This window comes from Blastomyces dermatitidis, assembly GCF_000003525.1.
Source record: "Blastomyces dermatitidis ER-3 genomic scaffold supercont1.4, whole genome shotgun sequence".
Classification (NCBI taxonomy): Eukaryota; Fungi; Ascomycota; class Eurotiomycetes; order Onygenales; family Ajellomycetaceae; genus Blastomyces; species Blastomyces dermatitidis.
In genome coordinates this window covers 5,503,371-5,575,459 of record NW_025544777.1, presented here as the reverse complement: position 1 = coordinate 5,575,459, position 72,089 = coordinate 5,503,371, and the positions used below count along the sequence as shown (strand labels likewise).

Here is a 72,089-nt window from a genome sequence, read left to right as displayed (position 1 = left end):
TTAATCTTCTTGAAATCAGAGAAAGAACATGATACTTATATTCAAGAAGTGTTGAGTCACTTGAGACAGTATTAACTCTATACAAACACTGAAAAATGCTCATTCTACATGCAGGAGATTGATTTCTTAGATTATATTATTGAGATAAATGACATTTCAATGAACAGAAGCTGAGTCTTCATCATTGAGAACTGGCTAGCACTGTGAATGTACCGCGAGATGCAGATGATTCTAGAATTTATGAATTTCTACAGATGATTCATCTATACATATTCATAGATTACTGTCTCTCTTACAGATCTGTTAAAGAGAAGTGTGAAAGACAGAAAAACAGAACTGTTTATCCTCACTCAAGACACTGCACAGGTGTTTGTGAAATTGAAACAAGCTTTCACAGATATTATAATGCTGAATCATTTTAATCCTGACTTACTCAGTCAGTGTGAGACTGATGCATTTAGAAATGAGATCTGTGAAATCTTTTCACAATTGACATCAGAGATCTTTCAACATTGAAAGAATCAGAGAATAATCACTTCTAAAGAAATAGATAATGAATTATCTATAAGAGAAGACTTTTTCACAGAGTCTATAAGACACTGTGAATGAAGATCAGTGATCTTCTTCTTCAAGAAGTTATCACTCATACAGAGAAGATATGATACTCATGATCAGAAGATGTTAGTAATTATCAAATTCTTTAAAATCTGATAACATTATCTTCAGAGTAGTAAGTACTCAGTGCAAGTTCTCACTGATTATATAAATCTGCATTACTTCTTAACAACAAAGAGCTTGATAGAATGTCAAGTCAGGTGAGTGAAGCTGCTTTCAGAGTATGATTTCTATATCTGATACTGTTCAGATCAGCTTAATTCTGCTGACACACTGTCTAGACAGCTCAATTATAATATCATTAATGTGAAGAAGAATTCTATAAAAGAATCTCTGTCATCACTGCAGAAGAAGCTGGCTGCAGAGAGTTGAAATTCTCTAAAGCTTAGAAATGGCACTGAAGAGGCAGCTGCGCGACTCAGTATAGAAGGTGGAAGAGAACTCAGGTTCTTATAAGAGACTGACACTGAAGATCATGAGCTTCTTATATCATATCTTATAATCATTGAATTGATAAAGAATAAAACAGTCTACAATCTTTCAATCTGACTACTTTTGAAATTCATTGATAAGTTATAGAAGAGGGACATCTCTACTACAGCTTGAATTCAGAAGTTGAAGAAGAAAGAATTCAGTTTAAACTTAGAAGAGACAGGCTCTGAGCAGAGTGATGCTGCTAAGAAATCAAGTTACTGATAACTAGAAGAATGTGAACTTCTACTATTAAATGATTCAGTCTTTGTCTCTTATAGCAGAGCAGTGTGTCAGAAGTTATTAAGAATTCATTATAATAATTCTCATATAAGACACTTCAGATTAGAGAAGACTGAGAAGCTTTTAAAATATAAATATACTTAAGATAAGCTCTGAGTAGATGTCAAAGAGTATATTAAGACTTACAATATCTGTTAAAAAATAAAGATTCTGCAGTATAAGTAATACAGTGAGTTGATATCACTGTCTATTTTAAAGAGCTTATGACAGAATCTATTGATGAATTTCATAGTTGACCTGCTGAAGTTAATAAGAGTCAAAGAATATGACTCAATTTTAATTATTGTTGACTGCTTCATGAAGATGACTAGATATATCTCTACTTATAAAAAGATTAGAGTCTCTGAATTGACTGACCTGTTTTTAGATATCATTATTTGTAATCACAGTGCTCTGAAATTATTGATAATAGATTGAGAATCCCTCTTTATCAGCAAATACTGATCAGCTTTTTACTATCATCTTATAATAAGATGTCTTCTCAGTATCACATTTTATTCACAGACTGATAATCAGACTGAACATCAGAATCAGATACTAGAACAGCATCTCTGAGTGTTCTGTTTATATTATTAGAATGATTGACTCAAACATCTTCTGACTGCTGAATTCATATATAACAATATAAAGAATGCAATCTTAAAGATATCTTCTTTCTATACTTATTATGAATATAATTCTTCATTACTCAGTGACATTGTGGACAACATTTCAAAGAAAGAGATAGATAGTCAGAATGTCAGACAGGTACAGAGAATGAAGTATTTCTCAGTGTCAGAAGTAAAAGCAAGATTGAAACTTTTGAACAAGATTCATGAGAAGATAGTGAAAAGCATCTGCTGTGCTCAGAGATAGCAGATGAAATACTATAATCAAAAACATCTTTCAATGAAGTTCTTAATAGAGAATCAAGTACTACTTTCAGCAAAGAATATCAAGATAATAAGATTATATAAGAAGCTCAGTGAGTGATGACTAGAATCTTTCTCAGTAATAAGAGTGATGAGTAAGCAGACATATAAGTTGAAATTACTCACAGAATTGAAATCAATTCATTCTGTTTTTCATATTTTCTATTTAAAGCTCTATAAGCAATATTCTGAGACAGAGCTGTCTCAGCTGAATGATATTAAGATTGAGAGTGATACTGAATATCTTATGAAGAAAATATTGAATAAGTAAACATATTACAGTAAGCTTCAATATCTTATTAAATAAGAAGATTATTTATTATTAGAGAATTCATGAAAACTGTTTAAGTATTTGAAAAATGCTGAGAGAGAGATTGCAATCTATGAAATGATTAGTAGAGATTATCTTATTATATATCAGAGATATTGAGTAAGAAACACTGCTTAAGACTTCTTATTTTTTTCAAAGAATTTTTTAGAGATAATCTCACAGTGATAAGCTGATATCTTATAGACTCTGTAGCACTCTTCTTCTATTTTCTTTTAAAGAGTTTTTAGAAGTTTAATAAGACTATACAAGTGTAAAATTTCTGAAGCAGTTAATAAGAAAAGAAAGAAATATTTGAAATTAATAAAAAGATTAATATTAATTAATCTGTGAGCTGCTGCTAATCTAATGAGACTGCAGTTCACTGAAAAAAGTAAAAAGAAGAAATCTCAGAGTCTACTCATCAATAATCATACTCTCATTAAACTCATTCTTCACTGTTAAAGTCTCTGACATTGATATCTTTGTCTACTGAGAAGTTAGTGCTGTGATACTACAGAGAAGCATGCTATAGAAGAGCATAAGAGATACTGAAAGTATTAACTTATTAACTTACAAAGTATCTCAGTTATCTGCTTCAACTGAAGTGAGATTCTCTTCAATCAGTGATTGATCTCTACAGTGCTTTTAACAGCAGTACTGACTGATCTCTTCTTAGAGTCAGTCATTCTGAGGTATTTTTTCATCTCAGAGACTCACACTTTTATCTTCTTTTACAGATAAGTAAGAGAGATCTTTTCAGTCTTGATGAAATTTATCAACACTTGAAGCTCTGAGATTCTCACTCTGTACTGCTTAAGCATCTGAGCTTCTTGTCAGAGCTGACATGACATCTTCTTGTAGAGTAGATAATACTTACAGAGAGATAGAAGTTGTTGTTACAGATATAACAGAAATAATGAGAGTGAAAGAAGAGATAGATACATAAAATTCTCTTCTTCTTCAGCTGCTTGATGCAGTGTAGATAAGTAGTAATATCAGTCAGAGACTGCACTGAAGCCTTCTCACAGAGAGAAGATGAAGAAATCATGAGACTCTGCAGACTCAATCTAGCAGCATTCTGAGCAGGGCTCAGATGTGCTGTGAGAGGGAAACTACAGATTGAGCTTCTCAGAGTCACTGTTTTCAGAATCAAGCTCTTCTCAGGTTTCTCTTCAAATGATCACACAGGGTCATACATCACTGTATTAACTGAGGAGAGAGGCAGCATCGCAACAGCGGTGAGGAGAGTGAGAGATGAACTGAACACAGATGAACTGACTGGCAGAAGAGATGACACCTCACTGCAAGGCACAGCAACTACTGCCGCGGCTGCAAAAGAAGCAGGAGAAGAAGGAGGTGTGGCAATGAAAGCAGTGCTCCCGCGGCTCATTGACACTGTCACTTCCAACCTGGCTTTCTTGATGGCCACGGAGGCCGCCGCTGCATCACAAAGACATTTACTCACTAGAAAACATCAGAATGAGCCCTCTATTATTCTTCAAGAATGATACTTCCATGCACTCACTGTTGCAATTAAGAGAGAGAAAAGAAAAATGTTTCATGAGAGAGAGAGATCTTTTCAGAAAAATTCTGCTACTACTGTTAACTTTGTCTCTAAAACACATCACTTTTGCAGGGAATTCTATATATAGAATGAAATATATTGAGAAATCTGTAAGTCACTTATTAACTACATTTTTCACATTTCAAATTGATATATAAGGAACCCACTTATCACATGTTTAATTTGAATGAAGATGAGAAAAGAAAGACCTATGCAGTCAGTAGAAAAACTCATCTATTTCTTTATATCATACACAGTATATATACTGTCAAGCAGTTGATAATCATTACTATACAACAAAGATAATTTCTAATCTGATAATCTTAAGAGCATAGAGACTATACTCTTAAAGAGAAGAGTATTGTCATGCTCTCAGCCATGTCAAGACCCTGCTGCAGTTTCACATGACTCATTGCTTTCATGCGGATGATTTCATTCATTTCACAGACTGTTTGAACCAGTTTTCAATCACTCTATAACATTATTCAGATATATTATAGAAAGATTCAATTGATAAATATGAGAATCTCACTTCTATATGAGATTAGCAGATTACTTTTCCTTGACAGTGAGATGCTGCTGAGGTATTACTCTGGCTATTCTTGCTCATGAAATGAGAGAAGAGTATTCACTCATTGTCTATATAGAATAGCTAGATACTGGCTTCTTATTAAAGAAGTCAGTGATTCATTTTCTTTTGCTGCTACTGAAATATACACAAGAGTTACTGCATACCTTATACAAATCTTCTTAGTATACTAAGTACTATATCTGTGATGTTCTTGCAATAACCCTGTAGCCTATGAGCTCGCTATTCAAGCAAGATAGTCAAGCTCACTCATACAGCTTCTCAAAACAACTACCTCTACGTGACGCCGCTGACTAGTCACCGCTTCGGTTCCGCCACGTTACACTTATATATCTACTTACTTATCACTCTTATTATTAAGAAAGATTCTAGTCATTACTTACTGAGGTTCTTATACAGTCTCATTATCTTAATATTCTTTACTGAAAGTAGTACTTAATTCTCTATTAAGAACTTCATTAGAAGATGTTTTCAATTATAGTATTTTATCTACTACTTCTGAGTGTGATGAATGCTTTTCACTGTCTTCTCATGAATTTTGTTTAAAAGTTTCAATCATGTTTTTACTTCTGATACTGAGAGATACTTTATTCTCTGTATCTGTCTAATATAGTAATATTCTGACTGTCTATCTCTCTCTTTAAAATATTATTCACAATATCACTGAGTAATGAAGAATTATATTTATAATAAGTATAGAAAGAAGATATCTTTAAGATTGCATTCTTTGTATTATTATATATGAATTCAGTAGTCAGAAGATATTTAAGTTAATCATTCTGATAATATGAATAGAATGCTTAAAGATACTGTTCTAGTATCTGATTCTGATATTCAGTCTTATTATCAGTCTGTAGATGAAATGCAGTACTGAGAAGATATCTTATTATAAGATAATAGTAAAAAGCTGATCAGTATTTACTGATAAAGAGAGATTCTTAATCTATTATCAATGATTTCAGAGTACTATGATCATGAATGATGATATTTAAAAATAGGTCAGTCAATTCAGAGGCTTTAATCTTTTTATAAGTAGAGATATATCTGATTATCTTTATAAAGTGATTAACAATGATTAAAATTAAGTCATATTCTTTAACTCTTGTTGACTTCAGCAGGTTAACTATGAAATTCATTGATAGATTCTGTCATAAGCTCTTTAAAATAGACAGTGATATCAACTCACTGTATTACTTATATCATAAGATCTTTATTCTTTGATAGATATTATAAGTCTTAACATACTCTTTGACATCTGTCTGAAGCTTGTCTCAAATATATTTATATTTTAGAAGCTTCTCAGTCTTCTCTAATCTGAAGTGTCTCATATGAGAATTATTATGATAAATTCTCAATAACTTCTGACACACTGCTCTGTTATAAGAGATGAAGACTGAATCATTCAGTAGTAGAAGTTCATATTCTTCTAGTTATCAGTGACTTAGTTTCTTAGCAGCACTGTCTCACTCAGAGTCTGTCTCTTTCAAGTTTAAACTGAATTCTTTCTTCTTTAACTTTTGAATTTGAGTTACAGTAGAGATGTCTCTCTTCTGTAACTTATTAATAAATTTTAAAAGTAGTCAGATTGAAAGATTGTAGACTGTTTCATTCTTTGCTAATTCAATAATTATAAGATATAATATGAGAAGCTCATAATCTTCAGTGTCAGTTCTCTGCAGAGACTCAGATTCTCTTTCATCTTCTATACTGAGTCATGCAGCTGTCTCTTCAGTGCTGTTTCTGAGCTTTAGAGAATTTCAATTCTCTGCAGCCAGCTTCTTCTGCAGTGATGACAGAGATTCTTTTATAAAATTCTTCTTCACATCAATGATATTATAATCAGACTGTCTAGATAATGTATTGATAAGATTAAGCTGATCTGAACAGTATCAGATATAGAAATCATACTCTGAAAGCAGCTTCACTTATCTGACTTGATATTCTGTCAAGCTCTTTGTTATTAAGAAGTAATACAGATTTGCATGATCAGTGAGAACTTGCACTGAGTACTTACTACTCTGAAGATAATGTCACTAGATCTTAAAGAATTTGATAATTACTAACATCTTCTGATCATGAATATCATATCTTCTCTATGTGAGTGATAACTTCTTGAAGAAGAAGATCACTGATCTTTATTCACAGTGTCTTATAAACTCTGTGAAAAAGCCTTCTCTCATAGATAATTCATTGTCTGTTTCTTCAGAGATAATTATTCTCTGATTCTTTCAATGTTGAAAGGTCTTCAGTGTCAACTGTGAAAAGATTTCACAGATTTCATTCTCAGATGCATCAGTCTCACACTGACTGAGTAAGTCAGAGTTAAAATGATTCAGTATTATAACATCTGTGAAAGCTTGTTTCAATTCTATAAACATCTGCATAGTGTCTTGAGTGAGAATAAACAGTTCTGTTTTTCTGTCTTTCATACTTTTCTTTAACAGATCTGTAAGAGGAGCAGTAATTCATGAATATGTATAGATAAATCATCTGTAGAAATTCACAAATTCTAGAAACACCTGCATCTCACAGTATGTCTGTGACATCAGCCAGTTCTCAATAATGAAGACCTGGCTTCTATTCATTGAAATGTCATTTATCTCAATAATATAACCTAAGAAATTAATCTCCTGCATGTAGAATGAGCATTTTTCAGTGTTTGTATAGAGTTAATACTGTCTCAAGTGACTCAACACTTCTTGAACATGAGTATTGTGTTCTTTCTCTGTTTTTGAGAAGATTAGAATGTTGTTCAAGTATACTATGCAGAAGACATTGACAAGGCCTCACAGTGTCTCATTTATATAGGTCTGAAAGATGACTGAAGCATTACAAAGATCAAAAGATAAAACAAGATATTCAAAATTGCTGCACTTGATATGAAAAGCTGTTTTTCAAATGTTATCTTTGTTAACTCTGATTCTATGATAGACATCTCATATATCAATCTTTGAGAATATCTTTGCTTCAGATAATTGATTGATCATCTTATTAATCAACAGTAATGAATAGTAATTCTTAACTGTCATCTTATTGAGATCTCTGTAGTCTATGCATAGATGTAGCCTATGATTCTTCTTGAGTATAAAGAGTATAGATGTCTCTGCTGAACTCTTTGATGAATGTATTCAGTTCTTTAATTGTACTTCTTCAAGATATTTGTGCAGAACATTCAATTTCTTTACAGATAAGTTGTAAAGAGACCTGTACAGTGCTGTTGCACTGTCTTCAAGATGAATTTTATATCATATCTTAATGTCAGAAAACTTCACTGCTTCTCTTTTTAAAAAGACATTCTTAAAATCTGTAAAGAGATGTCATGTACATTCATCTTCAATGATGAATACTGCTGTTAATCTTGTAGTGAGAGTGATGACTTCTTCATCTATTCTCAAGTCTCAATCACCTGCTACACAGTATATTGACTCAATCTTTTTCTCAAGATTCTTTTGATGAAACTCACCACAAGGATCTCCAATCTCACCTGTTTTATTTGCAATATACACTGCATATCTATTCAAGAATAGAGAGATGAAAATAGTGAGATCTCCAAGTTATGTAGATGATATTGATCTACTCTACAGTTCAAAGACAATCAAAGAGAACTTAGAAGTGATTGAGAAAGCAGCAAAGGAAATCTTTGTTAGAGCAGATATCAATCTAATTCAATTTGATATGAATAAAACTGAGTTAATTCACTTTTTTCCCAGGTTTAATGAGAAAGAACTAAGTCTAACTCTTTTGAATAAAGAGATTAAACCCGGTTTAAATGTCAAATGGCTAGGAGTATGGTTAAACTCCAAGCTGAATTTTAAATATCATATTCAACAAAGAATCATCAAGGCAGAGAGACTACTGAATAGTATAATCAGACTATCAAATACTGAGAGAGGTCTATCCTTTCAGGCTATGAGACAGTTATACATAGCCTGTATTACCTCAGTAGCTGATTATGGAGTTCAAGTTTGATGAAACAATCAAGGAAACTTCACTGAACTCTTTCAAAGTCTATAAAACAGAGCTTTGAGAAGAATTCTAGGTGCATTCAAGTCATCTTCTATTAAAGCAATGGAAATTGAAGCTTCAATTCCACCTCCTGCTATTTGATTTGAAAAGGCCTGTATGAACTATGCTCTGAGAGTCATGAAGATGAGCTCAAATCATATAATCAGAGAAAGAGTCTCTTCTTCATTTTCATCAGTTAACTCAGGAAATGAACTGGATTGAAATAGATTTCTTGATTGGAATGAGAATAATACTTTAAAGAAAATGCTCTCTCAACTGTATAGACTATGTTCACTTATTAAGAATCAATTTTCTTCATTAAATGTTGAGAAAATTGATCATGAGAAGATATCTCTCTGGAGGGAAAAGCTGAAATCTCTCATAGACTTACAAATAAGTGAACTATCTAAAGAGAGAGAATATGAACAGCATTTGAAGAAGATCTCTACAATTAATATAAAAGACTCTATTCTGATCTACTCAGATGACTCAAAAAATGAGAATTTGAATAGATTAGGCGCAGGCATTGCTTATACTGAAGATAATATTAATTTTATCTCAGATTTCTGGAATTTAGGCTGTGAATCTGAAGTCTTTGATGCTGAACTATTTGCAATAGTGAAAGCTTTCAAACTCATTGAAATAAAATCTCATAAAAGAGGAAATGATTTGAAAGAGATATGGATATTCTCTGATAGTCAAGCTGCTTTAAAAAGACTTAGAAATAGTCAGATTCATAATGATCAAATGAATCTTGAACTGATTTTAAACTCTGTTTTGAAAATTCAAAAGAGAAGAACATCAAAACTGATAATTCATCTGCATTGAGTTCCTGTGTATATGAATATTCATGGCAATGAATTGGCTGATTCAGCTGCAAAAAAGGGTTCAGAATTAAGCAGATCTATTCAAAAAACAGTGTCCTGGTCTTTCATAAAGAGAAAGATAAAAGAATCTTGTTTAAACAAGTGAAATGAAAGCTGGCAGAAACAAAAGAAGAGTATACATTATTCAAGATTTGAGACAAAACCAAAGTGGAAATCTTGTTCAATTAAATGTAAAAAGAAAATATTCTCATCTATAATTCAGCTGAAACTAGGACATGGTTATTTCAAATCTTATATACAAAGATTTGATGATAGATTTGATTCAACAGAGTGCTCATTCTGCAATGTGAATGAAAATCCTGAGTATATTGTAATGCATTGTGCATTATACAATAGTCTCAGAGTCAGATTAAAGAAGAAGTATGATTTAAATCAATTAAATATGAGATTCTTATTCTCAACTGAGACAGGAACTAAATACTTAATAGACTTTCTATCAGAAACTAGAGCAGCTACAAGAAAATGACTGAATTCAGAAGTATCTGAATATGAAGAGGTGGAAATTGACTAGATATAGTCTGTTAAAACAGCTATATATCATCTTTTAATAATTTTGTTTTGTTATAGTCTCTCTTTACTGTACTTGTTTCCTTCTGTTCTTTTCTCTATCTATTTAATGTGTCTATCTTTAAGACTATGTTCTCTTTTCTTTTGTCATAATATTTCCAAATGGTTTCAAACTATCAGAAGGTGTTGAAATACTGCGATTTGTAAACAGTTTTTGTATTCTGGGCTGGAATTTTCTGATTTTGCATATTTGAAACTGATAAATGTATAATAGTTGACTCTATAGATATAGGAAAAACCCTGAGAACTAAAGATTCTCAGATAGATGTCATAGTCTCTGACTGCATACATCTATAATTAAAGAATAATAATAATAATAATAATAATAATAATAATAATAATAATAATAACTTAGTTTCTTAGATATGAAAGTACATAATTATAAGATATTTTTATTATTATACTGTAATATAGCTTCTTCTGTGATATAGCTAGAGAAATCAGCTTCAATAACTGTCTTATAATCAGAATTGAATGTTATCAGTAGAGAGGTATTAATAAATATCTTTTTTATCTGTATAAATGCAGCTTCAGTGTTCACTGATTATTAAAATACTGAGTCTTTCTTAGTAAGTTCTGTAAGTGATCTTGTAATATCTGAGAAGTTTCATATAAATTACTGATAAAAGTTAGTGAATTCAATGAAGCTTTATACATCTTTCACAGTATATAAAGCTTCTTATTCAAGAATGACACAGATCTTCTCAGAATTCATTCAAATTCTCTTATCAGCTTCTATGATGAAATCTAAGTATTTAGTACTCTTAACTTTGAAATCACACTTGTCAATATTAATTGATAGTTCTGCTTCTTATAGTTATTATAATACTCTTCATACATACTCTTGATACTCTTTTCTGAATTCATTGATGAAGATGAGAATATCATCTAGATAAGTAGATACAAACTCATATAACAAAGATAACTCAAAAGACCAACCGCCCCATCACGAACTCGCTCGATTTTTCGAATAAGAACCCGCCGATAGATCCATCGAAAAGCCCTCGATCATACAAGCATTTGGACCCCATCGCCGACCGCATACCCCGTGTGGTGGTGGAGATATCCAGCCAAACGTGAACTAGACGTTGTTCGAAACTCCCGTGTGGGATTATCCCCCGTTCACCCCTACCACACCACAACCCCGGGCCAAAGTGCCATACAAATTGTAAGGTGAAGAGACATAGCCATATGCGCCAATCTTCTTGATTTTGGAAGATCCCCGATCTGTAATTGTGGAGATATCTGAGAAGCGACCTCCGCGAAAACCCTGTCCACCTTTGATGTTCCAAAACATCAACGCCAAGTCCCACCCTCGTACCGCCCTTCCCAATCTGGCCCATCCCCGGCAGAAAAATACAAAAAGATACCTCGGCGATAATATCAAGCACATAACCAACAGACACTTCTGAAGTGCAACCTCCACAGTCTTGTTGTCAGTGTATCTAGACTTCAACACCAAGTCTCACCCTTGTACTACCCCTCTCAATCTGGCCCATCCCCGGCAGAATAATAGAAAAAGATACCTCGGCAACAGCATTCAATACATAACCAGCGGACAACGAGTCAACAGCACATAGACTGGCCGCCAGGACCATGAATTTCACATTTGATCTCATTTGGTCTGGTCCCATACATTTCTTGGCGTGAATCCCGCTGGGACTGGCTAGACTGACCGTGTGACCGTGTCTGAGATCAGGACTAGATTTTTTGATAGTTTCATTATCAATTTGACTGATCTCATTACACAGTTTTAACATTAGATAGTAGTCTTATACTGTCTCAGTAAGACTTACTGTCTACTCTTATCACATTTTTCAAATGAGATTATGATTTTCACTTCTCAATTTAAATTATTTTTATTGCTTTAAATGACTTTAAATCTCATTTAAGCATTATCAAAAAGTGTTACTTTTTAAAAAATTAAAAATAGTCTAAAAAAAACCTTAAAATGTCTAAATATAGTAACTTTATGCCAAGAATGAGACTAAATGAGATCAAATGAAACCACTTTCTCATTTTTTTCAAGTCATGGTTTCATTTTAAGATTTGATATATAGTCACTTTATCTGTTTTTTTGATAGTCAGTCCCAGCGGGATTCACATCAAAAATGTATGAGATCAGATTAAATGAGATCAAATGTGAAATTCATAATCTCAGCAGTCAGTCTAGAACTGGCTATTAAAAAAACATGTAAAGTGCCTATATATCAGTTCTTAAAATGAAACCATGCCTTGAAAAAAATGAGAAAGTGATCTCATTTAATTTCATTTAGTCTCATTCTTAGTATAAAGTTCCTATTTTTAGCCATTTTAAGGTTTTTTTAGACTATTTTTAATTTTTTAAAAAGTAATGCTTTTTGATAATGCTTAAATGAGATTTAAAGTCATTTAAAGCAATAAAAATAATTTAAATTGAGAAGTGAAAATCATGATCTCATTTGAAAAATGTGACAAGAGTAGACAGTAAGTCTCACTGAGACAGTATAAGATCACTATCTAATGTTAAAATCATGTAATGAGATCAGTTAAATTGATAATGAGACTATCAAAAAATCTAGTTCTGATCTCAGACATGGTCACACGGTCAGTCTAACAGCACATCAACAACTATAAAATCAGTATATCTCAAGGTCTGACTGAGTCTTTAATCCCTGCACAGTGAGATATATTAAATCTAGTTTTAATATCTTAATATTCAATAGATTCTGCAAGGAATTGAGAACAGCAATACTAGATTTCTATTGAATTTGAGAATGAACTCTATATTGATATAATCATTGACAAAGTCTTCTATTTTGAGATATAAATAATCAGTTTCTCTACATCTCACTGGCAATATTTATATTATCATATGAAAACAGACTTATATTCTCTATAATATCAAGACTCTGAAGAGGGAAAGTCTTAATAGAAGGTATACAGTAGTGCATATCTTAGCAGTTTCTATCTCATTCTTCTACAGCAGTTAATGCAAAAAAAAAAAGATCTTAGAAATAGTTTTTTACTTCTCTTGAAAAAGTAAGATGTTTTTCTCTGAATTTTATACAATATTTTTACAAAGAATAAAAAACAGAGCTGTTTTCTGTCATAATTTTATATTCTTTTAAGTAAGAATTACTTTTTCAGTGACTGAAGAGCTTTCATTAATACTTAATTCTTTTTTACACTCTTTATTAACTGATTTGAGTTGCACACTTATTGTGTGAGAAGAATTGAATAATTTAGAATAAAATTGAATAGTTTTAATCAATTTCTCTGCAAAAAATTGATTTATTTTTTGTCAGTTTTTCTCTCAAAAACTGTTATATTATCTGATTTACTATCAATTGATATCATACTTTTCCTCACTGTATCTCAAGAAAGAGATTGTAAAGATTTTATTGATTTATCTTAAAAATCAATTTTAGTTTATTAGATTCTCTTCAAAAATCTAACCTAGTTACTGAACTAGTGTGAAAAAAATCAGGTGTTTTATACACAAAAGTCTTTTATTCTTCTTTTGAAACAGTGTGATCAACTTTTCAATTGAAAACAGACTTAGAAATATCTCAATTGAAACAGTCTGATCAACTTTTCATTGAGTGAGAACAATGAGTTCAAAAATACACTCAGTTGATATGAAAAAAGATGCTTTCTCAAATGCCATTTCTGAGATTGAAATTTTGAAGAGAAGAAAGAAAGAAGAAATAGAGAAATAACAAGTTCTTGAAATACAGGAACTTGAAAAAGCAAGCAAGATTCTTGAAAAGCAGTATCTAAGTGAGATGAATAAAGAAGTTCTGTTAATTCTTTATACTCAGACTAGACAACTACAGAAGATGATCAAGTTCAAACTTGAAATCTCAAACACAGTTTAAAAAACATTGAACATTTCTAGTATAATCACTGACTCTTCATCTTACTCTTCTTCTTTTTTTTCAACTTCTTCTTCTTCTTTGAATCAGAAGAAAAGATATGCTCAAGCAGCTGAATCTACTATCTCTAAACCTGCTGTCTCAAAACCTGCTCAAAATCCTGAGAAAACTGAGAAGAATACTGCTCATATCTCTATTCATAGAAAAGTGAAAAAGAAAATGTAAAAAGAGAAAAACTTTCAAATCTTCAGAAATAGAAGACTTATTCTCAAAGTCTCAAATCAGAATATTCTGTAAAGAAACAAGCTAAACTCAAATCTAATTTTCAGAATCAGAAATAAAATTAATCAGCAGTTCTTTTCTCAGTTAATAACTGATATTAAAGTTCAAAAACCAGTTATAGCTTCAATTGAGTCATTATTCTTTGAAAACTTCATCATTCTGACTACAATGCCTGAATTCAGTGCTGAATTTCTTATTCAGAATGAGAATCTCTGAAAGTCAGTAGTAGAATCTTTACTAAACATAACAATTCTATCTGAAAGAGATGAAAAGTGAGATAAATTCATTCTTCATAATATTTCAGTTGAAATTTTTAACTGTGAAGAAGAAATACTACTTCTTAAAAATAAATTAAAAGAATACAACTCTATTCAACTGAGAAAGAAGCCTGTATAATTAAATTCAATTGAGTTCAGATAAATCAGAAGAAATGCCTCTGTTCTAGTATATATAAAAACACTTGAACAGTCAAAGATCTCTGAAGTAAGAGTAGCAGATTTGAAAATGAGAGTTCATGAATACAAAGACTCAAGAATGAATCTCAAAGCTTAAACACAGTGTTCAAACTGTCAAAGATATGAATACTTTGTAATCTCATATTTTAGAGACTCAAAATGTGCATTCTGAGCCAGAGATCATAAAACTAGTGAGCATAAATGTGAAACATGCTCAAAAAGAGATGAAATATATCAACATACTCTGCTTAAGTGCTCTAATTGCAAAGAAAAACATGCATCTAGCTCAAAAGAATGTATATTTGCTTCTACAACTCAAAAGAACTGAAGAAAAGATGAAGCTCAAAGTCAATCTAGAACTGAAGAGAAGAGTAAAGTCAGTAGACTTATAACTGTAAGCTTAAAAAGAAGAAACTCTTAACTATCTAAATCTTCAAACTTCAATTCTTCAGCTAAATGTAAACAGAATTTGAATTCTCAAACTTCTGTTAAGATTAGAGAATTGAGAAATGACTCTGATGATAAACTAGATATAATGTAAGCAGTTGAGATCTCTACTTTTCAAAATAGTTTTAATCTACTATCTGATAATAGTGACTAGATTCTACTCTATCTCTACTCTGTTTTAGTATGAATATACAACAAAAATAACAAAAAAAGTTTAAAAACTCTTCAAAAATCACATTTATTCAAAATAATGTGAATAGAAACTCAAATTGTATTTATTCTTGTCTTCAAATTGTATTTAAATAAAAAGTTGATTTTATACTACTTCAGAAACTGAATTTTGATGCTGAGTAAAATTATATCATTTCTTATTCAAGCTACTACTGCTTTCTATCTTAAAAGTCTGAGATAAAGTCAAGAGTAGTGATCTATGAAAGAAAGAGATCAAGATATTAATTTAATCTAAGATTTGATATTATGTCTGACTCTGATATTCTGGTAAGTGATATTATAGATAAAGAAAATGAGTTTGATACTATACAGCTTATAAATATCTATAATGAAAAGTCATTGAAGAAAAATAACAATATCTGAACAATTGATAGAGGATTTCTGAACATAACTTTATCAAGAAACTCTATAATTGTAGAAGATTTCAATGCATGTCATCTCTGATGAAATTCAGAATGCAAGAGAGCAGTGAGAGTTGATAATCTGATTGAATAAATCTTTTAGCATTCAATAGATTTGATTAATAAGTCTGATCAACAAACATTATTTAGAAAAGGTATGAAACAGAAATCTATTATAGATCTAATCTTTATATCATAAAATCTAATGAAAAGAAGACTTGTAAACTGATTTATTAATTCAAATGAGACATCAGAATCAGATCATGAGATTATTCAATTTGATATTGAACTAAGTGAAAAATAAATGAGTGAAAATCCTCTTCTCTCTAATCAGTTTAACTTTGAAAACACTGATTGAAAAGCAGTTGAAGAAAGTATAAAACTGTTAAAATCTGAAAGACAGAATGAGCTATATTGAAATTCTGATCAAGATATCTCAAATGAAATGCTTAAGAATAGAGTAAAGCTTATTACATCTATTATTCTAACAAGTATTAGAGATAATATTTCAAAGAGAAAATCTTCTGAGTATTCAAAATCTTGATGAAATGAGAATATCTCATCTAAAAGAAAAGACTTAGCTACTGCTAGAAGAGAATGAAAGAATGATATAATATCTGATAAAGAGTTCAAAGCTGTCAGAAATGAATATTTTTCAGATATTAAAAGAGCTAAAACAGACTGCTGAAATAAATTTCTTAAAGAAGTATAAGAGAAGAAAGTTTTTAAAGCTTTTAACTATACTAAAACAAGAAGTGTAGCAAAACTTTCAGTCTTAGAATATGAGTTTCAGAATAAATTATATACAGTAAACTCTTTTGAAGAAAAATGTTAAGCTTTCATAAGAATTCTCTTTCAGAACTCATCAGATTCAGATTCAGATTCAGAGAAAGAGAATATATCACTTCTTAACTACATTGATGAAAATGACTGAGAATGACCTGATCTTACATAAGATGAATTAGAGTCAGCTATCTTCTCAAGTTCTGTTAAAACTGCTGCAGAGCCTGATTCAATTAATCACTTGATTATTCAAAATACATATTCCTACTTAAAGAATGAATATTTTGAGCTCTTTTTCAATCTCTGAAAAAATGAATATCATTCTGAATACTGAAGAGAAGTCACTGAAGTGATACTTACAAAACCTAATAAAAAAACTTCAATTTCTAAGTTATATAAAGTAATATCTCTATTAAACTGTCTAGAAAAGATTTTGAAAAAGATAATAGTTATTCAATTATCTTTTATAAGCTCTATTAATAACTCTCTTTTATTCAGTGAATAAATGAGAGATAGAAAACAATGTTCTGCAATTGACACTGTTCTCTCAGTTATTCATAATATTCAAATAGCAAAGTATGAAGGTCTGGTCTCAACTGCAGTTTTTATTGATATAAAAGAAGCATTTGATCATGTTTCAAAGTCAAAGTTAATTCAGACTTTGAAGATGTTAAAACTATCACTTTCTCTAATAAAATGAGTTAACTGTTTTATATCTAAAAGAATCATACAACTTTTCTTTAATAAAATGAAATAAGACAAGACTGAGATAAAAGTAGAAGTACTGCAAGAATCTTCAATCTCACTCATTTTATTTACAATATACACTGCATATCTATTATTATTATTATTATTCTTCAATTATAGATGTATGCAGTCAGAGACTATGACATCTACCTGAGAACTTTAGTTCTCAGGGTTTTTTCTATGTCTGTAAAGTTAACTATTATACATTCATCAATTTCAGATATGCAAAATCAGAAAATTCCAGCCCAGAATACAAAAACTGTTTACAAATTGCAGTGTTTTAACATCTTTTGATACTTTGAAATCATTTGACAATATCATGACAAAAGAAAAGAGAAAAAGAACACAGTCTCAAAGATAGACACATTAAATAAATAGATAGAAAGAAATTGAAAGAAAAAGATAAAGAAAAAGATAAAGTAAAGAGAGACTATAACAAAACAAATTATTAAAAGAGAGTGTATAGCTGTTTTAACAGACTATATCTGATTTATTTCCTCCTCTTCATACTCAGATAATTCTGAATTTAGCCATTTTCTTGTAGCTGCTTGAGTTTCTGATAGAAAGTCTATTAAGTATTTAATTCCTGTCTCAGTTGAGAATAAGAATCTCATATTTAATTGATTTAGATCATACTTCTCTTTCAATCTGGCTCTGAGACTATTGTATAATGCACAGTGCATTACAATATGCTCAGGATTCTCATTTGTATTGCAGAATGAGCATTCTATTGAGTCAAATCTATCATCAAATCTTTGTATATAAGATTTGAAATAGCCATGTCCTAGTTTCAGCTGTATTATAGATGAGAATATTTTCTTTTTACATTTAATTGAACAAGATTTCCACTTGGGTTTTGTTTCAAATCTTGAATAATGTATACTCTTCTTTTGTTTCTGCCAGCTTTCATTCCACTTGTCTAAACAAGATTCTTTTATTTTTCTCTTTATAAAAGACCAGGACACAATTTTTTGAATAGATCTGCTTAATTCTGCACTCTTTTTTGCAGCTGAATCAGCCAATTCATTACCATGAATATTCATGTGAGCAGGAACCCAGTGTAGATGAATTATCAGCTTTGATGTTCTTCTCTTTTGAATTTTCAAAACAGAGTTTAAGATCAGTTCAAGATTCATTTGATCATTATGAATCTGACTATTTCTAAGTCTTTTTAAAGCAGCTTGACTATCAGAGAATATCCATGCCTCTTTCAAACAATTTCCTCTTTTATGAGATTTTATTTCAATGAGTTTGAAAGCTTTCACTATTGCAAATAGTTCAGCATCAAAGACTTCACATTCAGAGCCTAGATTCCAGAAATCTGAGATAAAATTAATATTATCTTCAGTATAAGCAATGCCTGCATCTAATCTATTCAAGTTCTCATTTTTTGAGCCATCTGAATAAACCAGAATAGAGTCTTTTATATTGATTGTAGAAATTCTCTTCAAATGCTGTTCATATTCTTTCTCTTTTGATAGTTCACTTATTTGTAAGTCTATAAGAGATTCAAGCTTTTCTCTCCAGGGAGATAACTTCTCATGATCAACTTTTTCAACATTTAAAGAAGAAAATTGATTTTTAATCAGAGAGCATAGTCTGTACAGTTGAGAAGGCATTTTCTTTGAAGAATTATTTTCATTCCAATCAAGAAATCTATTCCAATCCAGTTCATTTCCAGAGTTAATTGATGGAAATGAAGAAGAGACTCTTTCTCTGATTATATGATTTGAGCTCATCTTTACAACTCTCAGAGCATAGTTCATACAGGCCTTTTCAAATCTAATAGCAGGAGGAGGAATTGAAGCTTCAATTTCCATTGCTTTAATAGGAGATGATTTGAATGCTCCCAGAATTCTTCTCAAGGCTCTGTTTTGCAGACTTTGAAAGAGTTCAGTGAAATTCCCTTGATTATTCCACCAAACTTGAACTCCATAATCAGCTACTGATGTGATACAGGCTATATATAACTGTCTCATAGCCTGAAAGGATAGACCTCTCTCTGTATTTGATAGTCTGATTATGTTGTTCAATAGTCTTTCTGCCTTGACAGTTCTTTGTTGAATGTGATATTTAAAATTCAACTTGGAGTTTAACCATACTCCTAACCATTTGACATTTACACTGGGTTTAATCTCTCTATTTAAAAGAGTTAGAGATAGTTCTTTCTCATTGAGTCTAGGAAAGAAATGAATTAACTCAGTTTTATCCATATCAAATTGAATTTGATTGATATCTGCTCTAACAAAGATTTCCTTTGCAGCTTCTTCAATTACTTTCAAATTCTCTTTGATAGTTTTTGAGCTGTAGACTAGACCAATATCATCCACATAACTCGGAGATCGCACTATTCTCATATTTCTATTTTTGATACACTGCATATCTATTCAAAGATAGAAATATGAAAATAGTGCAATCTTCAAGTTATGTAGATGATATTAATCTAGTCTACAGCTTAAAAACTATCAAAGAGAATTTGAAAGTGATTGAAAAAGCTGTACAGAAATTTCTTATCAGAGCAGATATCAATCAAATTTAATTTAATATGAATAAAACTGAGTTAATTCATTTCTTTTCTAGATTCAATGAGAAAGAACTATCTCTAACTCTTTTAAATAGAGAGATTAAACCCAGTTTAAATGTTAAATGATTAGAAGTATGATTAAACTTCAAGTTGAATTTTAAATATCATATTCAACAAAGAACTGTCAAGGCAGAAAGACTATTAAATAACATTATCAGACTATTAAATACAGAGAGAGATCTATTCTTCCAGGCTATAAGATAGTTATATATAGCCTGTATTATCTCAGTAGCTGATTATAGAGTTCAAGTTTGATAAAATAATCAAGGAAATTTCACTGAACTCTTTCAAAGTCTGTAAAACAGAGCTTTGAGAAGAATTCTGAGAGCATTCAAATCATCTTCTATTAAAGCAATGAAAATTGAAGCTTCAATTACTTCTTCTACTATTAAATTTGAAAAGGCCTGTATAAACTATGCTCTGAGAGTTATAAAGATGAGCTTAAATTATATAATCAGAGAAAGAGTCTCTTTCTCATTTTCATCAGTTAACTCTGAAAATGAACTGAATTGAAATAGATTTCTTAATTGAAATGAAAATAATTCTTTAAAGAAAATATCTTCTCAACTGTACAGACTATACTCACTGATTAAAAATCAATTTTCTTCTTTAAATGTTGAAAAAGTTGATCATGAGAAGTTATCTCTCTGAACAGAAAAGCTTGAATCTCTTATAGACTTGTAAATAAGTGAGCTATCTAAAGAGAAAGAATATGAACAGCATTTGATGAGAATTTCTACAATCAATATAAAAGACTCTATTCTGATTTATTCAGATGACTCAAAAAATGAGAATTTGAATAGATTAGATACAGACATTGCTTATACTGAAGATAATATTAATTTTATCTCAGATTTCTGAAATTTAGGCTGTGAATCTGAAGTCTTTGATGCTGAATTATTTGCAATAGTGAAAGCTTTCAAACTTATTGAAATAAAATCTTATAAAAGAAAAAATAGTTTGAAAGAGATATGAATATTCTCTGATAGTCAAACTGCTTTAAAAAGACTTAAAAATAGTCAGATTCATAATAGTTAAATGAATCTTGAACTGATCTTAAACTCCATTTTAAAAATTCAAAAGAGAAGAATATCAAAGCTGATAATTCATCTGCACTGAGTTCCTGCTCATATGAATATTCATGATAATGAATTGACTGATTCAGCTGTAAAAAAAGGTTCAGAATTAAGCAGATCTGTTCAAAAAATTGTGTTCTGATCTTTTATAAGAAGGAAAATAAAAGAATCTTATTCAAACAAGTGAAATGAAAGCTGACAGAAATAAAAGAAGAGTATACATTATTCAAGGTTTGAAATAAAACTCAAGTGAAAATCTTGTTTAATTAAATGTAAAAAGAAAATATTCTTATCTATAATACAGCTGAAATTAGAATATGACTATTTCAAATCTTATATACAAAGATTTGATAATAGATTTGATTTAATAGAATACTCATTCTGCAATGTAAATAAGAATTCTGAGTATATTATAATGTACTGTGCATTATACAATAGTCTCAGAGTCAGATTGAAAGAGAAGTACAATCTAAATCAATTAAATATAAGATTCTTATTCTCAACTGAGACAGGAATTAAATACTTAATAGACTTTCTATCAGAAACTCAAGCAGCTACAAGAAAATGACTGCATTCAGAAATATCTGAATATAATGAGAAGAAAATTAATCAGATATAGTCTGTTAAAACAGTTATATACTACCTTTCAATAATTTGTTTCATTACAGTCTCTCATTATTTTACTTTATCTTTTTCTTTCTATTCTTTTCTATCTATCTATTTAATGTATCTATCTTTAAGACTGTGTTCTCTTTTCTTTTATCATGTCAAATGATTTCAAAGTATCAGAAGATGTTAAAATACTGCAATTTGTAAACAGTTTTTATATTCTGAGCTGGAATTTTCTGATTTTATATATCTGAAATTGATGAATGTATAATAGTTAACTGTATAGATATAGGAAAAACCCTGAGAACTTTTAGTTCTCAGGTAGATATCATAGCCTCTGACTGCATACATCTATAATTGAAGAATAATAATAATAATAATAGATACAAACTCATTAAGAAAATCTCAAAGTGCTCAGTTGATATACTTCTGAAATATACTGAGAGTGTTAGTCAGTTCAAAGAGTGTGACTACTCATTTAAAGAGGTCATAACATGTTCAGAATGCTGTAAGTCATTCATCTTCTTCAGTGATAGAAATCTTATAAAACACAGTGATGATATCTAGCTTTGTAAATCATTAAGCTTATCTGATATATACTAGAGTTTCATTGATGAGAGATAAGAGATAATAATCTTTCTTTATTAATCTGTTCAGATCTCAGTAATTCACACAGAAAAAGAGTTCTTTATCTGACTTCTTTGCAAAGAGAATAGAAGCTGCAGTAGAAGAGTTACTAACACATATAAATTTCTTATTCAACGGATTATTGAGTGTCTTTCAAAGAAGAAGGAGTTCATCTCAAGATATATTATAAAGAGAGTCTTACAGTGACTCAGAGTTATTATTATTCTTCTTTGCTAACTTAATACTGTAATTCACTTCTGAGTCTTATAAAGAGAACATATTCATAATATTATCTTATCAGAAGACATCTAGGTATTCATAATATTATTAAGAGAGTTTTGTGTAAGAATCTGTTATTACAGTATAGAATAACTTTTCTAGAACTTTCTTAATATTAATTAGACTGATGAAATAGATTGATATATAGTTCTGCTATCAGTGACTTTATTAGTAACTCTATCAGCAGTTTTGATGATGACTTCTTTTTCAAAGCACTTCATAAGTGTTGACAGAGATCTGTGTAAGATTTATAGTCTTGTGAATATCATCTTCATAAATTCTATTATTATTAAAGAATATTAAGCTTCTGTTTTATGTATTCAATAAGATATCTTGTTCAGATAGTCAGACAAGTTCTAGCATGAGATCATAGTCAAGATTTTCAACTTCATATGCATAGACATCTTCATGTTGATGTTCTTTAACATCTATGTTTAGTTTCATTATATAATGAGTGTGAATGTCTTTTGAATTATCAAATTCTGTGAGAAGTTAAGGTCTTGATAAGAGAATATGCTGAAGATTTAATCCTTGCATAATAGCATAGACTGCTGTCTATTATGACTTTTATATTATATATATTATCTACTACAGTAGATATAAGAATTGCATTTATTGTCATTTTCTCTTCAAATTATTATTATCTGATCTCTTCAAGCTTCTGCTTGTAAATTTGAACAGAATTTAATCTTTTTTCTGTTTCATTGAGATAGTTTTATAGTTATCTTCTGAATCCTTCTCTAATGTAATGTGATTGATATAGACAGGCACTGATTTATTCTTTGAACAAGGAGATACATGAGCTGATTAACAGTTGAAAGTAATACACTCTGATCAGTTACAGTTAATATATACTTCTCATTGACATTAATCAGTGACTTCTTCAGAAGTGATTTCAGGAACTCAGAAGCCTGTTCAGACATTGAAGACTCTTACTTATATATAGATATTCAAGTCTACTCAGTTTATAGCATCAGCATTATTGTTATTATTTCTCAGTGTAGATGTGTGATTGACTGAGTTATTTCTCAGCACAGATATATGAATGTAACATCTTCTATCACTGTTCTATATACTCTTGAGCTTGATAAGACAGTTATTTAATATTCAGAGCTGTGTGTAGAAATCTTTATAAGTCTGATCTTTGTCTATACTTACAAGAGTCTGTAAGAGTTCAAAAGTTAATATCTTTTTAAGCATACTAATCTTCATTCAATTCTCTCAAGATTAATTACCTGCTTCTAGAATCTTGATGTTGAAGTCAGAGATGAATATTATAAGAGAAGTATTTCTCTGTTAAGTACTCTGTAATCAATTTAACACTTTCTGTTGTATAACAGTGTCTTGAAACAGAATATCAAGATATTTGATGATATTATCAGACATTCATAACACTGGTTCACATGCTTTCATTCATGAATGAAACTTCTGTTTCATGCGATTTTTCAATTATTCATTGATATATTAATCTTGATTAGTTAATGAATCAATGACATCTTCATCTACACTCAGTTTCATGAGCATTTTCATTCTTTATGATGAGTAGAGAGTGAGATCAGAAGCATTAAAATATGTAAGAGTATCTAAGTATTCTTTCAGTGCTTTTATATTCAATTCTGTCAGTATTGAAATTGTCTGTACAGAGATTTCTTATTGAGATAATTGTTGAATTTCTTTATATTGATATTGTTAAGTTGCATGCATATCAGCTATTTATTGTTATTGTAATTTCAACATTGCTCAGAGTCACTGTGACACTGCATCTATACTTATGTTTGAGAGTTCTTTCATACTATCATTAGACATGATTATATTGATTGTTGAATGTGTGATATCTGTGAAATTGAAAGAAGTGTAATTGTATGAATATCTTATATATCTGTAGTGTCAGAACTCTCAGATCTTTTACTGATATTCTCTTTGTAAGATCTTGTTATAAGGTTAGAATAACTGATGAGCAAGCTTCTATCTGAGAACTCAGTGTCTGCTTTAACTGATTGTTTCTCTTTCTTATATGTTATTTACACATTCAGATATCTCTTGATGAATAATCATTTCTAATGAGAAGACAATAAACATTTTTCTAGTGTAAGAGATCTACACTGAATAGATCAGTATAATATATAGATCTTATATAATAAAGAGAAAAACATTAGAGAAGGAAACAAAGATAAAGTGTGAAAATCAGTAATTGAGATGAATATTTATACATGTATGTAGTGATGTACGCGGTGAAGCTTCAGAGTGAAAGAATAGAAATTCTGTAGATTTTCAGCTGCGAATCAGTAACTGAGAATCAGAATGTTAGAAATCTGTAAATCAACTGAGAATTGAAACAGTAGAAATCTGTGAAGTGTAACAGAATAGTCTATATAATTGATCAGACGCAGCCCGTCACATTATTCTTCAATTATAGATGTATACAGTCAGAGACTATGATATCTACCTGAGAACTTTTAGTTCTCAGAGTTTTTTCTATATCTGTAAAGTTAACTATTATACATTCATTAATTTCAGATATACAAAATCAGAAAATTTCAGCTCAGAATACAAAAACTGTTTATAAATTACAGTATTTTAACATTTTCTGATACTTTAAAATCATTTGATAATATCATGATAAAAGAAAAGAGAACACAGTCTTAAAGATAGACATATTAAATAGATAGATAGAAAAGAATTAAAAGAAAAAGATAAAGTAAAGAGAGACTGTAATAAAACAAATTATTAAAAGATAGTATATAGCTATTTTAATAGACTATATTTGATTAATTTTCTTCTCTTCATATTCAAATATTTCAGAATTTAGTCATTTTCTTATAGCTGCTTGAGTTTCTGATAGAAAGTCTATTAAGTATTTAATTTCTGTCTCAGTTAAGAATAAGAATCTTATATTTAATTAATTTAGATTATACTTCTTCTTCAATCTGACTCTGAGACTATTATATAATGCACAGTATATTATAATATACTTAGAATTCTTATTTACATTGCAGAATGAGCATTCTATTGAATTAAATCTATTATTAAATCTTTATATATAAGATTTGAAATAGCTATATTCTAGTTTCAGCTATATTATAGATGAGAATATTTTCTTTTCATATTTAATTAAACAAGATTTTCACTTGAATTTTGTTTTAAATCTTGAATAATGTATACTCTTCTTTTATTTCTGCTAGCTTTCATTTCACTGATCTAAATAAGATTCTTTTATTTTTCTCTTTATAAAAGATCAGAATATAATTTTTTAAATAGATCTGCTTAATTCTGAATTCTTTTTCACAGTTGAATCAGTCAATTCATTATCATGAATATTCATATAAGTAGGAACTTAGTTGTGGCGGGCTGCGCCCGATCAATCATATAGACTATTCCATTACACTCCACAGATTCTTCCATTCCCAATCGCCGATCCGCGGCCGCTACAAACGCGTGTAGTGTACACTCCAATTCTCAGCCACTCCTGATCACTGATCCGCAGCCGCTATGAACGCGCGTAGCGTACGCTCTGATTCTCAGCCATTCCCAATCACTGATCCTCGGCCGCTATGAACACGCGTATATTCTTCTGCCCCAAAGCTCCACCATGTACATCACCACATACACGTATAAATATCCATCTCAATCACTGATTCTCACACTTTCTCTTTCTTTTCTTCTCTAACATTTTTATCTTTGTTATATAAGATCTATCAATATTATACTGATCTATTCAGCGTAGGCCTCTTACACTATAAAAATGTTCATCATCTCCTTATTAGAAATGATTATTCATTGAGAGATATCTGAACACATAACAATGCATAAGAAATAGAGAAACAGTCAAACAGTTAAACAGACACTGAGTCCCCAGATAGTCCCCAGATAGAAGCTTGCTCATCAGTCACCCTGGCCCCGCAACAAGATCTTACAAAGAGAATAAAATCTTACAAGAGAACATCAGTGAAAGACCTGAGAGTTCTGACACTCAGACATATAAAAATATGATTACACTTCTTCAGATCCCACAGATATCATACATCTGACAATTGATATAACCATGTCTAATGATAATATGGAACCCTCGAACATGAACATAGATACAGTGCCACAGTGGCTTCAAGCAATGTTGAAACTACAACAACAACAAATAGCTGATATGCATGCAACTCAACAACATCAATATGAAGAGATTCAACAATTATCACAACAAGAAACTCACACAATTCCAACATCTACAGAATTGAATACAAAAGCACTGAAAGAACACTTAGATGCTCCTGTATATTTCAATGCTTTCAATCTCACTCTCTACTCATCATGGAGGATGGAAATGCTCACAAAACTGAGTATAGATGAAGATTTCATCAGTTCATTAATCAATCAAGATTGATATATCAATGAACAATTGAAGAATCGCGTGAAACAGAAGTTTCATTTATGAATGAAAGCATGCAAACCAGTGTTGTGAATGCCTGATAACATCATGAAACATCTTGATGTTCTGTTTCAAGACACTGCCATGTAACAGAAAGCATTAGATTGATTACAGAGTGCTTGACAGAGAAACACTTCTCTTACAACATTCATCCCTGACTTCAACATCAAGATTCTAGAAGCAGGTGATCAGTCTTGAGAGAATCAAATGAAGATTAGCATGCTCAAGAAGACATTGACTTTCAAACTCTTACAGGCCCTTGTAAGTGCAGATAAAGACTCAACTTATGAAGACTTCTACACACAGCTTCAGACAATGAATGACTGTCTTACCAAGCTCAAGAATATACAGAACAGTGATAGAAGACATTACACCTCAGTGACTCATACACCTGCACTGAGGAATAACAATGATGCAGATGTCATGAATTGAGTAGACTTGAATGTCTACACATAAGCAAGGGTCTTCACCATCTGAACAGGCTTTCAAGTCCCTGGGATCACTTCTGAAGAAGTCATCAATCAACATCAACATAGAGTGTGTATCAACTGTAACTGACCAGGACACATTGCTTTCAACTGCTGATCAACCTTTGTGCCTCCTCATTCAAAGAATGAATCAGTGTCTGTCCGCGCCAACCATGTTGCATTAGAGAAAGATTCAGAGAATAACTATGAGAATGCCCCAGTGAAACAGGGAAAAGATTAGCTTTTGTTCAAATTCACAAACAGGAGCTTAAAGAGGTTGAATGACAATGATTTGAAGAGAAGATGACAATGAATGCAATTCTTGTATTCACTGTGATTAATAACATGTATAATATGAAGGCCATGATAGACAGTGGTCTATGTCACTATGCAATGATAAAATCTTCAGTTGTAAGACATCATAACCTTCAGTGTATCTCTCTATCAAAACCCCGACTCCTCACAGGATTTGATGATTCAAAAGACATTTGTACCTGTTACATGGTGAAGCTGACTATAGATGTAGAAGAACATCAATGTGAAGATGCCTATGTGTATGAAGTTGATAATCTTGATTATGATCTTATGTTAGAACTTGTCTGGCTATCTGAACAAGACATCTTGTTAAATACTTGAAACAGAAGCTTGATATTCCCTAACAATGATAGAGTCCATGAAAATGATATTCACAAGATCATGAATCTGACACAGATCTCTGCCAACACATACAAAATACTCTGAAAAAGAAGTCATTATCAAAATCATCAACAGAGTTGCTGACAGCAAGATCATGTGTCAATCTATTCCATCAGTCTGACCAATATCAAAAAGACTCTAGAAAAGTTATCCTGTGTTATAACAACAGATTCTTGTACAAAACTCTCTCAACAATATCATGAATATCTAGATATCTTTCAACAAGACAATATTACAAACATACCTCTCTTATGAGATCCTGAAGTGGATCACAGTATCAAGTTAGAGAAAAAGAATGATAAGAACTCTGAATCATCATGAGGCCCTCTTTATAGCATGTCTCAAGATAAACTTCTTCTTCTTTGAAAGACACTCAATGATCTGTTGAATAAAGAATTCATACACATTAGCAACTCTTTCACTGCAGCCTCTATTCTCTTTGCAAAGAAATCAGATGAAGAACTCTGATTCTGTGTGAACTATTGAGATCTGAACAGATTGACAAAGAAAGATTGATATTTCTTATCTCTCATCAATGAAACCCTAGCACAGATCAGGCAAGCTCAATGATTTACAAAACTAGATGTTATCACCATGTTTCATAAGATTCATATTGCTGAAGAAGATGAATGACTTACAGTATTTCAAACATATTATGACCTCTTTGAATGAATAGTCACACTCTTTGAACTGGCTAATGCCCTCAGTACATTTCAGAAGTATATCAACTGAGTGCTCTGAGATTTCCTTGATAAGTTTGCATCTACTTATCTAGATAACATCCTCATCTTCACTGATGAATTCAGAAAAGAATATCAAGAATATGTGTAAAAGGTATTACAACAGCTACAAGAAGCAGAACTACTGATAGATATTGATAAGTGTGATTTTAAAGTCAAGAGTATCAAGTATCTGGGTTTTATTATAGAAGCTGGCAAGAGGATTCAAATGAATCCTGAGAAAGTCTCTGCCATCCTTGAATGAGAAGCTCTGTATACTGTGAAAGATGTACAAAGCTTCATTGAATTTACTAACTTCTATCAGTGATTTATACAAAACTTCTCAGATATCATGAGATCACTTACAGACCTCACTAAGAAAGACTCAGTATTTCAATGATCAGTGAACACTGAAGCTGCATTTACACAGATGAAGAAGATGTTCATTAATACCTCTCTGCTGATAACATTTGATCCTGATCATAAGACAGTTATTGAAGCTGATTCCTCTGACTACATGATAGAAGAAGTGATATTGCAATATAATGATGAAGATGTTCTATGATTATATGCCTTCATGTCTAAGAAACTGAGTCCTGCTGAATGCAATTATGAGATCTATAACAAGAAACTTCTCACAATTGTACACTGTTTAGAAGAATGAGACTCTGAACTCTGAAGTGTCTCTGAATTTGAGATAGTCACAGATCATAAGAATCTCAAATACTTCACAACTACCTGTAAACTTATCAAATAACAGATGTGATGATCTGAGTTTCTAAGTCACTTTCATTTTACAATACACTATCATCCTGGCAGTCAGAACTTGATGACAGATGCCCTCTCACAACAAGAGCAAGATATGTCATCTGATATAACAGATACTCACTGAATGAACTGAGAGCACTGGCTCTTGAACCTGAAGATATTAATTGATCAAGATAGAACAGCTCACAGCATTATACATACTTCTCTGATTAGAACTGACATCAATATCTTCACTTTCTCTACACTGAATGAACTATAATATACAGCAGCTCAGGCTGATGAACTCCTCTAGATTCTCACTGAAGCAGTATGTCAAGAAGCACTCTGATTTCCCTCAGAACTACATATCAGAACTGATATCTCAGAATGCTTAATTGATGACAATAACACTCTACAATTTCATGAATAATGCTGAGTCTCTCACTCCAAACCCTTATACACTCAGATAATGCAAGAGATGCATGATTTGCATATAACTGATCATCTGAGCTGTAAACAACTGTATAGAATGATCTTCTGAGAATTCTACTGATCTGAGATATCAAACAGCATCAGATGCTTCATTCAAAACTGTAATCACTGTTCTTCTGTTATCTCATGAAAGAATCATAGAAAAGGTCTACTGAAATCACTCAATGTCTCTGATAGAATCTGATGAGATGTAGCAATTGACTTCACTGTTGATCTATCTGAGAGCAAGAACTGCAGAAACATCCTGGTCATTGTTGACTGACTAAGTAAGAATGTAATATTGAAACCTTATGATAAGATGAATGCTGAACAAGTTACTGAAGCCTTCTTATAAAGTTCATTCTATTAAATATATGAATTGCTGAGATTGATAGTATCAGATTAAGATCATCAATTCATGAGTGCTCTCTGAACAAGAATCTGTCAAGTTCTCAAGATTACATGCTGTCTGTCAACTGTCTATCATCTCAAGATCAATGATGCATCAGAATGAATAATTCAGACTGTAAAGAATTATCTTTATAAGTTCTGCAATCACTTATAAGATGATTGACATGACCTTCTTCTACATGCAGAGGTTACTATCAACAGTTGAGATGCTGTTTCAACAGATGTAAGCCTGTTCTTCCTTACACATGAGTATCACATGAAAGTGTTGAACCTTCTAGAGATCACACAGTGCACACTGAACCTCTGTAGTTCAATTCAGATTGCTGATAATATAGTAACAAAGCTTCAAGATATTCACAACTGAGCAGAGGCCTTCATGACAATCATAAAACAAGATCAAGAAGATCAAATCAATATTTAACAAGATCTCACAGAGCAGTATAAGATAGAAGATCTTGTATGATTGAATCTCAAGAACATACAAATCACACATTCATCTCATATGCTAGACTACTGCCATGTCAGGTATAAAGTGATAGAAGTTCTAGATAGTCACAACTACTGTCTTGACACATCATCAGAGATTCATGATGTATTTCACACAAGCTTGCTCCACTGCGCTGTCACTGATCTGTTCTCTTCTCAGCTGACTTCTGACTGACAGCCGCCAGGCATCATAGGAGAAGATAATGAGCTTGAGTGAGAGATTGAAGATATTCTCAATGAGAGATCCCGCGGCCGCGGCTGACAATATCTGATGAAATGAGTCAGCTATAATCAACTGACCTGGACTCTGAGTTCTGTGTTATTCAAAACAGCAGCCCTTGACTGATGGGAACTGCTTCTGAAAAGGGGGGGCTAATGTGGCAGGCTGTGCCTGATCAATCATATAGACTATTCCATTACACTTCACAGATTCTTTCATTCCTGATCACCGATCCGCGGCCACTATGAATGCGCGTAGCATACACTTCAATTCTCAGCCACTTCTGATTGCTGATCCACAGCCGCTATGAACGCGCGTAGTGTACACTTCAATTCTCAGCCATTCCTGATCACTGATCCTCAGCTGCTATGAACGCGTGTATATTCTTCCGCCCTGAAGCTCCACCACATACACCACCACATACACGTATAAATATCCATCTCAATCACTGATTCTCGCACTTTCTCTTTCTTTCCTTCTCTAATGTTTTTATCTTTGTTATATAAGACCTATCAATATTATACCGATCTATTCAGCGTAGGCCCCTTACATTAGTGTAGATGAATTATCAGCTTTAATATTCTTCTCTTTTAAATTTTTAAAACAGAGTTTAAGATCAGTTCAAGATTTATCTAACTATTATAAATCTGATTATTTCTAAGTCTTTTTAAAGCAGCTTGACTATTAGAGAATATTCATGTCTCTTTCAAACTATTTCCTCTTTTATAAGATTTTATTTTAATGAGTTTGAAAGCTTTTACTATTATAAATAGTTCAGTATTAAAGACTTCAGATTCACAGTCAAAATTCTAGGAATCTGAGATAAAATTAATATTATCTTCAGTATAAGCAATGTCTATATCTAATCTATTCAAATTCTCATTTTTAAAGTTATCTGAATAAATCAGAATCAAGTCTTCTATATTAATTGTAGAAATTCTCTTTAAATGCTGTTCATATTCTTTCTTCTTAGATAGTTCACTTATTTATAAGTCTATAAGAGATTCAAGCTTTTCTCTTTAGAGAGATATCTTCTCATGATCAACTTTTTCAATATTTAAAACAGAAAATTGATTTTTAATCAGTGAGTATAGTCTGTACAGTTGAGAAGACATTTTCTTTGAAGAATTATTTTTATTTCAATCAAGAAATCTATTTCAACTCAGTTCATTTCCAGAGTTAATTAATAAAAATAAAGACTCTTTCTCTGATTATATGATTTAAGCTCATCTTTATAACTCTTAGAGTACAGTTTATATAGGCCTTTTTAAATCTAATAGCAGAAGAGAGAATTGAAGCTGCAATTTTCATTGTTTTAATAGAAGATAATTTGAATACTCTCAGAATTCTTCTCAAAGCTCTGTTTTACAGACTTTGAAAGAGTTCAGTGAAATTCTCTTGATTATTTCATTAAACTTGAACTTTATAATCAGCTACTGAGATAATACAGACTATATATAACTGTCTCATAGTCTGAAAGAATAGGTCTCTCTCTGTATTTAATAGTCTGATTATGTTATTCAATAGACTTTCTGCCTTAACAGTTCTTTGTTGAATATAATATTTAAAATTCAACTTAGAGTTTAATCATACTTCTAATTATTTGACATTTACACTGAGTTTAATCTCTCTATTTAGAAGAGTTAGAGATAGTTCTTTCTTATTAAATCTAGAAAAGAAATGAATTAACTTAGTTTTATTCATATTAAATTGAATTTAATTGATATCTACTCTAACAAAGATTTTCTTTACAGCTTTTTCAATCACTTTTAAATTCTCTTTGATAATTTTTGAGCTGTAGACTAGATCAATATTATTCATATAACTCAGAGATCATACTATTCTTATATTTCTATTTTTGAATAGATATACAGTGTATATTGTAAATAAAATAAGTGAGATTGAAGATTCTTACAGTACTTCTATTTTTATCTCAGTCTTGTCTTATTTCATTCTATCAAAGAAAAGTTATATGATTCTTTTAGATATAAAACAGTTAATTCATTTTATTAGAGAAAGTAACAGTTTTAACATCTTCAAAGTCTGAATTAACTTTGACTTTGAAACATGATTAAATACTTCTTTTATATCAATAAAAACTGCAGTTGAGACTAGATCTTCATACTTTACTATTTAAATATTATAAATAACTGAGAGAACAGTGTTAATTACAGAACATTGTTTTCTATCTCTCATTTATTCACTGAATAAAAGACAATTACTAATAGAGTTTATAAAAGATAGTTAAGTAGCTACTATCTTTTTTAAAATCTTTTCTAGACAGTTCAATAGAGATACTACTCTACATAACTTAGAAATTGAAGTTTTTCTATTAAATTTTATAAGAATCACTTCAGTGACTTCTCTTCAGTATTCAGAATGATATTCATTTTTCAAGAGATTGAAAAAGAGCTTAAAATATTCATTCTTTAAGTAGAAGTATGTATTTTGAATAATCAAGTGATTAATTGAATCAGGCCCTGCAGCAGTTTTAACTGAACTTGAGAAGATAGCTAACTTTAATTCATCTTATATAAGCTTAGGTCATTCTCAGTCATTTTTATTAATATAGTTATAAAGTGATATATTCTCTTTCTCTGAATCTTAATCTGATGAGTTTTGAAAGAGAATTCTCATAAAAGCTTAACACTTTTTCTCAAAAGAATTTACTGTATATAATTCATTCTGAAACTCATATTCTAGAGCTGGAAGTTTTACTACACTTCTTATTTTAGTATAGTTAAAAGCTTTAAAAACTTTCTTTTCTTATACTTCTTCAAGAAATTTATTTCAGCAGTTTGTTTTAGCTCTTTTAATATCTGAAAAATATTCATTTCTGACAGCTTTGAACTCTTTATCAGATATTATATCATTCTGTCAATCTCTTCTAACAATAGCTAGTTGTTTTCTTTTAGATATGATATTCTCATTTTATCAAGATTTGAAATACTTAGAAGACTTTCTCTTTAAAATATTATCTCTAATACTTGTTAGAATAATAGATATAATGAGCTTCACTCTATTCTTGAGCATTTTATCTGAGATATCTTGATCAGGATTTCAATATAGCTTACTCTGCTTTTCAGATTTTAACAGTTTTATACTTTCTATAACTACTTTTCAATCAGCTTTTTCAAAGTTAAACTGATTAAAGAGAAGAGAGTTTTCACTTATTTATTTTACACTCAGTTTAATATTAAATTGAATAATCTCATAATCTGATTCTGATGTCTCATTTGAATTAATAAATCAGTTTTCAAGTGTTTTTTTCATTAGATTTTATAACATGAAGATTAGATCTATAATAGATTTCTGTTTCATATCTTTTCTAAAGAATATTTATTGATCAAACTTGTTAACTAAATTTATTAAATACTCAAAGATTTATTTAATCAGATTATCTGCTCTTACTGCTCTTTTATATTCTGAATTCTATCAGAGATAATATGCATTGAAATCTTCTACAATTATAGAGTTTCTTAATAAAGTTATATTCAGAAATTTTCTATTAATTGTTCAGATATTGTTATTTTTCTTCAATAACTTTTTATTATAGATATTTATAAGCTGTATAGAATCAAACTAATTCTCTTTATCTATAATATCACTCATCAGAATATCAGAGTCAGATATGATATTAAATCTTAGATTAAGTTGATATCTTGATCTCTTTCTTTCATAGATTACTACTCTTGACTTTATCTCAGACTTTTGAGATAGAATGTAGTAGTAGCTTGAATCAGAAATAATATATTTTTACTCAGTATTAAAGTTTGATTTCTGAAGCAGTATAAAATTAACTTTTTATTCAAATATAATTTGAAGATAAGAATAGATACAATTTGAGTTTCTATTTACATTATTTTGAATAAATGTAATTTTTGAAGAGTTTTTAAACTTTTTTTATTGTTTTTATTATATATTCATACTAACAGAGAGTAGAGATCAAGTAGAATCTAATCACTATTATCACATAGTAGATTATAACTATTTTAAAAAGTAGAAATCTCAACTGCTTGTATTATATCTAGTTTATCATTAAAGTCATTTCTCAATTCTCTAATCTCAACAGAAGTTTGAGAATTCAAATTCTATTCATATTTAACTGAAGAGTTGAAGTTTGAAGATCTAGATAGTTGAGAGTTTCTTCTTTTTAAGCTTATACTTATAGATTTACTAGCTTGACTTTTCTCTTCAGTTTTAGATTTACTTTAAGCTTCATCTTTTCTTCAGTTCTTCTGAGTTCTTGAAGTAAATACACATTCTTTTAAGTTAGATACATGTTTTTCTTTACAATTGAAGCACTTAAGCAGAGTATATTAACATATTTCATCTCTTTTTAAGCATGTTTCATATTTATACTCACTAGTTTTATAATCTCTAGCACAGAATGTGCATTTTGAGTCTCTGAAATAAGAGATTACAAAGTATTCATATCTTTAACAGTTTAAATACTGTGTTTGAGCTTTGAGATTCATTCTTGAGTCTTTGTATTTATGAACTCTTATTTTCAAATCTGCTACTCTTACTTCAGAGATTCTTGATTGTTTAAGTATCTTTATATATACTAGAATAGAGGCATTTCTTCTACTCTGTCTGAACTTAATTGAATTAAGTTATACAGACTCTTTTCTCAGTTGAATAGAATTATATTCTTCTAATTTATTTTTAAGAAGTAGTACTTCTTTCTCACAGTCAAAGATTTTAACTGAAATATCATAAAGAATGAATTTATCTTACTTTTTATCTCTCTCAGATAGAATTATTATGTTTAACAGAGATTCTACTGCTGATTTTCAGAGATTCTTATTCTGAATAAGAAATTCTGCACTGAATTCAGACATTGTGATCAGAATGATGAAGTTTTCAAAGAAGAATAACTCAATTGAAGCTATAACTGATTTTTGAACTTTAATATCAGTTATTAACTGAGAAAAGAACTGCTGATTGATTTCATTTCTAATTCTGAAAATAAGATTTAAGTTTAGCTTATTTCTCTGTAAGATGTTCTGATTTGAGACTTTAAGAATAAATCTTCTATTTCTGAAGATTTGAAGATTTTTCTCTTCTTACAATTTTTTCTTCACTCTTTTATCAATAGAAGTATGAGTAGTATTCTTCTCAGTTTTCTCAGAATTTTGAGCAGGTTTTGAGACAGCAGATTTAGAGATAGCAGGTTTAGAGATAGCAGATTCAGCTGCTTAAGCATATGATTTCTTCTGATTTAAAGAAGAAGAAGAAGAAGAAGTGAAAACATAAGAAGAGTAAACTGAAGAGTCAGTGATTGTATTAGAAATTTTCAATGTTTTTAGAACTGTGTTTGAAATTCCAAGTTTGAACTTAATCACTTCTTGTAGTTGTCTAGTCTAAGTATGAAGAATTAACAGAACTTCTTCATTCATCTCACTCAGGCACTGACACACTGCTTTTTAAGAATCTTACTTACTTTTTCAAGTTTCTGTACTTCAAGAACTTGTTATTTCTCTATTTCTTCTTTCTTTCTTCTCTTCAGAATTTTAATCTCAGGAATAGTATTTGAGAAAGCATCTTTCTTCACATCAACTGAGTGTATTTTTGAAGAGACTGTGATGTTTATTCTTACTACTTATCAGAACTTTCACTTCTTTCTTCTTTCACTCTATTCTTATTTCTCTATCTGAAAGTATATTCACTTATTACTTCTTAGAGCTTCTGTCTCTTTCTAAGACTTCTGTCTCTTTCTTTCTAAGACTTCTGCTTCTTTCATTCTGAGACTTTTATCTCTTTCATTCTGAGACTTCTACTTCTTTCTTTTTAAGACTTTCACTTCTTTCTTCTGTAAAGTCAACCACAATAAACAAATAAGCATGTATATATATATATATATAGAGGCGCCGGCTCATCTTCATCTTAAAAGAATGAGACAAGATTTATCTATTTACATGTATAATATATAATTAGTATAGACTACAGATAATATATACTGCAGGTCTACACTGAATAAATTAATATATATATATAGATTTTATATAACAAAGTGAAAAACATTAAAGAAGAAAAAGAATGAGAAAGTATGAGAATCAGTGATTAAAGTGAATATTTAAATATATACATAGTAAAGTTTTAAAGCAGAAGAATAGAAATTCTATAAGTTTATCAGTTAAGAATTAATAACTGAGAATTAGAGCTTTCAGCAGAAATGAAAACTATAAAATATAATAAAATAATCTATATAAATAATTAAGCATAGCTTATCACAGAGCTTGTTAAAGAGAGAGTGTAGAAATCTTATATAAAATAATAATATTTAATAATGATAATAACAGAGATAATAATTAAAGAATGAAAATATTAGTAAATAAGTAGTATAAAATAGTAAAAGCTTCTCTGAGAGTAACTTATATTATAGTTATATAAGTGTGACTGAATCTAATAAGAGAGAATATAATTTGAAAGAATATATAATTACTGAATAATAATATAGTTACTTCTAAATATATTTATAAATGTAAAAAGATTATAGCAGTTATTAATTAATTTAGTATAATATATATAAGAAGTTAGTATATATTTATAATTATACACTAACTTAAGCAATTTTTGAATTATATATATATTAATAATTTTTTACTGATTTAAACATTTTTAAATTATAAAACAGCAGAAAATAATATTTAAAGTTTAAACTTGAAATTATTATTTTTTTTCTGCTGTATGCAGATATAGTGCAGATATAAAGTGTGAAAATGATAAAAACTCTGTAGGCTAGATGAAAGCGCACTGACAACCGCGGTCACGTATTGAAAGGTAGGTCCTGTGGTCTAGTGGTATGATTCTCGCTTTGGGCTCTTCAAACCTGAGTTCGCTTGCGAGAGGCCCCGCGTTCGAATCGCGGCAGGACCCATTCATTTATTCCTTTTTGTTTCGCCTCTGTTTCGCCTCTGTTTCGCCTCTTTCCCGCCTCTTTCCCGCCTCATCTACTCGCTCCACCATCAACCCACACCAATATTTTTACACATTTGCCTGTCCACCTCACTGATGAGTGGTTCGGGCTAGGCGACTTCCATCAATTCCAGGTCTTGTGGTCTAGTGGTATGATTCTCGCTTAGGGTGCACCCTAATGGCAATGTTTGCGAGAGGCCCCGCGTTCGAGTCGCGGCAAGACCCTAACGATATGATTTCTTTTTGCTGACGAGATGATATTTTTGTTGGTGGAGGATAGCTCGGGTGCTGAGGTCAATATTGATTGAGATATATTTTGCTCGGGTGCCTTAAAGCTGATAGAATTGGGTTCAGTCCCACTGAAATGTGAACGGGATGATACGGATTAAATGCAAGTTTTCAGAAGTCTTGGGACGCTGGTTCGTCTGGTTGCGTTGAAACGCCCTGCTGGAGGGTGGGTGCATTTGTTTCCGGATGCCAATGATTGTTATTGTATCCAATTTCTCTTCGAATGGGACCATTAATGTCATAGGCAATGTGTCCATCCCTCCGACCTTACTTCCCTCACACTTTCACCTGTCCTTCTTCGGCACCGACCCCTCCTCCCCCCTCGCATTCAGTACTGCTCTTGTCTTCTCATCCCTCTCCCGCACACTCAACCCGACAGACGGTCCATAAACCTCCTCCGTCTCACGAAACACTCGTTCCTCCCAGCCCTCCCCCTTCCCAAAGCCCACTCCTTCCTGATCCTCCCAACAAGCCTGCGCTGTGACCCCAATCTTCTCAAAGAAGGCCCTCAACCGCCCTTCTCCACCGCCCCATATGATACGACTTAAACGGCACTGCAACCGTCCACCGCGGACCCATCGAGTTCTCAACAATGGCATCCAGCTCGTCCACCCCAACCACACCAGATGCGCAGCCTCCCGCAGCAGCGCATACGCAAGCTGTTCGCCACAAACCCTATCGTCTCCCGCACGCGTGCGCTCGATCAAGGCGTGCGGCGTAGCTAGTGACGGGACAAGTTCTAGCAGCGGCATGATGTGCGGGGGATTATAGGGGGTGAACGACGATAAGGCGGGATTTATCGCGCATGTGGAGTTACTGGGTGGAGGCAGGGATGCCGGAGGTACTGGACCAGAAGAGGGCGTGCGCGGGGGCATAAGTTTCGATCTGCGGCCAGAGGGATTGTTTGAACGCGGGGGTTTCGCGGCCTCGTTCTTGGACTATGTCCACGGTCGAGACGGCGGTCGGCAGGTCTGGGCTGAGGGTGAGGCGGTGGGAGGAGAGGAGGTCCGGGAGCGTGTGGGTTGCGGAGAGCGTGGCTAGGTAACCTGTTTTGGGGTGTTACATACAGTTATAATTGTATTTTGATAGGTGTCTAGAGAGCGGGGCGGACCCGGTAGAGTCACCTCAATATTCGCCTTCAGATCTGGCCTGGTATCGTACATGGCCACTTCGACATTGGGGGACTATGTAAGATATAATGCAGCAAAGGAGAGAGCCCAATTTTCCCTGGCCCGATGAGGACGATGTGCATTGGCATCAGAAGCTTGTCGGCAGAATGATTGTACGGATCAAGTTTGTTCATCTACACTTAATTAATGAAGTGGCCAGCGCAGAATTTGGCTGATAAGATAAATTCAGAAACACAACGACCTAAAAACTGGAAAATATAATAATAGAATATGTAAGTTATAGTAAATAAATATCCAGTTCAAGTTCCCCAAATCTGTTTAGTTACACGCCAAAGGAATGCCGAGGGGTTACGTTGTTCGGGCAGTTTTCACCAAGCGAACCCGCCTCCGAATCTACGTTTCTGATTTTCTTCTTATTTACCACAGCGGGATGCCGTGCATTTCTGCCGGCTGATTTCGACGGGTTTTAGCTTGGTCGGCGGATTAGTAGTATACTGTGTTCTATGTCGCCAATAATGGGAGAAGTTTATTCCTGTTATTGGTTCAGACGTGAAGGTCATGTTAAGTAGGAATAGATGACAATCATATAGTTAACTACTCTGTTATGCGTGATGTTAGAGCCTAAGGTATCTAATTAATTGGCTTTCGTCGCCGCTAGATATGCTACCGCGATGTTGTTTCGAGCAGGGTTCACGATCCCTATTCTCAGTTGAAAGATTAAAATTGCACCGAATTAATTACTACATAGGGATGCTCTGCACTGGACAACGCCTCTCCGGCACCTGAAAAATAAAAAAAGAGAACACGTTTCAATTGAAAACTTCAATGAGACTCCATTAAGGAATGTATACAACCATGCAGGCTTTGGTGCGTGTTGGACAAGAGTAATATCTCGATCTATAATACGGTAAAATAGTTATAAGAAACGATGCAGGTAATTAGGTGTGTGTATACATTGCCCTGAAGAAAAAGAAAAAGGAAAAATTAAAAAAGGCAAGAAGAAGTGTTGGTGGAAGAATGGGTATGTACACTGACGCAGAAGCAAACTAGCAAACCATCTATCTCTTTATTATCAATAACCAAGAAATAAAACAGAAAAAAAACAAAAAAAGGGAAAGAGCAAAAGCAACGTGGTCATAAAATCATCCGGCGTCGTTAAACCTGCTGGTGGGGTGGGGAAAGAGTTTGCAGGAGCAAGTGGAAAAGGCAAGGGTACAGTTAAAAAAAAAATCAAAAGGAGGAATATCTAATATGCAATGTGTTGTGGCAGGGAGAATTTCCCGTTCGGACCGAGAGTGGTCGTTCTCGCTCTCTCGATCTCTATGCTCTGTCCAATATATTAATGCAAAATGTGAGATAATAAAAGTACCTGGAGTATGAAAAGAGTACAGAAGGAAAAGAACAAAGGCAAGCAAATAAGGCGCTTAGATTATAGTGTTCTTGGTCGATGTTGGAATAATATAGGATGGTTTAAAAGAGCGTTAAGTTGGAGGTGGCGTAGTTGGAGAATGGTGAGTTGCAGAGGGGGCTTAGGGAACCACACATTTATCTAGTCCCAGGCGCAGTAGAGATCAACGACCTGGCCTCCTTGGGATCTAGGCCAAGAATGCGAACGAGATAGTCGATGCTGCAATCATTGTTAGTACCCTTGTTTCTCATATTCTGCCGGGCAGATCTACTCCACTCAGGGAAGAGACAAGTACGCACCTAGCATCCGTCGCCAACCTCCGCTTCACCTGTAAAAACTCCTCCTGACACTCCTCCCACACAGCCGTCCGCTTATCTGTGGAGATAGTCTTGATGCGCATCTTAAACAGCCCGCTAACTGGGCGATGATCCGACACCTTAACCTCATGACGGCGGTACTCGAGCTGCTTGACCCTCCCAACACCCCGATAGAGGAGGCGATCGCACCATGCGGGAGACCGTTTCTTCTCGCTAGAATCATACTGGTCTGAGCCGACGTCGTATTTATAGGTCGGTGAGAATGTGATGGGCGCCTCATTGAATGAACGGAGGCGGAAACTGGGGTTTTTGCGGCGGGAGGCGAGGAGTTGGTCGCGGTCGAGGAGTTTGGGGAGGTTGCGAGCCTTGACGGCTTCGATGACGGTATTGCGGGGCATCGAGTCGATGCGGTAGTTCAGATCACCGTTTAGAATACAGATTTCGTGATCCAGGATCATGGTGCCGTCACCGCCACCGACGAAGAGATCAATGCGGGACGAGTAGCTTGATTCGGAGGGAAGGGAACTGCTTTCGAGAATTGCGGCAATGTCGTTGTTGCGGTTGGCGGTCTGGGATTGGCCAGCTGCCAGATGGCAATTTATGAAGCAGAGAGAGCTGTCGTCGAGGATGAAGCGGAGGACGAGAGCACCCTAATGGTCCGATTGAATTTAGCTTGGCGTTTGGCAAGAGAAGGGGAACATACAGTATAGGGACTAGACGAACCTTGTTGCCATGCAGCCCACCCATGCCGCGCTTGACTTCTGCTGCACTTATACCTCTGATTCTTTGGCGTTCTTCTTGTTTAATGAACACGCATGTGAATAGGCCGATGAGGTTTGAAGTGTGGAGGAGGACATAAGGCTGATCAAGTGGCATTATATCATGAATGCAGGAAGCAAGATAATCTTTCCAGACGCGATACTGTCGGCTCATATGTTCTTTGTCTGCGCTATCTTTCTTCTTGCTGCCCATGAGGAGACTCTCTGTGGTAGGTTGTTAGGTGAAAAAGAATCGTACTTAAGATTTGTTGCTAGGGTATGCTGTAACTCACTGGCAGTGATCTTTTTGTTTTCCAGGTCCACAAGCTCTTGAAATCCAAAAACCAAGATATCAGGTGGGTTTTCAGGGTGGACCACCTCTTTGATGAATGTGCTATCTCGTAAATTTCCCGGGACCGTTGCGCCTGCGTTCCACGTAAGAACGGACGCGGTAATTTCACGGAACTGGCAATATTCGACGTCCCTGTCATGCATGCGGTCCTCTAAAGAGTAAAGTAAGCACGTCGCTCCTAGCATATTAGACAAAATGGATAGAAAAAAAAAGGGTACGAACCAAGCCAGTCATCCTCAAGCATAGCATCCCAAATGCGAATATAATTATCCACCCCAAGAGAAACAACTTGTAGCCTATTCACAGTCCAAACACTACTAGAATCCAGCAACAGCCCGCAGACAGCATGATCGTGCGCCTGCCAGTCCTTCTTCACCGTCCAGGGTGTGGTAGAAGTGTCGTAGACATAGATCATGCCCGTTTTATAAGCCGCCCAAAGATAATCACCAACCATCGCTAGGCAGTGTATTTTATACAAGCTCACGTTCAGTGTTGCTCGACACGAGTAATCCTGGGAGGAGTAAATGGAAACTTTCCCATCTGCATGGCCGAGGTATACGAGGCCGCCGTCTTTGGGACTGGTGGTACCGGACGTGATTTCGCCTGCATCTGATTTTCCTAGGGGCCCCTTGAGGACGTGAAAATCTGCATCTTTCGAATTGGGCCGATAAACCCACACTTCCTTACCGGATGCGAGCCACAACATCCCTCCAACAACTATCGAGAAAGTATGACCCCTTGCAACCCGATCGTATGGATGGCTATAGCTATATTGTAGATTAGGCGCACCGGATTCATCCGGAGGCCAGACCAGTAGTTTGCCATCATCATCAAGTGTCCAAAGTTCCTTTTTATGCCGATAGATCTTGATAATTTCTCTTCGGGAAGGTGACGTCCTCGACGAAACAATTGACTGCGTTTGAATATCAACCTCATGGATCTCTCCTGAATTCGTGCCAAGCCAAAGTAGTTTCCCCTCATCGTTCATTGTATTTCCTGGTTTAAATGCAATACATAAACCTTTAACAGTTTCCCCGTGGTTCAATCCTAGAATTTGCTCTCCGCTTACTAAGTCCCAGACGCGAGTAAAGTAACCCGTCGTGCACGCATAATTCCCGCAAACGTCAAAGACTCGAGTGTCATGCTTGGTGTGAATACCTCTTGTTCCGCTTTTGAAAATCGGTGGGCGACGGTTGGTGTTAGAAAAGTCAGGATAGTCTGTGCGAGGAATTGGCGCATCGTCGAATGGATACTCCGATTCATCTGACTCCACGAGGGTAGATCTACTGATCTGGCGTTGGTTGGAGGCTGGGGACGACGAAAGGGATTCTACTGAGCGCATTGGTGACCGTGCAAATTGTGTCGGGGCATGCTGTGGCTGGACCTTGCTGCAACTAGGTATTCGGCCAGCAACGACAGCATTATCTCTTTGGGGTGGTGGAGGGTAATATGTACCAGTTTCTGCGTTTCCAACACGGAAGGAAGAGTTGGATGTGATAATTGGTCTGGAAGGCACATCAAACGAGCGTCTAGACGATAAGTGGGTGGTAGTTGATTGTACTCCAGTCCGTGGGGGAGCGCCCCGGCGCGATATTCGCGGTTGAGTGCGGGGTGGCAGACCTGGTCGATCCTCTGGATTATCACTGGTATATTGCCTGTCTTGGGCTTCCTTCGCGTTCCTTCGTTTTGCAGCGTCAGTGTCACTCCGTTTCATTGGAACGGGCGGAGGGGACTGTTTGATTTCGCGACTTAATACTGTCGTTGCGTTTCTCGCGCCGGATAGACCAGGGTGCTTGGCCTCAAAAGTCGCGGATCGGCGGGGATGTCGAAACGGAGCAGGTTCGGGGAAAGTGGCACGAGATCCGCGCTCAACAGCGGAGTAAGGTTCGGGAACGCGAACCGAGGCATGTCCGTTTGTTGCTACGATATTAGGGTTTTTTTTTTCAGGACTACTCGGAGGGGTACTGAAAGGTGACACTGCAACATTGACTGTGACCTTTTCCGATGTTGGCGCAAGAGACTTCGGGGTCTCCAAACGAGAAATAGGGATGGGACTTTTGGTAGTGGCAGGGATTTTAGGCTTTTCCGCTCTGTTGACTGGTGGTGGCAGAGACGCGGCTTTGGGGAACTTCTTTGAATCACGAACTCTGTTATCCGCCCGACGGGGACTACCACCAGTCGTTACTACACTTGAAGAATCGACTAAAGGGGTAGTCGGTCTACTCATCGGACGACTCTGGCTGCTGGGCGGTCTTCGGGGCGGCGGAGGTTCGGGAACGGTCTGGGCTTCCCCGAGGCGATTCTCGGTGGCAGGGATGACATGTCTCTTGGGACTAGACCGTGGGGAATCTATAGTGAGGACTGGCGCTTTCCACTGCGCTGAAGACACATTCATGGACACTGGCCTAGCCGATATCCGCCTTCCTGGAGTCCCATCTGTGTTCCGAGTAGTAGCACCTCCATGGTTATGCCTCGAAGTGTGAAGCCACCCGGACGACGAGGGGGGGTGAGCATGGGAGTGTGCATTGGAAGAAGACGACGACCAATTTGAATGGTCTGGGCGCGGTAGGTCCAAGGATGCACGACCAGCGACGACGGTTGGAGTTTCTAGGAAGTTGGAGCGGGACTCACGACTTGGTAAGGCGGTGTGATCCGACTTGGGTTTAAGGTGAGCGAGGTTTTCGAAGTGAGAGAGGAGGGAAGAAACGGGTTTCTATCAAAGTATAGCAGGGCATGGTAGTCAGCATTAGGGTAGATCAGAAAGTGGCGATCAAATGTTCAATCATACAATAGAGCCCTCGTCGGTGCCATTCCCATCATGGCCTTCATTATTCTTAGCCTCCATCACGGAGAGCGTAGCAACCGTTAGTTGCGAATGAAAAGGCTACACCGTATACCGGAAACCATCTGTAGGTTGAGTGGTTGGTAGAGGATAAGGGGTATAGGCAAGAGCGCAGGAACGGAGTTATGTCTTTGAGTGACGTCGTAGGCAATGCTAAGTGCATAAGTTCAAGATCTTTACTCCGTCGAGCGAAATCCAAAAAGGCGGCTAACAACTAACTAGACTCGAGCCAACGGAGCTAGGAATGACGCGGCCTGTAGAAAGGCTAAACCTGAGGTGGGGGAATCAAGAGGCTATTTTCTCGCAATAGAATCGTTGCGTATCCTCGTGATGCTGAAGAGGAGTGGGAGGGCGTGTCTGCTGGAGGTGGGTGGAAGTGGAAGTGGAAGTGGAAGAAGTGCTGGAGGCGAAGTTGGTCTTTGGGATGCGGCTCTTTGTCTGTCCCCGTGATCTGGGCTTTGACGGCAAAGAAACAAGAGCAAAACTAGACTTTGATAGTAAAGGAAAAATACCAGAGCGAAGAAGCGAGGGAAGAGAAAAGGAAGAGAAGGGATTATTAGATACACGTATAGCAGTAATTAGAATTATTGCTCTGGTATTCTGGTAAACTAAGCCATTGTCCCAAGCACCGTCATGCACGGGTCCACGATGTTGTACAGTAGTTATGTAGTTACATGATTTACCTAGGTAACTAGTTAGAGATCGTGGCGGGTGCTTAATATATTGTGGAGCGGCTTCTCGCTTTCTCTGGGAAACTGACATTCATTCCTACCACGCTTTACATCTCCAGTGCGCCATATTATTCTTTCATGCAGAAACAGTTCCTCTACAGACAACAAGAAACTGCCCTGAGACATACACCCCGTTGTTGTTGGAATTGTTGCATTTCTTCGATCGCCATGTGGTATGTGTGTGCCATTCCCCTCGTTCTACCTCATCCACTCTCCACCAAATCCATATATTTATAAACCTATAATTATAATACTCGTGTCTCTGTTTTAATTACGACCCAATACTTATCCAGACCCATTCGCCCAGCAAGCACATCCTGAATGCCCAGGTCTCTATCCGCTCGCCATGCTGTGAGTTACAGACCGTCCGGTCCCCACCCCGCGCGAGAGCCTCACTCCCTCCCGACAGGAATATCCCAAATTTTCTAATTACCCTGCTATTTGTCCCATTTAGGCCGACGATGGTTCGACTGCGCGGAATGCCACCAAGAACAGGAGAATCATGAGCTGCTACAGTCGTTTGATATGGTTGTTAATCCCCGAGCTCCCCTCCGCTCCCCCCTTCTCCCCGCATGAAGTACAGGTACAATAGCAGTTGGAGGACTAATCTTTCTCTTAACACCTCTATTTGGGTTATATTTGGATGGATTAGACATTCGCCTGCAAGAAGTGCAAAAAGTGTTTCCGGAAGGACGCGCGAGAATTCGAGGAGAGGTATGTTCTATGGCAACTTCTACACCCACACCATTCAGATTTTTTTTGTATATTTATCAAATTTTCTAATTACTAAAAATCAACTTTATTCCTATTTATTGATTGGCATAAGTGACGAATACTGCCCACACTGCGATAACCACTTCGTCCTTGAGGCCCTCACGCCCAAACCAGCCTTGAAGATCGAGGGAGAGGATGCCCGGGTTGATTCTAGGTAGGTGTTTCATCTATCTTCCAATTTACATATCTTGGTTTTCTGGTATAAATATGTAGTGTACATTATATATGGCTAACGGCTGGAATTTTCCCAATTAATTAGAATGCTGAAGGATGAACGAGTGCGGCAAGAGGAGGAGCGGACAATCTTCAATGTTAAGGATGCGCCTAATCGGCTTGGATAAGATGGGATATTGGATGGTGGATTAGACTGATGTGATGTTGTGTAGCACGTGGGCGTGCCGTAGAGGTTTCATGACGATATGACCATACATTATTTCCCTAATTTCTTATTGCCTTTTTTTTTTTCTTTCTTTTCTTTTCCCTTTTCTTCTATTTCTATTTTGTAAATGCAATTATACCACACGAGATTGAAATTAGGGATTTTTAGACGGTTATTGGGTAGGCATAAAAACATAGAAATCCTAGGTGACGCAAAATCCATGGCTGATAAAGAAAAAAAAGGACACAATTCATCCATTACGGCCAATAAATAGCTAAATAAAAGACATTAAACACCCAGCTCAGCTTTCCGATGCCTCTCCTGCGCCCCGGGTTAATATAGCAGCAGTCCCTGTCCCCGGAGTTCGACCGGTTTTCTTCTTAGCAGCCTCCTCCTGCTTCTCAGCCTCTATGCTCTTGACATAAGCCTCAATCTGATCACTAGGCAGCAGTTCCATAGCCTTCCCGGGCGCCATGATGGCAATTTCGATATTTTTAGCCCCCGTCTGCACGACCTCCAACAGCGACTTGATTGTCAGCTGAATCGTCGCTTCCCTGTCCATATCATCCTTGTGATGCCTTTCTAGGAATTCCCGCACAGTCTTGCTCGAGCGGCCGATTGCGTTTGCTTTCCTGTAGTTTTCACAGTTATAGGTTAGCCAACTATATGTGTAGCACCTCAAATTCCTGGATTTTATATCCGTAAACATACCACGCCGAATAAATCCCTGATGGCTCCGTCTGGTATAGACGCGGAACATTATCGCCATGGTCAAAGCCCACAATCAACGTACTAATGCCAAAAGGCCGCACACCACCGCTCTGAGTATACCGCTGCTGCACCCCAGCAACGTACTTGGTAATATATTCGATGGTAACAGGGTCTTCGACGGTAAGGCGGTGGGACTGGGCTTCTAGTCTGGCCTTGTCAACTAGGATTCTGGCATCGGCATTGAGGCCTGCAAAAGCGAGGCAGACGTGGTTGTCCAGCATGCAGAGCTTAGAGGGTGTGATGCGGGTATCCTGTAGTTTCATTGCGGAGCGTTTTTCGCAACCTAGGACAACGATATCTTTGCCTTTTACGCCGACTGCACAGGTTCCTGTGTAATTTGCGTGAGTGCCTCAGTATGGGTACATATATATGCATGGAGAAATCGACCTGGCATCGATATGGTGATATAAGGCATACCTCTCTTAACAGCTTCGAGAGCATATTCTACCTGGAAAACGTGGCCATCGGGACTTTGTAAAGATGTCAGAATAGGTTCAGTAGCGTGGGCATATCTTCCCAGATGCGAACATACCTAAAAACTGATGGAGCGTTAGACGATTATCCACAGGTATAGCTTCCGGATCAAGTAATAACATAGCTATCGGACAGGCAACTTACCTGAAAGCGCTCTGTCGTATCCGGAAGCCATATTTGAGAACGAGCGTCACGGTAACTGGATAAAATGATATATCAAGGGAGCGTTTGACTTCAAGAAGGGACAGCAATGTATAGAGACAAACGACCGGGGATGATTTGGTGTTGGAGGAAAGCTGGAGAGATATCCAAGAGCCCAGAGGGATTGGTTACATACCAATTTAGGTGGGCCGCGAGTCGCGGCTGCCTCCCGCTTCGGACAGACGCCAAGCGCGCGTCTAGTCGGTTTTGTGTCAATTTAAGAAATTTTATCCACATTGCCTTGAAGCTACAACGGCAGATGTTGTGTTGGAGGAAGATGATCCAGAGCTTGTACGTCGTGTGATTGCTCATTTACGGTGTGGAGGATCCCTCCAAGATCCGATATTCTCCGGACGGAACGTCCTGAAGGGGATACTGATACTCCTACTATCTACGCGGCGGATTATTATTATTAGTATTCTTCAATTATAGATGTATGCAGTCAGAGACTATGACATCTACCTGAGAACCTTTAGATCTCAGGGTTTTTCCTATATCTATAGAGTCAACTATTATACACTTATCAATTTCAGATATGTAAAATCAGAAAATTCCAGCTTAGAATACAAAAACTGTTTATAAATTACAGTATTTTAACATCTTCTAATACTTTGAAATTATTTGAAAATATCATGATAAAGAAAAAGAGAATATAGTTCTAAAGATAAATATATTAAATAGATAGATAGAAAAGAACAGAAAGAAATAAGTACAGTAAAGAGAGATTATAATAAAATAAAATTATTAAAAGATAGTATATAGCTATTTTAATAGACTATATCTAATCAATTTTCATCTCTTCATATTCAGATACTTCTGAATTCAGTCATTTTCTTATAACTACTTGAGTTTCTGATAGAAAGTCTATTAAGTATTTAATTTCTATCTCAGTTAAGAATAAGAATCTTATATTTAATTAATTTAAATTATATCTCTTTTTTAATCTGACTCTGAGACTATTATATAATGTATAATATATTATAATATACTCAGAATTTTTATTTATATTGTAGAATAAGTACTCTGTTAAATCAAATCTATTATTAAATCTTTATATATAGAATTTAAAATAATTATATTCTAGTTTCAGCTGAATTATAGATGAGAATATTTTCTTTTTATATTTAATTAAATAAGATTTTTACTTTGATTTTATCTCAAATCTTGAATAATATATGCTTTTTTTTATTTCTGTCAGCTTTTATTTTACTTATTTAAATAAGATTCTTTTATCTTTCTCTTTATAAAAGATTAAAACACTGTTTTTTAAATAGATCTATTTAATTCTGAACTCTTTTTTACAGCTGAATCAGCTAATTCATTATCATAAATATTTATATAAGTAGAAACTTAATATAGATAAATTATCAGTTTTAATATTCTTCTCTTTTGAATTTTCAAAACAGAGTTTAAAATCAGTTTAAGATTTATTTAATTATTATGAATCTGACTATTTCTAAGTCTTTTTAAAGCAGCTTGACTATTAGAGAATATTTATATCTCTTTTAAACTATTTTCTCTTTTACAAGATTTTATTTCAATGAGTTTGAAAGCTTTTACTATTATAAATAGTTCAGTATCAAAGACTTCAGATTCACAGTTTAAATTTCAGAAATCTGAGATAAAATTAATATTATCTTCAGTATAAGCAATGTCTGTGTCTAATCTATTTAAATTCTCATTTTTTAAGTCATCTGAGTAAATCAGAATAGACTCTTTTATATTGATTATAGAGATTTTCTTTAAATACTGTTTATATTCTCTCTCTTTAGATAGTTTACTTATTTATAAGTCTATGAGAGATTTCAGCTTTTCTTATCAGAGAGATATCTTTTCATGATTAATTTGCTCAATATTTAATAAAGAAAATTGATTCTTAATAAGTGAATATAGTTTATATAGTTGAGAGAGCATTTTCTTTAAAGCATTATTCTTATTTTAATTAAGAAATCTATTTCAATTCAGTTCATTTTCTGAGTTAACTGATGAAAATAAAGAAGAGACTCTTTCTCTGATTATATAATTTAAGCTTATCTTTATAACTCTCAGAGTATAGTTCATACAGATCTTTTCAAATTGAATAGTAGAAGATAAAATTAAGACTTCAATTTTCATTACTTTAATAGAAGATAATTTAAATATTCTCAGAACTCTTCTCAAAGCTCTGTTTTACAGACTTTGAAAGAGTTCAGTGAAGTTATCTTGATTATTTTATCAAACTTCAACTTTATAATTGTGATTCAAAGATTGCTTACCAGCATACAATTACAGGCGTACGCCGGCTTCTTATATATTATAATATTATATACTAAATTAATTAGTGACTGCTATGACCTCTCTTTACACTCATAAGCAAGTTCAGAAGCAGCTGTGTTATTATCTGACAGTTGTACATTCTTTCAAATCATATTCAATCTTATCAAATTCAGTCACGCTTATATAATCATGACATCTGCTCTAGCTTCATGTGAATTAGTGCATTACTAGCATTCATAATCTTGTAATCTATTTCTGATTCAGCTAGCATTCTGCATACACTCTCATAAAGAAACTTTCACTATATTATATCACTTATTTACTAACTTTTCTCATTCTTTAATCATCTTCTTTATTATTGTTATCATTGAATGCTACTATCTCATTCAAGATTTCTATCTCTTCTTCTATTCAACTCTTTTCATCTATTCATCTATTATATTATACATATTTCTGATAATGACTCTTCATTCTTATAATAAGCATTCTTATAGTGCTCATATTAAGCAGTTTGTTAGCAGTAAGTGTAATATGTTGTGAAATGTGATCAGAACTTGTTTATCTTCTAACAATTATCAGAATGTACTATTATAAATGACATATCTTCTTCATCTTCTTATATATTTCTGACTGTTTTTCTTCTCAGTGAGTTTCTGATCATTTTTTCTGACATAATTTTGTATAAATACAGATGCTGATGTTTGTTTTTATTTATATAGAATCTTCACACATTGACAGATTCACATTCACTGATAATAGTGAACTCAATATTAAATCATTGATTAAGAACTTGAAGAACACAATAATGAAGAAATTACTTATATTATATATAACTGAGTCTTTCATGTCTCTCTCTGCTCTCTCTGTTTCTTTCTCTGCTACTTTCTCTCAATCTTCTACATCTGTCTCTGTGTCTGATTCTCTCACTTCTGCTACTTCTGTTCCCGTGATCTCTGATTTTACTATCTCTGCTTTTATTATCAGCTCTTCTCATTTCAAGAAGATGTTATGTGAACTTAATGAATTATGTTTCTCAGCACATACACTTCTGCTCTTCTTATCAACTCTCAGAATAATTTATTGTATAAAGACTGCATATAACATGACTATCTAATGCTCAGTTACAGACACTGATTATTATGTTTATTTTAAATATTTATAATGAAATAATTATTCATTCATATCAGAGAATCACTCTCTCTCTCAACAGTATTGAGATTGTAAGTCTTTTTCTTTTTCATCTTTTCTTTCTGATACTGATTTTTCTGTTCTTAGAAGAACTTGTTATGAGTTTTACTATGTACAAAGTTATAATATTCATAGATATCAAGAAGCTTTTCATAACTGTAAAGTTCAATATTACAGAGATATTCACTCTGATGAATTTCTTCAGAATAATAGATCTATATCAGCTTATTCTCTGATATCTATTATCTGACTTCATAATACAGGTGAAAGATATTCATGTTTTCAGAAATAAGAATGCAGATATTGTACTCTTTTACACTTACAGATATAAGACTTGTACATCTTGTCTAAGATATCATTATAAGAATGAGCTGTTTACACACTGTATTCTGCTTTCTGCATTTTCTCATGTCTCTCTCTCTCTTTCTGAGAAGTCTTATGTGTGTTATAATTATATGTATAACTCTAAGATCAGTGAATGTTTATTCAGTAACTGTTTTCATCTCTGATTTTACAATTTTCATACACTAACAATGATTCTTAGTTACTTCAGTATCAAAGATCATTCTAATTGAAGATAATAACATCACTGAGACTATTCTCTTCTACTTTTAAGCTTCTCTCATCACTTTCTCTTTCTTCTCTACTAGACTGACCGTGTGACCGTGTCTGGAACCAGGATCAGAATTTTTGATAGTCTCATTATCAATTCAACAGATCCCATTGCACGGTTCTAACATTAGATAGTAGTCTCATACTGTCTCAGTGAGACTTACTGTCTACTCTTATCACATTTTTCAAATGAGACCATGATTTTCACTTCTCAATTTAAATTATTTTTATTGCTTTAAATGGCTTTAAATCTCATTTAAGTGTTATCAAAAAGCATTACTTTTTAAAAAATTAAAAATAGTCTAAAAAAAACCTTAAAATGTCTAAAAATAGTAACTTAATGTCAAGAATGAGACTAAATGAGACTAAATGAGATCACTTTCTCATTTTTTTCAAGTCATGGTCTCATTTTAAAATCTGATATATAGTCACTTTGCATGTTTTTTTGATAGCAAGTCCCAGCGGGATTCACGCTAAGAAATGTATGAGACCAGATCAAATGAGATCAAATGTGAAATTCATAGTCTCAGCGGCCAGTCTATTCTCTACAGAGAAGATTATATGCACACTGAGTTATAAGTGTTCAGCTCTGAGTGACTCTTATCATTATTCATTCAGTTCTGCATCTTCTCTCTTTATTTCTTCTATCTTCATTCTTTCTGCTCTGACTTCTGATTCTGCGGGTTTTACACTCTTCTTTAATTTTTCTACACATACATGTACACATTTCTATATTGACATTTCAGTCAATCTTGCAATAAATGACATTAATGTTGTATACAGAGTAATAGAGAAATCAGAGATATATGCAGTGTTATTATAAGAGCAGCTTACAGCTCTTAAATGTCTTACAGATCTCAAGTTTTGAGATTTTCTTTATTTTTAACATTTTTCAGATGATGTGGTGTTGAAAATAGATTAAATATGTGACATATGAAAATGAATGAGATATGTATAATAACATTTGTCTTTTGCAGCTGACGCTTATAATTGATGATCAATTCATTTCTCTTTTCTTACACTTTTTCTTTATCTGCTAGTCACTACTCTTACATGACCTCTATATAATACAGTATTCAGTGACTAGGTTCAGCAGCTTTCATCTTTTGTAATTCTATCTCACACATTATACTGTCTCTCTTCACTCACTCAGATCACTACAGTGAATAGCTTATTAAAACTAACCTTGCTCAATCTCTGAGTGTTCTCAGAAGTTGAGATGACTTGATCTCATATGTTTATAAATATTTCAGATAGTTCATTCTCTGTGATCTCTGCAATTGAACTGATGTAAACAGTTAAATTTAACTCTGAATTCCTTTTTCTTCTGTGATCTGACTCATGTGTAAGTCTGTTACTTTGAGATTACTCTTTATCACATTGCACCTGCTGTCTGCAGTGTGTTATTATATGATCAGCTACAGTCTTATCACTTATCAGAGTGTGATATTTGTCTGATTTCTTCAATTCTTCTCATTCTTTTCTTATAATTGTGAAAAGATCAGAATAAGTGAGATTATCTGATTTGTAAGCATCTATGATTTCTCTTACTTTATAAGACTTTTTAATTATAAGTCTCTTCTTTTTCAACACTGATGATAGTGCTGTGAATAATTATAATTCACTCAGGTCTTGCATCTTCACTTTTATAAGTTATGAATCATTTATTAAGTTATATAAGATCTGTCTCTCTGATTCTTTCAATGTATATATTCTCAGAGAATGTGATTTAAGTATTTTATATAACTCAAATTATCTAGATTGAAACTTCTCAGAACTCTCATTGTATACAAGAACTCATGTTCTTATCTTAAGACTTGATTTCTTAACTAGTGAGTCTTGTATTCTTTTCAATTGAATTGCTTAGTTCAGGAGTAACTTATTAACTTTTACACATGTGTGACTGATCTCTTTCAATCTTGATTTCATGTCTGTAACTGCTGTTTTCTCTCTCATCTTGTTCAAAGTATTCTTCAGAATGCGCGGATGCAATTCATACAACAGGTAGAATGATGAACACTTGAAGACTGCATGCTGTTGAATCTGTGTGGCCAATAGTGTCTGCCTGAGATATTCATTTCATAGTCTCATAGACTTACTTACTAGATATTTTGTCAGCATATTACTCAAGATTTCATTCAAGCATTTCATCTTTTCATTTATTCATGAATGATATAATGTTGTTCTACAATATCTTGTCTGTAACTGGCTCATGAAATGCCTCACTACTTCTCTCATGAGATTCACACTGTTATCAGTTAGAATCTTGTGTGATATTTCATAGTTAACATAGATCTCATTATGTAGAAACTTCACTACTATCTTCTCTGTTATCTCTGAAACTGCTTTCATAACTGGTCAGTCAGTAGTGTAATCAATAGCAGTGATTATCTATTGATTTTCATTTGACATCTGCAGCAATATGTCTATAAGATTCATTTCTCATTATTTGAACAGTATATTGTATACTTCATCTAATGTTATACTTTCTTATATTCCAATCCTTTCTTAGATTATTTTACAACCTGATAATTCAGACACTTGTGAGCATATATCTGAATGTTCTCAGTCATGCTTGATCAGTATACTCTTGATTCAAGTATATTTATAAGTTCAGAGCTTTCTAAGTGACTGAATTCCTTGTGCATGTGAGTCACTAAGTCATGTCTAAATAAAGATTCTAGATAGAGAGCTTTCACATATTCTAGATTACAGTAAAGCACAACATCATTTTTCAATTTTCTCAGCTTGAAGTTTGAAAGCATCTCTTCTACTACTCTTACAAGACACTTATCATCTGACATCTTATCATTTTTTAAGTAAGAGATTATGATGTTCACTCATTCTGATTTCTTACACTCTCTCAGCATGTTTAACATGAACTTCTCTTATATCTAATTCACAGAACTCTCACTTATGAAATTGAGTCTGTAACTGATTGCATCAGATATTACAGCATTTGATTTCTTTTAGTATTTAATATGAAGATTGTAAACTTAAAACTCTGAGATTCAATGTGCTAAGTATTTGAAAGATTTTATTATTAATTATAGATAGATAAGACTTTCATAATTTATAATCACTGTTGTTGTATGTCTGTTATCAATATATATATCTCATAATATCAGTATATGCTTGATCACTAGCAATTTCTTTTCATATACTGAGTAATTGAGCTCAGTGTCTGATAGTTTCCTATCATCATACATTACTGAGTACAGCTTGTCATTCTTACTTAGACTGACCGTGTGACCGTGTCTGAGATCAGGACCAGAATTTTTGATAGTCTCATTGTCAATTCGACAGATCCTATTACACGGTTCTAACATTAGATAGTAGTCTCATACTGTCTCAGTGAGACTTACTGTCTACTCTTATCACATTTTTCAAATGAGACCATGATTTCCACTTGTCAATTTAAATTATTTTTATTGCTTTAAATGACTTTAAATCTCATTTGAGCATTACCAAAAAGTGTTACTTTGTAAAAAATTAAAAATAGTCTAAAAAAAACCTTAAAATGTCTAAAAATAGTAACTTTATGCCAAGAATGAAACTAAATGAGACCAAATGAGATCACTTCCTCATTTTTTTCAAGTCATGATTCCATTTTGAGATCTGATATATAGTCACTTTACATGTTTATTTAAGGATTAGTCCCAGCGGGATTCACGCCAAGAAATGTATGAGATCAGATCAAATGAGATCAAATGTGAAATTCATGATTTCAGCGGCCAGTCTATTCTTACTCATCTATAGAAGAGAATCTCTGATAGCTTATTTAAATACATTTGTCTCAATGTAGAAAGATTTATCACAATCTGATTGAATAAGCACTGAGAATATTATTACACATTTTCTCAGTATGAGAAAAGTCTCTTTATACACAGTATTTCAGATGATTGAATAAAACTTCTTCTTTCACAGATTTGTATCTATTTCTCTTAAGAGATCTGAGAGTGATACTGATATTTATGTGAAATTCTTGATGAATCTGTGATAATATGAGATTAACTTAAGAAATTATTATATATGATGTACATTTCTTAACTGCAGTCAATTTGCTATAATATTCAATTTCTTCAGAATGAGATGTATACAGTCATCACTCACTACATATTCTATAAACTTCAACTCTTTCAATTCAAACACATACTTTGTTAATTTAGTGTAGAGCTTATACTCTGTCAGAGTTATAAGCACTTTATCAAGATACTTCAGATATTCATCATATAAGTTTGAAAAGACTAGAATATTATCAAGATATATAAGATATAAGGTTTCATTCTGTTTATAAAGAATTATATTCATCATTATTTGAAAGATAACAGATGCATTTGTCAGACTGAATAATATTATCAGAAATTCAAACTTCTCTCATTGTATATTAAATGCAGTTCATGAGACTGACAGTTCATCTACACAGATCTGTCAGTATTCTGAGAGAAGATTGATCTTTGATAGATATCAGATGTTTTCAACTGTATTCAACTGTTATTGAATCTGTGACAGTGAATATTCATTCTTGATTATAAGCTTGTTAAATGCTTGATAATCAATACACATCTGTCACTCTTCATCTGTTGTTTTCACAAATAGAACTGAAAAGCCTCACATACTTGATAAGAGTTGTATAAGATCACATTCTAGAAGATCTGTGATCTGACACTTCTGTTCTTCAAGATACATTTATGACAGAGAGTACACATTCTGATTGACTGATTTTATGTTCTCTGTGTCAATCTCATGTACAAATTCTTGTTTCAGCAGCAATTCTGATGAAAGATCTATTTAAAAGATCTTTTCATGCTTCTTCAGAAGCTTCTTCATACACTTATTCTCTCACATATCTTTTATCTTGATTTTCTTCACTTTCAGATTCTGTATGATATACAGAATGCTTTTAAATAAGATCTTGTGAATCATTCTCTTTACTTATTAATATATAAGCAGATTTAATTCTTCTATATCAGAGGTGTGAAATGTCCTTCTTATATCAGTTAATAGAATTGTATGAATCATTTTCTTTCTATCAGTTAACTGTATATGACATGTATATCATTAAATCTGTGAATTGAATCTTTGAAACTAATTGAGTTTGAGAATAAGATCATATTTCATGTTCTGCAGCTCTCATGCTTAAATATAGCAAGATCATTCTCTGAAGTGCAAGGAAACTCTTACTCTTGCAGATAATATCAAATATCAGTTATCAGATAATCTTATGTATTGAGGATTTTTCACTCAGCAGATCTCTTTCAGTCTTCAAATTATATAATCATTAATATATTATATAGAAGCTTCTGTGTCTGCTAATACTTTTACAGTCATCTCTCAATTCTTACTTAAGTGTCTCTTCTACATTAACATTTCAGGCCTCAAGGCATTGAGATGAGTATCTGCTTCATCATTTCCATTCACATCTTATTCAGAAGCCTGCTTCTTCTTTGTATTCACAGAATTCAGAGAGTCATCTAACATAGACATCTCTTTCACTTTGAAGACTTATCATAGAATATCAGTGAGTGTCTTCAAACTCACTGATTCTGCTAGTTTTTTGACTCTCTTGCTTCTCTTGACTGTGTATACTGAGTGCAATCTTTTACATCATGATTTTAGTGTCTGTAGTTAAAGCAAGCTTGATGCTCATAATATTAAGATTTTCACTCAGAGAATCTCTTTTTCAGAGAATTCAGTACTTTAACAATGATATTCAGATCTAGATTCATTGCATTCAGATATATAACTTGTGTTATAGAAGTCTCATTATCTGTTCTCTGCTGAGACATACTTAATTACAATATTTTCTATCATAATTGACTCACTTGTTCCTGTATAATAAGAATGTTATATACTTCTTTCATCATATCTGATTGTGAGGTTAAGCATTTTCATTCTACTCTTAACTCAGATGTAAGATCATGAATAAAGATCTGTAAACAGAAAGATGTTGAAAGCTCTTCATTCAATATAAGATAGTGTAAGCTGAAGTGTGTGAAGTATAATATAAGATCACTCACTTGTCTACACTCAGTGAAGTGTTTATAATACTTATCTCATATATTCACTTTCTCAAGATTGTGCAAGATTCATTTGAAAAACTCATTTCATATTTATAAGAATGAATATTACTCTGAGTCTGTGAGATTCATCTTTTCATCAGCTATTCATAATGACTTTGCTTTTTTATATAGAAACACAGTAGATTTTAAGACTTGTTGAAATTCTGTTAATTATCTGTCTGTGAGTTCTCATTTAATTCAATAATATGATTGCATCTGATTTAGTCAGCTGATTACAGTATCATTTTTTCAGTTATCATTGAAGCTTAATAACTTCAGTAGATCTCTTAACTTAATATATTTCATACTCAGATTCTCATTCTACACAGCAGTCTCTAGACTGGCCGCCGGGATCATAAATTTCACATTTAGTCTCATTTGATCTGGTCTCATACATTTCTTGGCGTGAATCCCGCTGGGACTGGCTATTAAAAAAACATGTAAAGTGACTATATATCAGATCTTAAAATGAAACCATGACTTGAAAAAAATGAGAAAGTGATCTCATTTGATCCCATTTAGTCTCATTCTTGGCATAAAGTTACTATTTTTAAACATTTTAAGGTTTTTTTTAGACTATTTTTAATTTTTTAAAAAGTAACACTTTTTGATAACACTCAAATGAGATTTAAAGTCATTTAAAGCTATAAAAATAATTTAAATTGAGAAGTGAAAATCATGATCTCATTTGAAAAATGTGATAAGAGTAGACAGTAAGTTTTACTGAAACAGTATGAAACTACTATCTAATGTTAAAACTGTGTAATGAGATCAGTTGAATTGATAATGAGACTATCAAAAAATCTGGTTCTGATCTCAGACACGGTCACACAGTCAGTCTAGCAGTCTCTGATGATGTGTATGCTTCTGAAGAGGTTGTGAACAATTATGATAAGATCTTCAGATTCAGTGTAGTTATCTATCTATGTAAATATTCAATCTCTCACTGCAGATCTAAGATCTGATTTTCTCTATTTTTATTAATGATGATAATTATATCAGTGAAGCTCTTTATAGTGAATACTTGATTCACAGTGAATGTTAATTGTTATTTAACTTCTGTCTCAGTCTATCACTGTCTACACAAGATCTTAATCTCATTTAGAATTCTCATATGCATACAGAGCTTCAATTTCAGTTCTGTAGATTCAGTTACTTTTCTTACTGCTTTAAGTAAATTCTCTAAGAGATTCTGCATATCTTTCAGTTCAGATAGCAGAGAAGAGTATTATTTATATTGACTAGAAAAGATATTCATTTCAGTGATTTCTCATTGATTGTACAATATCTATTGTTATATTACTATATTATGATATGATTTCTGTTATCATCATACAACTTCAGTGATAGTCACTCTCTCTTTTATTTCTTTGAGTGAAGAGTGATCTTCTTTGAATCTGATTCATCACTCTCATCTCTTTTCTCACACCTCATCTGTTCACATATGTGGTATTCATCTGAGTGGGAAGTTTTTTCTCAACAAGTGAAGCAGTATCAATCAGATACTCTTTTACTCATCACTCTTTGTACACTATCTTTTGAGATGTTCTAGAACCACACTGGCATGATAACTACAAATCACTTTGTAGACAGAATTATCACATTGTGAAGAAGCCTGTACTTCTCACTGATTTTTAGACATGCTATCAGATGTGATTCAAAGGTTGCTTGTCAGTGTATAATTACAGGTGTACGCCGGCTTCTTATATATTGTAATATCATACACTAAATTAATTAGTAGCTGCTATGGCCCCCCTTTACACTCATAAGCAAGTTCGGAAGCGGCCGCGTTATTATCCGACCGTCGTACATTCTTCCGAACCACATAATCAGCTACTGAGATAATACAGACTATATATAATTATCTTATACTCTGAAAGAATAGATCTCTCTCAGTATTTAATAGTCTGATTATACTATTCAGTAATCTCTCTATCTTGATAATTCTTTATTGAATATAATATTTAAAATATAACTTGAAGTTTAATTATACTTCTAGTTATTTGATATTTAAACTAAGTTTAATCTTTTTATTCAAAAGAGTTAGACTTAGTTCTTTCTCATTAAATCTGAAAAAAGTGAATTAACTCAGTTTTATTTATATTAAATTGAATTAGATTGATATCTACTTCAACAAAGATTTTCTTTACTACTTTCTCAATTATTTCTAAATTTTCTTTGATTATCTTTGAACTGTAGAGTAGATTAATATCATCTATATAACTTAAAGATCTCACTATTTTCATCTCTCTATTTATAAATAGATATGTAGTGTATATTGTAAATAAAACAGATGAGATTGAAGATTCTTATAATACTTTTATTTTTATCTCAGTTTTATCTTGTTTTCTTTCATTAAAGAATAGTTGTATAATTATTTTAGATATAAAACAATTAACTTATTTTATTAGAGAAAGTGACAGTTTTAATATCTTCAAAGTTTGAATCATCTTAGACTTTGAAACATGATTAAATATATCTTTTATATCAATAAAAACTGCAGTTGAGATCAGGTCTTTATACTTTACTACTTAAATATTATAAATAACTGAAAGAACAAGTGTTAATTACAGAATATTATTTTCTATCTCTTATTTATTCATTAAATAGAAGAGAATCACTAATAGAGCTTATAAAAGATAATCTAGTAGTTATTATCTTTTCTAGAATTTTTTTTAAACAGTTCAACAGAGATATTACTCTATATAACTTAGAAATTAAAGCTTTTCTATTAAATTTTGTAAGAATTACTTCAGTAGCTTCTCTTCAGTATTCAGAATGATACTTATTTTTTAAGAGATTGAAAAAGAGCTTAAAATATTCATTCTTCAAGTAGAAATATATGTTTTAAATAATCAGATGATTAATTGAATCAGGCTCTGTAGCAGTCTTAATTAAACTTGAGAATATTACTGACTCTAGTTCATCACATGTAAGCTCAGATCATTCTCAGTTATTTTCATTAATATATTTATGAAATGATATATTCTTCCCTTCTAAATATGATGAGTTTTGAAAGAGAATTCTTATAAAAGCTTGATATTTTTTCTCAAATGAGTTTGCTGTATACAATTCATTCTGAAATTCATATTCTAAAGTTAAAAGCTTTGCTACACTTCTTGTTTTAGTATAGTTAAAGACTTTAAAGACTTGTTTTTCTTATACTTCTTTAAGAAATTTGTTTCAGTAATCTGTTTTAACTCTTTCAATATCTGAAAAATATTCATTTCAAATAGCTTTAAACTCTTTATCAGATATCAAGTTATTCTTTCAATCTCTCTTAGCAGTGACTAATTGCTTTCTTTTAGAAGTGATATTCTTACTTTATCAAGGTTTGAAATACTTAGAAGACTTTTTCTTTGAAATATTTTCTTCAATACTTGTTAGAAAAATAGATGTAATCAGCTTTACTCTATTCTTAAGCATTTTATTTAAAATATCTTGACTTTGATTTTAATAGAGCTCACTCTGTCTTTCAGATTTCAGCTGTTTTACTCTTTCTTCAACTGCTTTTCAATCAGCTTTTTCAAAGTTATACTAATTAGAGAGAAGAGGATTTTCACTTCTTTATTTTTCACTCAGTTCAATATCAAATTGAATGATCTCATGACTTAATTCTGAGATTTCATTTGAATTAATAAATCAGTTTATAAGTCTTTTTTCAATTTAATTTTATGATATGAAAGTTAGATCTATAATAGATTTCTGTTTCATGTCTTTTCTAAAGAATATTTATTGATCAGACTTGTTAACTAAATCTATTGAATGCTTCAAAGTTTATTCAATCAGTTTATCTACTCTTACTGCTCTTGTACACTCTGAGTTTCATCAGAGATAATATGCATTGAAGTCTTCTACAATTATAGAGTTTTTTAAGAGAGTTATATTTAAAAATTCTCTATTAATTATTCAGATATCATTATTTTCTTTCAATGACTTTTCATTATAGATATTTATAAGTTGAATAGTATTAAACTCATTGTCTTTATCTATAATATCACTCACTAGAACATCAGAGTCAGATATGATATTAAATCTTAAATTAAATTAATATCTTAATCTTTTTCTCTCATAGATCACTACTCTTGATTTTATCTCAGATTTTTCAGAAAGAAAGCAGTAATAGCTTGAATAAGAAATAATGTACTTTTACTCAGTATCAAAGTTTGAATCTTGAAAAAGTATAAAGTCAACTTTTTATTCAAATGCAATCTGAAGATAAGAATACATACAATTTAAGTTTTTATTTACATTATTTTAAATAAATATGATTTTTGAAGAGTTTTTAAACTTTTTTTATTATTTTTAATGTATATTTATATTAAAAGAGAGTAGAGATAGAGTAGAATTTAATTACTATTATCAGATAGTAGATTATAACTATTTTGAAAAGTAGAAATCTCAACTGCTTATATTATATCTAGTTTATTATCAGAGTTATTTCTTAATTCTCTAATCTTAACAGAAGTTTAAGAATTCAAATTCTATTTACACTTAGCTGAAGAATTGAAGTTTGAAGATCTAGATAGTTGAGAATTTCTTCTTTTTAAGCTTACAGTTATAGATTTACTAAGCCCCGGTGACTGAATGGTTAATGCGGCCACCCGGTAGCGCCTTGGCGTGGGAAACCAAGGTGTGTGGGTTCGAAACCCGCAGGGAATACATTAAATCCGGAACTCAAGCACCTCAGGTTTCTAATAAATACAGAGGTGTACAAATCGCTTCAATAAATCGCTCTATGTTCCTGGGCTGAGAAGTTATTATCGTATGTATCTAATTGTCACTTCTTTGTATTTCCTATGTTCTTGTTATCTTGGTGTGGTCTCAACACCTGTATTTCCTCCTGTATAATCAACACTTGGCCTGTATTTAACATCACACAAGGACTCATCATAAGCTCCGCTTGCATATGAGTATAATGAAAGAATAATAATAATAATAATAATATAGATTTACTAGCTTGACTTTTCTCTTCAGTTTTAGATTCACTTTAAGCTTCATCTTTTCTTCAGTTCTTCTGAGTTCTTGAAGTAAATACACATTCTTTTGAGCTAGATGTATGTTTTTCTTTATAATTTAAGCACTTAAGCAGAGTATGTTAATATATTTCATCTCTTTTTAAGCATGTTTCATATTTATACTTACTAGTTTTATAATCTCTAGCATAGAATGTATATTTTAAGTCTTTGAAATAAGAGATTGCAAAGTATTCATATCTTTAACAGTTTAAATACTGTGTTTGAGCTTTGAGATTCATTCTTGAGTCTTTGTATTTATAAACTCTCATTTTCAAACCTGCTACTCTTACTTCAGAGATTCTTGATTATTTAAGTATCTTTATATATACTAGAACAGAGGCATTTCTTCTACTCTGTCTAAACTTAACTGAATTAAGTTATACAGACTCTTTTCTGAGTTGAATGAAATTGTATTCTTTCAATTCATTTTTGAGAAGTAGCATTTCTTTCTCACAGTCAAAGATTTCAACTGAAATATTATAAAGAATGAATTTATCTCACTTTTCATCTCTCTCAGATAGAATTGTTGTGTTTAACAGAGATTTTACTGCTAATTTTCAGAGATTCTTATTCTGAATAAGGAATTCTGCACTGAATTCAGATATTGTGATCAGAATGATGAAGTTTTCAAAGAAGAATGACTTAATTGAAGCTATAACTGATTTTTGAACTTCAATATCAGTTATTAACTGAGAAAAGAACTGCTGATTGATTTCATTTCTAATTCTGAAAATAAGATTTAAGTTTAGCTTATTTCTCTGTAAGATGTTCTGATTTGAGACTTTGAGAATAAGTCTTTTATTTCTGAAGATTTGAAGATTTTTCTCTTTTTACATTGTTTTCTTCACTCTTTTATCAATAGAAGTATGAGCAGTATTCTTCTCAGTTTTCTCAGGATTTTGAGCAGATTTTGAGGCAGCAGATTTAGAGATAGCAGGTTTAGAGATAGCAGATTCAGCTGCTTGAGTATATATTTTCTTCTGATTTAAAGAAGAAGAAGAAGAAGAAGTAGAAAAGAAAGAAGAGCAAACTGAAGAGACAGTAATTGTATTAAAAATTTTCAAACTTTTTAGAACTGTGTTTAAAATTCCAAGTTTGAACTTGATCACTTTCTGTAGTTATCTAGTCTGAGTATAAAGAATTAACAGAACTTCTTCATTCATCTCACTTAGATACTGCTTTTCAAGAATTTTACTTGCTTTTTCAAGTTTCTGTATTTCAAGAACTTGTTATTTCTCTATTTCTTCTTTCTTTCTTCTCTTCAGAATTTCAATCTCAGGAATAGCATTTGAGAAAGCATCTTTTTTCACATTAACTGAGTGTACTTTTGAACTCATTATTCTTACTCAATGAAAAGTTAATCAGACTGATTCAATTGAGATATTTATTAAACTCTTTTGAATTGAAAAGTTGATCAGACTGTTTCAATTAAGAGATTTCTAAGTCTGTTTTCAATTGAAAAGTTGATCAGACTGTTTCAAAAGAAGAATAAAAGACTTTTATATATAAAATACCTGATTTTTTTCACACTAGTTCAGTAACTAGATTAGATTTTTGAAGAGAATCTAATAAACTAAAATTAATTTTTAAGATAAATTAATAAAATCTTTATAATCTCTTTCTTAGAATACAGTGAGGAAAAGTATGATATCAATTGATAATAAATCAGATAATATGACAGTTTTTAAGAGAAAAACTGACAAAAAATAAATCAATTTTTTACAGAGAAATTGATTAAAACTATTCAATTTTATTCTAAATCATTCAATTCTTCTCACACAACAAGTGTGCAACTCAAATCAGTTAATAAAGAGTATAAAAAAGAATTACGTATTAATAAAAGCTCTTCAGTCACTGAAAAAGTAAATCTTACTTAAAAGAATGTGAAATTATGACAGAAAATAACTCCATTTTTAATTCTTTGTAAGAATATTATATAAAACTCAGAGAAAAACATCTTACTTTTTCAAGAGAAGTAAAAAACTATTTCTAAGATCTTTTTTTTTACAATAACTGCTGCAGAAGAATGAGATAGAAACTGCTAAGATATACACTACTATATACTCTCTATCAAGACTTTCCCTCTTCAGAGTCTTGATATTATAGAGAATATAAGTCTGTTTCTATATAATAATATAAATATTATCAGCAGGATGTAGAGAAACTGGTTATTTATATCTCAAAATAGAAGACTTTGTCAATGATTATATCAATACAGAGTGTGGCGGGCTGCGCCTGATCAATCATATAGACTATTCTGTTACACTTCACAGATTTCAACCGCTTCATTCTCAAATGCGTACACTTCAATTCTCAGCCATTCTTGATCACTGATCCTCAACCGCCACGAATATATACACTTCAATTCTCAGCCATTCTCAATCATCAATTCTCAGCTACTATGAACATGTATAGATTCTTCCACTCTGAAGTCTCACTGTGTACATCATTACATACATATATAAATATTCACTTCAATTGCTGATTCTCACACTTTCTCTTTCTTTTCTTCTCTAACATTTTTCTCTTTATTATATAAGACCTATTAATATTATACTGATCTATTCAGCATAGACCTCTTACACAGAGTTAATTCTTAAATTCAATAGAAATCTAGTGTTACTGTTCTCAATCTCTTGCAGAATCTATTGAATATTAAGATATTAAAACTAGATTTAATATATCTCACTGTGCAGAGATCAAAGGCTCAGTCAGATCTTAAAGTATACTGAATTTATAGTTGTTAATATACTGTTGACTTATTCTGTTGACTCATTGTCTGCTGATTATGTATCAAATACTGTTGCTGAGGTATCTTTTTGTATTATCCTGCCAGGAATGAGCCAGATTGAGAGAGGTAGTATAAGAGTGAGACTTGACATTGATGTCTAGATACACTGAAGACAGACCGCAGAGGTTGCACATCAGAAGTGTTCATTGATTATGTGCTTGATATTATCATCAAGGTATCTTTTTGTATTTTTCTGCTGGGGATGGGCCAGATTGAGAAGGGCGGTACGAGGGTGGGACTTGGTGTTAGTGTTTTGGAACATCAAAGATGGACAAGGTTTTCACAGAGGTTGCTTCTCAGATATCTCCACAATTACAGATCGGGGATCTTCCAAAATCGAGAAGATTGGTGCATATGGCTAGGTCTGTTCACCTTACAATTTGTATGGCAATTTGGCCCGGGGTTGTGGTGTGATAGGGGAGAACAGGGGATAATCCCACACAGGAGTTTCGAACAACATCTGGTTCACATTTGGCTGGATAACTCCACCACCACAGGGGGTATGCGGTCGGCGATGGGGTCAAAATGCTCGTATGATCGAGGGCTTTTCGATGGATCTATCGGCGGGTTCTTATTGGAAAAATCGAGCGAGTTCGTGGTGGAGCGGTTGATATTCTTTGAATTTATACAGAACTGAAGTTCTCCATCTGATTTCTTTGCAAAGAGAATAGAGACTGTGATGAAAGAGTTGCTAACACATATGAATTCTTTATTCAACAGATTATTGAGTGTCTTTCAAAGAAGAAGAAGTTCATCTCAGAACATGTTATAAAGAGAGTCTTATAATAATTCAGAGTTTTTATCATTCTTCTTTTCTAACTTGATACTGTGATTCTCTTCTGAATCTCATAAGAAAGATAGATTTGTAGCATTATTATCTTGTCAGAAGACATCTAGATATTCATAATATTGTTAAGAGAGTTTCATATAAGAATCTGTTATTATAATATGAGATAACTTTTCTAGAGTCTTTTTAATATCAGTCAGACTGATGAAATAGATTGATACATAATTCTGCTATCAGTGATTCTTTCAGTAACTTCTTTTTCTGAGTATTTCATAGATGTTGACAGAGATCTATGTCAGATTCATAGTCTTGTAAATGTCATTCTCATAGACTCTATCATTGTTAGAGAATATTAAACTTCTATTTCAAGTGTCTAATAAGATATCTTAGTCAGATAGTCAGACAAGTTCTAACATAAGATTATAATTAAGATTATTAACTTTATATACATAGGTATCTTCACACTGATGTTCTCTGATATCTATGTTTAGTTTTACTATGTAACAGATATAAACATCTCTTGAATCATTGAATTCTGCAAGAAGTCAGAGTTTTAATAAGAGAATACACTGAAGATTATAATGTCTTATGACTGAAGATTTAATCATTGTATAGTGACATAGACCGCTGTCTACCATGACTTTCATTTTATACATGTTATTAATCACAGTAGATACAAGAATCACATTTATTATTATTTTCTCTTCAAATTATTATCATCTGATCTCTTCAAGCTTCTGTTTACAAATTTGAACAGAAGCTAGTCTTTTCCCTGTTTTATCAGAGCATTTTTATAATTATGTTTCAAATCTTTCTTCACTGCAATGTGGTTGACACAGACAGGCACTGATTCATTGTTTGAGTGAGAAGATACATAGACTGATTAACAGTTGAAAGTAATGTGTTCTGATTAGTTATAGTTAATGCACACTTATTATTGATATTAATCAGCAACTTCTTCAGAAGTAATCTCAGAAACTTGAAAGTCTGTTCAAACAGCAGAAACTCTTACTTATGTATAGATATTTGAATCTATTCAGTTCATGACATCTGCATTATTACTGTTACTTCTCTTCAGTGCAGATGTATAAGTAACTGAGATGTAACATCTTCTGTCACTGTTCTATATACTCTTGAGCTTGCTAAGACAGTTATTCAATGTCTGAAGCGGTGTATAGAAGCCTTCATAAGTTGGGTCTTCATTTACACTTATAAGAGTCTGTAAGAGTTTGAATGTTAATGCCTTCTTAAGCCTGCTAATCTTCATTCAATTCTCTCAAGATTGATTACCTGCTTCTAAGATCTTAGTGTTGAAGTCAGGGATGAATGTTATAAGAGAAGTATTTCTCTATCAGACACTCTGTAATCAATCTAACATCTTCTATTACATAACAGTGTCTCAGAACAGAATATCAAGATGTTTTATAATATTATCAGATGTTCACAATGCTGATTTACATGCTTTCATTTATGAATGAAACTTCTGTTTTGTGTGATTCTTCAATTATTCATTGATATATCAACCTTGATTAATTAATAAACTGATTAGACTGGCTGCCGGAACCATGAATTTCACATTTGATCTCATTTGATCTGGTCTCATACATTTCTTGGCATGAATCCCGCTGGGACTGGCTATCAAAAAAACAGGTAAAGTGACTATATATCAGATCTTAAAATGAAATCATGACTTGAAAAAAATAAGAAAGTGATTTCATTTGATTCCATTTAGTTTCATTCTTAGCATAAATTTACTATTTTTAGACATTTTAAGGTTTTTTTAGACTATTTTTAATTTTTTAAAAAGTAACACTTTTTGATTACACTCAAATGAGATTTAAAGTCATTTAAAGCAATAAAAATAATTTAAATTGAGAAGTGAAAATCATGATCTCATTTGAAAAATGTGACAAGAGTAGACAGTAAGTCTCACTGAGATAGTATGAAACTACTATCTAATGTTAAAACCGTGTAATGAGATCAGTTAAATTGATAATGAAACTATCAAAAAATCTGATTCTGATCTCAGACACGGTTATATAGTCAGTCTAAAACTGATGACATCTTCATCTATACTCAGTTTTATGAGCATTTTCATTCTTCATGATGAGTAGAGAGTGAGATTGAAAGTATTGAAATATATGAGAGTATCTAAGTGTTCTTTCAGCACTTTTATATTCAATTCTGTAGATGTTGAAATTGCATGAGTTCTTTGTTAAATTAATTATTAAATCTCTTCATATTGAAGTTGTTGAGTCACATGCATGTCTGCTATCTATTGCTGTTGTAATTTCAACATTGCTCAGAGTCACTGTGATATCACTTCTATACTTATATTCAAGAGTTCTCTCATATTATCATTAGACATGATTATATTATTTATCAGATATGTGATATCTGTAAAAATGTAATTGTATGAATATCTCATATATCTGAGATGTCTGAACTCTCAGATCTTTCACTGATATTCTCTTGTAAAATCTTACTCTCTTTGTAAGATCTTGTTACAGAGTCAGAGTGACTGATAAGTAAGCTTCTATCTGAGAACTCAGTGTTCACTTAACTATTTAACTCTTTCTTTATTTCTTATACATTGTTACACATTTAGATATCTCAGTGAGTAATCATTTCTAATAAGAAGACAATGAATGTTTTTTCTTATACATTGTTACACATTCAGATATCTCAGTGAGTAATCATTTCTAATAAGAAGACAATGAATGTTTTTCTAGTATAAGAGGCCTACACTGAATAGATCAGTATAATAAATAGAACTTATATAACAAAGAGAAAAATGTTAGAGAAGAAAAAGAAAGAGAAAGTGCAAGAATCAGCAATTAAAGTGAATATACATGTATGTGATAATGTACATGATAAGGCTTCAGAGTGGAAGAATCTATACACATTTATAGCGGCTGAGAATCAGTGATAAAGAATGACTGAGAATCAGAGTGTATACATTTGAGAATGAAGTGGAAGAATCTATGAAGTGTAACAGAATAGTCTATATAATTGATCAGACGCAGCCTGTCACATATATATTGAATTATCATCATGTAAAATACACAGTGATAGAAGTTCTAGACAGTCACAACTATTATCTTAATACTCTGTCAGAAATTCATAATGTGTTTCACATAAGTCTACTCTGTTACACTGTCACTGACTCATTCTCTTTACAACTGACTTCTGACTGACAGTTACCAGCGATCATAGAAGAGGATAATGAACTTGAGTGAGAAATTGAAGATATTCTTAATAAGAGACTCCGCGGTCACAGCTGACAGTATTTTGTGAAATAAGTCAGCTACAATTGCCTGATCTGAACTCTGAGTTCTGCATTATCTGAGATCATAACTCTTAATCAATAAGAAGAGAGGGATTAATGTAACAGACTGTGTCTGATCATTTATATAGACTATTTCATTACACTTTACAGATTTCTATTACTTCAATTCTCAGTCATTCTCAATCACTGATTCTCAGTCACTATAAATGTGTATAAATATGTACACTCTGATTCTCAGTCATTTTTCATTACCAATTCTCAGCTGCTATGAATATGTATAAATATTCACTTCAATCACTGATTCTTATACTTTCTCTTTCTTTTCCTTCTTTAATGTTTTTTACTTTGTTATATAAGATCTATATATTATACTGATCTATTCGGCGTAGGCCTCTTACAGAGTTGAATAGATCTAGGCATCAGTGTTTTTAAATAATCTCATATTATATCTGTCTTAACACATTCTTCATAAAAGAACTTAGTCTTAGAATCTTTAATTGTAACTTCAGTATACGAATTCTTAGCTATAGCAATTATAGTATCAGTGTGAATATGACTGAGATTATAATGTCAATTCAAAAGAGTCTTTGATATCTTTGTATTCTTGAGATCTATATTCATGATCATAGAATCAATGTTATTAATAGTAGTAATAGCAGTCACAGAAAAAACAACTTTTCAGTCAAAATCATACTCATGAGATATTGCAATATATCTAACTATTTTACTTAGATAATTGAGATTCTCATTGAACTCTCATTCAGTGCCTCTGTATATATTATTATAAGCAGTCTGAACTGTATAAAAAATGACATCATTCAGAACTCTGCAAATGAAAAATAAGAAAATAGTGAAAGATAATGTAAATCAGAATTTCTGATCTTCAAGCTTTGTAAATGAGAGCAGGTTAACTGTAATATTAGAAATATAGTGAACATTCTGTAAGTTAACATCAATATTCTCAATCTTCAAGATAACAGTTTCAATCTTCTTGACAAACTCAGTTTTCTCAGTTGCAGAATCAACAGAGATGTTATTATTAAAAGATTTAATATTTGAAAAAGAAGAAAGCTTATCTGTTATATTCAGACTTGTATATGTCCTCAAATATCAAGATCTAGAGAATGGTTTTTCAGTGACTGTGAAAGAGAAATAGAACTCAATCTTTGTAATTAGTGTATTTACTGCTGATTGAGAACTTATCAAGTTATTCTTCTTCTCTTTCTTTTTATTATTATTCTTCTTATTCATCTTCTTTTTCTTTTTATTGAAGTGTAAGATGAAACACCTGTCAATAGTATATTCATGTCTTTTGCAGTGAGTGCACTTTCATACAGATGTGCTTTTATTCTCATCTTTATTCTTATTCTTTTTCACAGTCACAGAATCAGTCTGAGACTGCTTTTTTCACTCAGTGATGATCTTCTTGAATATACAGTTGATTAGTTGCTTCATTAAGTCATTAATATTAATATTAACAATGAGTTCTTGATCAGTGAAGAA

At 32.7% G+C, this 72,089-nt stretch overlaps 7 protein-coding genes and 2 non-coding genes across 11 annotated transcripts; 5 read left to right on the top strand and 4 right to left on the bottom strand.

Moving 5' to 3' along the window:
* Window positions 1–26,628: 26,628 nt before the first annotated feature.
* On the top strand, window positions 26,629–26,975 carry BDCG_16969 (uncharacterized protein; the record flags this gene model as incomplete). Its single annotated transcript, XM_045426146.1, has 1 exon — window positions 26,629–26,975. Exon 1 carries the CDS (start codon window positions 26,643–26,645, stop codon window positions 26,973–26,975), a length of 333 nt encoding a protein of 110 aa, XP_045280932.1. The 5' UTR covers window positions 26,629–26,642.
* Window positions 26,976–27,227: 252 nt separating this feature from the next.
* Window positions 27,228–27,452, top strand: BDCG_16968 (uncharacterized protein; the record flags this gene model as incomplete). The annotated part of the gene is made up of 1 exon (XM_045426145.1): window positions 27,228–27,452. The coding sequence occupies one exon, from the start codon at window positions 27,228–27,230 to the stop codon at window positions 27,450–27,452; it is 225 nt and encodes a 74-aa protein (XP_045280931.1).
* A 10,574-nt stretch (window positions 27,453–38,026) lies between these two features.
* BDCG_16967 lies at window positions 38,027–38,119 on the top strand. Its single transcript has one exon. It is a non-coding gene; the product is annotated as a tRNA-Pro (tRNA).
* A 172-nt stretch (window positions 38,120–38,291) lies between these two features.
* Window positions 38,292–38,383, top strand: BDCG_16966. Its single transcript has one exon. It is a non-coding gene; the product is annotated as a tRNA-Pro (tRNA).
* Window positions 38,384–38,730: 347 nt separating this feature from the next.
* BDCG_16965 (uncharacterized protein) lies at window positions 38,731–39,198 on the bottom strand (the record flags this gene model as incomplete). The annotated part of the gene is made up of 1 exon (XM_045426144.1): window positions 38,731–39,198. The coding sequence occupies one exon, from the start codon at window positions 39,196–39,198 to the stop codon at window positions 38,731–38,733; it is 468 nt and encodes a 155-aa protein (XP_045280930.1).
* A 61-nt stretch (window positions 39,199–39,259) lies between these two features.
* Window positions 39,260–39,609, bottom strand: BDCG_16964 (uncharacterized protein; the record flags this gene model as incomplete). Its single annotated transcript, XM_045426143.1, has 2 exons — window positions 39,260–39,492; window positions 39,558–39,609. The coding sequence occupies 2 exons, from the start codon at window positions 39,607–39,609 to the stop codon at window positions 39,260–39,262; spliced, it is 285 nt and encodes a 94-aa protein (XP_045280929.1).
* Window positions 39,610–40,182: 573 nt separating this feature from the next.
* Window positions 40,183–45,947, bottom strand: BDCG_04566 (inositol polyphosphate phosphatase). 3 transcript variants are annotated; one of them, XM_045420221.1, is made up of 7 exons: window positions 45,473–45,947; window positions 45,200–45,382; window positions 42,634–45,124; window positions 42,353–42,562; window positions 42,025–42,284; window positions 41,284–41,951; window positions 40,183–41,203 (listed from the first exon to the last, which is right to left on the bottom strand). In XM_045420221.1, the coding sequence occupies exons 2-7, from the start codon at window positions 45,254–45,256 to the stop codon at window positions 41,122–41,124; spliced, it is 3,768 nt and encodes a 1,255-aa protein (XP_045280927.1). In that variant the 5' UTR covers window positions 45,257–45,382; window positions 45,473–45,947; the 3' UTR covers window positions 40,183–41,121. The 3 variants fall into 3 exon arrangements, with proteins under 3 accessions (XP_045280927.1, XP_045280928.1, XP_045280926.1); XM_045420222.1 differs by having other exon boundaries at window positions 45,200–45,406; window positions 45,473–45,901; XM_045420220.1 differs by having other exon boundaries at window positions 45,200–45,947.
* On the top strand, window positions 45,604–47,692 carry BDCG_04565 (uncharacterized protein). Its single transcript, XM_045420219.1, has 6 exons — window positions 45,604–46,157; window positions 46,292–46,335; window positions 46,439–46,512; window positions 46,637–46,698; window positions 46,811–46,912; window positions 47,018–47,692. The coding sequence occupies exons 1-6, from the start codon at window positions 46,063–46,065 to the stop codon at window positions 47,097–47,099; spliced, it is 459 nt and encodes a 152-aa protein (XP_045276371.1). The 5' UTR covers window positions 45,604–46,062; the 3' UTR covers window positions 47,100–47,692.
* On the bottom strand, window positions 46,780–49,093 carry BDCG_04564 (proteasome component PRE6). Its single transcript, XM_045420218.1, has 5 exons — window positions 48,527–49,093; window positions 48,441–48,447; window positions 48,326–48,378; window positions 47,849–48,236; window positions 46,780–47,769 (listed from the first exon to the last, which is right to left on the bottom strand). The coding sequence occupies exons 1-5, from the start codon at window positions 48,555–48,557 to the stop codon at window positions 47,439–47,441; spliced, it is 810 nt and encodes a 269-aa protein (XP_045276370.1). The 5' UTR covers window positions 48,558–49,093; the 3' UTR covers window positions 46,780–47,438.
* Window positions 49,094–72,089: the final 22,996 nt, after the last annotated feature.

What these genes read in the sequence shown, in the direction of transcription:
- BDCG_04566 (XM_045420220.1), bottom strand. Translation starts at nt 45,256, where the DNA reads ATGGAGGCTAAGAATAATGAAGGCCATGATGGGAATGGCACCGACGAG. An exon ending in AAACAAAAAGATCACTGCCA is followed by an intron (nt 42,285 to 42,352) that starts GTGAGTTACAGC and finishes AACCTACCACAG; the next exon opens with AGAGTCTCCTCATGGGCAGC. An exon ending in AGGTTGGCGACGGATGCTAG is followed by an intron (nt 41,204 to 41,283) that starts GTGCGTACTTGT and finishes CAATGATTGCAG; the next exon opens with CATCGACTATCTCGTTCGCA.
- BDCG_04565 (XM_045420219.1), top strand. Translation starts at nt 46,063, where the DNA reads ATGCAGAAACAGTTCCTCTACAGACAACAAGAAACTGCCCTGAGACAT. An exon ending in GCGCGAGAATTCGAGGAGAG is followed by an intron (nt 46,699 to 46,810) that starts GTATGTTCTATG and finishes GATTGGCATAAG; the next exon opens with TGACGAATACTGCCCACACT. An exon ending in GATGCCCGGGTTGATTCTAG is followed by an intron (nt 46,913 to 47,017) that starts GTAGGTGTTTCA and finishes CCAATTAATTAG; the next exon opens with AATGCTGAAGGATGAACGAG.
- BDCG_04564 (XM_045420218.1), bottom strand. Translation starts at nt 48,557, where the DNA reads ATGGCTTCCGGATACGACAGAGCGCTTTCAG. An exon ending in TCTCGAAGCTGTTAAGAGAG is followed by an intron (nt 48,237 to 48,325) that starts GTATGCCTTATA and finishes CAAATTACACAG; the next exon opens with GAACCTGTGCAGTCGGCGTA. An exon ending in TCAGGGATTTATTCGGCGTG is followed by an intron (nt 47,770 to 47,848) that starts GTATGTTTACGG and finishes TGAAAACTACAG; the next exon opens with GAAAGCAAACGCAATCGGCC.